The sequence below is a fragment of the Leptosomus discolor genome, chromosome 15 (assembly GCF_034619465.1).
Source record: "Leptosomus discolor isolate bLepDis1 chromosome 15, bLepDis1.hap2, whole genome shotgun sequence".
NCBI lineage: Eukaryota > Metazoa > Chordata > Aves > Leptosomiformes > Leptosomidae > Leptosomus > Leptosomus discolor.
Genome location: NC_141405.1, coordinates 10083912 through 10154297, shown reverse-complemented (window position 1 = coordinate 10154297; position 70386 = coordinate 10083912). Strand labels below are relative to the sequence as shown.

The 70386-nt window shown below is 48.4% G+C and overlaps 3 protein-coding genes across 3 annotated transcripts in view; all 3 read right to left on the bottom strand.

Moving 5' to 3' along the window:
* The window catches only part of LOC147414389 (tektin-3-like), a 7032-nt gene extending 4602 nt beyond the window's left edge, over positions 1 to 2430 (bottom strand). The window contains exons 1-2 of the mRNA XM_086473511.1: positions 1852 to 2430; positions 1221 to 1304 (exon numbers count right to left, since the gene is read on the bottom strand). Coding sequence (XP_086329637.1) covers positions 1221 to 1304; positions 1852 to 2430 — 663 coding nt within the window. The remainder of the gene's footprint in view (positions 1 to 1220; positions 1305 to 1851) is intronic.
* A 13374-nt stretch (positions 2431 to 15804) lies between these two features.
* LOC147414388 (tektin-3-like) lies at positions 15805 to 22841 on the bottom strand. The gene is made up of 7 exons (XM_086473510.1): positions 22263 to 22841; positions 21632 to 21715; positions 20008 to 20078; positions 19651 to 19794; positions 18184 to 18406; positions 17116 to 17270; positions 15805 to 16021 (listed from the first exon to the last, which is right to left on the bottom strand). The coding sequence occupies exons 1-7, from the start codon at positions 22839 to 22841 to the stop codon at positions 15805 to 15807; spliced, it is 1473 nt and encodes a 490-aa protein (XP_086329636.1).
* A 10256-nt stretch (positions 22842 to 33097) lies between these two features.
* Positions 33098 to 40045, bottom strand: LOC147414387 (tektin-3-like). The gene is made up of 7 exons (XM_086473509.1): positions 39551 to 40045; positions 38920 to 39003; positions 37296 to 37366; positions 36939 to 37082; positions 35472 to 35694; positions 34404 to 34558; positions 33098 to 33314 (listed from the first exon to the last, which is right to left on the bottom strand). The coding sequence occupies exons 1-7, from the start codon at positions 40043 to 40045 to the stop codon at positions 33098 to 33100; spliced, it is 1389 nt and encodes a 462-aa protein (XP_086329635.1).
* Positions 40046 to 70386: the final 30341 nt, after the last annotated feature.

Genomic DNA, 70386 nt, shown 5'->3' with positions numbered 1-70386 from the left:
AGGCATAGAGGTTCTCTGGACCAGCAGCGCTACACATCCCCATCCCCAATCAGCATCTGCCCTTTTTGCTCCCCAAATGTTTTCTTCCCCAGGAGAAATCCCATCCATCTGGGACAAGAGGAGACGGACTTGAGTTTGGTGTAACTTTCTAAGCCATTTCTAAGAAACATCCAGCTCCACCGGAGGAAGGCATGTGCTGCTCTCAGCTCACTTGACTTCAGCACAAATCTATCGCGTTTGTGAAGCCCCAGCTACTGGAGGCAGGTGATTAGTGCTCCAAAACCATAATTTTTAAGCCCTCCTGTCTGCAGGAGCCAGCTGAAAAGCATGGCCTAAATATGTCCGAAACACTTAAAATCCAAAATGCCATTATGGAGATAACCAGCTCCAATTATTTTCTTAAAATCTCATGACCCTTAAACTAATCTTTTAATTTTTTTAGGGCCTGACTCATAAGAAAAAATCTTCTAACAGAGCAGTGGCTTCACAGTCCCAGGGGCTGCAGTTTCCTTCCCAGTTTCGCGATGCCTTTGCAGTGATTGTATTTTGTTGTACCCTGCGATAGGATCCCATCTTCTGTGCCAGCTCTCATCGTGTTTGCTTTTTATTCATAATTTAAAGCAGCCTATATAAAGGCAGGCAGGAGTGCGCGGTTTTAGGACTGCTATAAAATGCATTGCCTAAGCACACACAGTCTTACTGCGGCCACGCTGCTCTGAGCAAAGCAAAGCTGGGGGTAGATGTAATATCTTTTATTAGACCAAGTAACATAGTTGGGAAAACCAGACAAGCTGTCGGGCAGACACTGCCTTCTCCATATCTGTGTGTGTGCATGTGTGCGTAATATATATGTATGTGACACAGATATATAGAGATATATCACATGTATGTGACAGATACTTATAGATCCTGTGCCGGCAGGGCTCTGAAAGGCAGGAGAGTCCCACAAGCTCCTTGAAGAGGGACAGAGGACCCTGATAGGCTACACAAACACACAGCTGGTTTTCAGCTATTCCTGCCTCTGGCAGGGCAAGTCTTACCCACACCGTGTGGGCACGCTGCTGCGTGGGGGAACGTCGTCCCCTGGCCCTGCAGGTTTTGGGGGTTTGAAGAGTTTAGCACCTCACAGGCACTAAGGAGCCAGAGAGGGAACAGGGCTGCAAAACCTGTTCAGAGTAGTTTAGGTAAAAATAACACATGATCTGTGTTGACAAACTTACCACAAAGAGCTGTTTCTCCACATCATCATGGACCAGGTCAATGCCCATCCTCTTCTCCCGGTGAAGCAAGCACTCCTGAGTGACCTGTTGGGGACATGCCATCACTGCTGGTTGCAAATCCCTACAGGGATGGTCCCCATGTCAAGTAATGTAAGAAATGAAATTGTAGGTGGGCACAGAGACGACAGCACGGGAAAAAAAGTGCCCAGGGCAGCTGGTTTAGCTGACAACGAGCAGCCGAGCTGCAACATCAGCATTAAATCAACGTGGGGGAGCACACGTGTCCCTGGCGCAGCCACAGCTGAAGGCAGGGACCTGTGTCAGGCTTGAGGCTGACCTCGCCAGAGCCTCGTAGGAGGACATGGGCTTTTGTCTCCCAAACCAGGATTTTGGATGTACCACTTATAAAAATATTTGGTTAAGCAAATACTGTTCTGATGGGCTCAGTACGTACTGATAGGGGAGGCAGCAGATGGCAAGGCATTTGTTTATTACTAACTTAACTAATGGTCTCTTAATAAAAACTTTCTAGACGTTACGGAGCTGCAATGAAACTTAATTGGGCGTCTGAATGGCTGCAGATGTTTCAGCAGTAGGCTACAGCTTGCAGCCCACCGGACAGGGTGCTTACCTGGCGAGGGGCCTCTGTCTCAGCCAAGGCTCTCTCCAGTCTTTTCTTCAAGTCTGTGAGTGCGTTCGTTTCCCCGATCATCTCATCCAGCTCATGGCAGAGCTCTGACTTCCAAAATTCTATCTCTTGGACACGATCTCCCAGGTTTTTGGTGCTTTCTACTTGGGTCTTCTTTGTCTGCTGATATTTATCGTGAATCAGACGGGAGGTATCGACTCTCAGACACTCGGCATTGCGCCGGGTAGTCTCCGACTCTTTGTAGTTGGTCAGATTGGACATGTACCAGTCGTCAGAGGTGTACCGGCTGAAGAGGGTTGTTCTGTTGGAAACAAAAGGAAGCATCTTGCTTGGGGGTAACCCCTGGGAGCTTTTGGAAAAGGGAGCCAAAGTTGGGTTGATGGCAGCTGCTTTGTAGTAGGCTCTGGGCATCCGGGGGAGGCTGAAGCTCTGAGGCAAGGGGTAGTAAGGAAAACGGTTCTTATAGCTTGAAGCCATGGTGCTGATGGCAGGCAGAAACTTGGTAGGTGTTGATCTTGGATGGGCATATGTTGCAGTTAAGGGAGATCCAACCAGCTCCATTCTTGAACGCCGCTATTCAGGTATGTGTCCTGCACAAAGGAGACAGAAGAAGACAACCTCACTCAGTAAGCTCCTGCACTTGCGCTACTTCTTACAGCGACACACGCAACTTAAAATACGAAGAGCGATGCACACAGCACCCACACATCGCCTGGACAGGCCTAAAACTCTTGAAAGCAAATCCCTTCTGACAGCATCCCAAGCATTTTTATATATAAGGATTTTACTTTGTTGTCAGTATCTCTCATCAGGTCTTGGAATGTAGAGAGAAACAAATCATGGCTACTAAGGAGAATGACAGATACTGTGCCTTCATTTTGTCTGTCCGTCCAATGAAACTGTAGTTGCTGATTCTCTGATGTTCATTTGTTTCTTTTGGCCAGCGTTTTTGCTGATCTTATAGTATTCCTGCTGTAATTTCCTCTTTAAAAGTTCCATTACCAGCCGTGATAGCTTTGGATGCACAGCTGCTACCAACCCAGCGCGGTTTGTGGGTGAGGGAATCCATCCTCATCATCTCTATTTTCACTTGCAGTAAAAGCTTGAGTGAGGTGTCCGCAGGTGAGCTGAGCTTTGCTTAAATTTGGACTATATCCAAATTTCACCCCACCCCTGCACCCACCCCCCCCCACCCCCCCCATTTCAACCTAAAAAGAACAGCCATCTCTGGACTTGCAAAGGAAGAAAAACATCTCTGGCTCACCTGCTGTAAAACAAATGCACTTGGAAAGGAGATATCCCACAAAGTCTTTTCAGAGCAGCTCGTAAACACCAGCCTTGCAGTAACCCTAAGGGGAAGAGTCACACAGGAAGATTTTGCTACCAATAACTGTGTAAGGCGTGTGGGTGCCATTGCTCTTTTCAGATTAAGGTTATCAGTCAATTTTATCAGAAATATAATGCAGAGGGGCCACCGAATGTACCTGACACACCTCATCTAAGGACAAACACTCAGGAGGGTATGCTGTGCTCGGTGTGAAGTTTCTGTATGGTTACAGGTGTCACCCACGGGCAGAATAAGTCCCTATAGCTGTTGTAGCCAGGTGCTGTGTTGCAGGGATGTGTCCTTCCCCTAACACCATCCCATCCCCACTGCTCCCAGCCTGGCTCGGAGCCGCAGTGAAAGATTGGGACGCTGGTGTGCTACAACAAGATCCCTGGGTGGGAGGGGAGTTTGACCTGAAGCATGTGCTAAATCCTATTTGTCACAGCATGAAATCAACTTTATTCCTTTAAAAATGGGATGTTTGCATGAAATAAACTCACTTTTATTCTAGAACAAAGCATTGACAGAAGCGATCACGTGGCTAGAGGTTTAATTGCTCCTCCTGGGCTACCCTAATCACTTTGCATGTGTAGGCGAGCTGAGAGAGACTGCCTTATTTTTAAAATCATTAAACCCTTGGGAAAGAGAGTTTCTTTCATTTTAGTCACCTCTGCAACAAAGAATGCCTCTCTCTACACAAGGGCAGGACGAAGGAGTCACAGTTTCCTACGGGAAGGCTTAAAAGGCGATGGATGGGAGGCACACGGAGACAGGCAGGCTCTGCCTGGGAGCTGCTGTTGCTGTACACCGAGGGTAACCCTCCTTCATGCCGGACGCTCGCAGCCCATTGACTCATTAAACTGCACGTTTTCCAACATCTAGCTATGGGGACAGGTGACCTAAGAGACTTCTTGCGTCACCTGTGCCTGTAGCAGTTTGGTGCATTCAGATGAACAATGTCTCAGAATGCAGCTATTAAATTAGAGAACGGCGAATACCGGAGAATAACAGGACCTTCAGTTCGGGCAAATCGGAGAAAAATAGGGATGAGTCAGAGGGCAAAAGTGTACAGCCCGCAGCTGGGAAATCACTGAACTTTGAGGACAGTATTTGCAAGCCTTGAGCAATTTTGGCCATGCTGGCATGGGCTGCCCCAGTACCTGACTTGAGAGCAGCATAGCTGTGGGCACCGAGTCTCGCCCCAGGATCCAGCCTGGCTGAAGAGGCTGTGGGATAGGCAGCGGGAAACTCACATCCTCAAATTTAGCAGAAAAACTTTCACAAACACAACCCTCCGAGCCAGTTTGGCAGAGCTGAGGATGAAACGTCTGTGCTCAGGTCCAACAAAAACCACTGTGTGTGTCGGTTCCCACAAACCAGTCACTTCAGCCCTTTTGTCCCTGCTAGGGACAGGCGACTGCACTTTCCTTAACTCCGTGCCACTTATTTATACGTGAGAAACAGCATTCCGAGAGTGGGAGACTGCTTCCCTGGCTCCTACCCCTGCAAATAAATTATTCCCTTTCAGCCACTGACAGACACATATTTAAGAACTTGGGAATGGACCAGGGTTACTTTTCCCTGCATTTCCAGCTGAAATAAATGTCCCTGCACCCTCTTGGGATAAGTCATCCCAGGGTGCTACTTTCTGCCACCCCTGAACACAGACACACCACGGGAGCCCCCAACCACCTAGCTGGGGTACACTTAGGCGACATAAGAGATAATGCAGAAGATCAGGAGAAATATCTCTGCTTTTTTAGTCCTCCCCTTGCTCACCCTTAGCTGCTTGGATGCGGGGTGCACTGCGGAGGCTTGAGGGTGCCCCGGGGGCTGCTGCTCACTGCTGTGCTGCCAGGCTCGGTGGCAGCTCTGCCAGGCACTGCAGCGTCCCCGGTGCCGTCAGTGACATAAGAAGCGGGTGACCGGGTGTTGCCCGGGCCGACTCCCTGCAGCTGCCATGGCAACCTGATGCAGCCCTCGGGCAACACAGCGCTCTCGATGGGCAACCCAGGGCCAGCCCTGGGCAAGAAAATACCCTCGTATGGCACCCTAGTTCCTGCCCTGGGCAACCTACCGCTCTCGCTGGGCAGCTTTGTGCAGCCCCTGGGCAAGCAGGTGCAGCTGTTGGGCAAGTGTTGAGCAGCTGGACAATGCTCTCAGTCATGGGGTTTAGTTTTAGGTAGTCCTGCAAGGAGCAGGGAGTTGGACTCGCTGATCCTTATGGGTCCCTTCTAACTTGAGATATTCTATGATCCTCCATCCCTGGCAGTGCTCAAGGCCAGGCTGGATGGAGCCTTGAGCAACCTGGTCTGGTGGGAGGTGTCCCTGCCCATGGCAGGGGGGTTGGAACAAGATGATCTTTGAGGTCCCTTCCAACCCAAACCATTCTGTGATTCTATGATCCTATGAACTCACTGCCCTCAGTGGGCAACCCAGTGCCACTCCTGGGCAACTTAGTGCAGACTCTGTGCAACCTACTGCCTTTGCTGGACAACCTGATCCTGTCCCTGGACAACCCCCGGTGCCATCAACGGGCAACCCAGTACAGCCGTTGGGCATCCTAGTGCCACCCATGGGCAACCGTGTGCCACCCAGTGCTCCTGATGGGCAAAGTAGTGCCCTCATGGGCAACCCAGTGCCTGCACTGGTGTTCCTGGGCCAGCCCGTGGCCCAGCAGAGGCTCCACTGGGGCGGGTGGGTGCACCAGGCGCTGGCACCCCAGGTGAGAAGATGCACAGTGTCCCCAGGAGCTCCACCATGACACAGCCTCATGCAGCATCAGGGCATCACACACCAGTCACGCAGCGACATCAGGGATGTTTCCTGGAGAGGGTCCTTCCCCAGTTATTTCAGGCTTTAGCCTGAGAACAGGCACTGAAACGGGAGGACCCTGGTAGTGCTGATGGCGTCACGCTCTGGGCTGTGCAAACACAGAGCGAGAAGGGTCTTGTCCCCAAGGGCTGCGATCTAGCCTGCCGTTAGAGGCGATCTTCTGATTCGGGTTTGTAGGTCTGTGATCTGGGCTGCTGTGTCTCTGGACAAATTACCTGACCCGTTCCCCAAAAGCAGAGCGGGGAGATGCACAGTGGTGAAAGGCAGGCGGGAGGCGTGGGGGTCACATAACTGCACCCGAGCTCCTCCGTGAAGGTGGGAGAGCAAAACCACCTCGGCTCCAGTTCTGAAAAGGGTGCCAAAAGCAGCTTTTTAAGCACCAGAGAAATATCTGAAACTCAAATCAGGGAAAAGAGTAGCCTGCGGGTAACAAAGCCTATTTTGGCTGAGAGTTGTGGATTAGAAACTGTGGAGGAAACCCAGGGAGAAGAGCACATCACTCCCGTGCTCCTCAGACACTTCTTTTCTTGGAAAGGTGCATCAACTTAACAGAGCAGGGCCTTGGAAAAACATCTGCTGAGCACGTGCTCTCATGGCAGCTCTCGGGACAGGGGGCCGTGCTGCTCCAGGGAGCTCACGTGAGAGCACTGCAGGGAAAGCAGGAGGTGCCGGATGGCGACTGTCCGGGCCAGGAGTGGAGAAAGTGAGGATGGCCACAGCAGAGCCCTTGGGGTTTTGCTGGAGAGACGTCACTGCCGCCCGACCCGGCACAGGCCAGGGAATTGCACAGTGCTCCCCATCAAGGGGCTCGAAAGCTGCCCAGCTGCCCCAGCTCAGCCTCCATACGAGTGTGGCTGGCAGTGGTCATCACCGCCTAAATAAAAGCAGGCGCCACGATAAATTTGAAAAATGTTTTGTGTACAAACAAGATTTGCCACAGGCTGTGCTGAGAATACTGTAAGATTGACAGGTTGTGTAAACACTGGGTAAAAAAATGTGGATTTCTCACTTTGAATCTATTCCGTGGGATAACTTAAAACTCTTACAATGCTTCAGCTTGAATTTCTAGAATAAAATAATGATAATTCAGGAGGGAAAGTGGGGTTTATATCGCTTTAGCTCAGATGCTAGTCTGACAAGGCAGTGGTGGACTTTGATGACTTTGCTGAGAAGGGTCTAAGCCTCATTTACCTGTGTCTGCGGCATCACCTGAACCAGCCCATCACGGGCTCTGCCACCATCGGTCCAGCATACACTACACCATCCCCTTCCCCGGGCCGGGTGAATGAAACCACTCTTCAAAAAAGCATTTTCAAACTACACAAAAAGACAAGATTTTCTTGGGGATGAACTTGTTTAACCCCAAGACTTTGCTCTGTCATCACAATTTTAGGGATTTCCGTCCTCTTCCCTACCCTGTTGATTCAGACCACTAGCAACGGAGGATTTGAAATGCAAAGGGGAAGGGGCAGAAACCTGCATTGCCATCAGCGAGCCCGCAGCTCACGTGGGGCTGGGGACAGAACAACGGGGAAAAAAATCCTCGTTTCAGACAACTGTGCGACTAGGGAAGTAAGGAGAGCAATATATGGTTTGACTCACATTTTATGGAGAACCTATAATGCTCCTCCAAACAAACAAACAAACAAATAAAAATATATAAAAATACACACACCCAGAGAGAAAATAACTACTAAATAAGTATTTCCAGCTGAAGGGCTGGGGGAATGCTCTCCACTTTGAGAGCTGGCCCCCAGCTGGCAGCGAGAGCAGGGCTCAGAGGGCTGCCAGGCTCTTGCCCTTTCCCCAGCACACGGAGGGATGTGCACCGAGCGCGGCTGGGTCTCAACCAGGCGGCCGGGGAGGAGGCAGACGCATGCCCCAGGAAGGGGTGCCGCTGCGGGTTACTGAGCCTCACGGCTACCACGCAGCAGGGCTGTGAGAGGAATGGGCCTTTTCTCCAGCGTAAAACGCCGTTTGGATCAAAATGCACTGAAAGAGTGGTCTTGGACCTTTTCTGATAAAACTGGTGGAATGGCTATCTGAAAAGCCATTTCAAGCAGAAGAAAAACAGAAGGGGAGACATTTAACTTCAGCAAACTTCTAAAACAAGAGGTCTAATACATCTTGGAGACATTGACTTACTTTTCCTGCCATTTCTTTTCCACCAAACCAAGAAAAATTTCTAAAATATTTTAGTCCTGTCTGCGTTCATGCCCAAAACCCGACTTCATCCAACTTTTTACTTTCGACTCTAAGCCAGTTGTCGTCACTGATAGAGTCAGACTGAAAGCACTGGAGAAAAGCCCACTGGCTTCAACGAAACCAACATTCACCCACTGACTCCAAAACCAAAAAAATCCCAACCAAGCTTCCTGGCGGGGACATGACTGTGTCAGAACATATTCAGATACTTTCAGAAATTGTGATTCGCGCTCATCTCCTGCATGCTGACAGCATATAAGAGGAGCCAACCCGCTGTGATCTCCTGTGTTGAACCTACAGAGGACACAGATCTAAAACAGCTTTGAGCCACATTTTTGTCCGAGCTATTGAGTTTTACACTTTTGGCTTCAGCGGTCCAAGGCCTGAGCCCTTTTTTAATCTCCTCCAGGGTGCCAAAAGCGGCTGCCGATGCCCCGAGGGTGATGATACTCCATCCCCTGCAGCTCCCCACTGAGGGACACAGTGGATGCTGCAAGTCTGCACGGGCTCGAAGAACAACTGGAACAAGACCCTGTGAAACAAATCCATCGGGGGATATTAAATTCAAAGACAGCCCTGTCAGCTCAGGAAGTCCTTGAGATACTAATTGCTGGAAGCTGGGAAAGTAGACTGGGAAAGTATCACAGGGTGCTTGCCTTGCTCTGGTGCTTTTATCTAAGCGTCTCCTGTTGGCTCTGTCAGAGGCTGAATCTGGAGCTTTCTGGACTTTGATCTGAGCCAGCACAGCCATTTCTATGGTCCTATACTGCCAAAATTTTCCTCAGAATTTTGCCAGTTTTCTCTCTCTCCTTTTTTTTTTTTTTTTTTTTTTAATAATCGCAATGAGTTTGTTTTGGTTTTTTTTCTGACTGCTGATGCCGTTTTGGGAAGTCTGTTTCCCTCGAGCATAATAATCTGCATTAGTTATGCAATACACTGTTAACATGGTTTTTGGCAAGCATTCATTTCACCCAAATTCCTATCAGAATTCTGCAGGACATTCAATGATTTTTCCCTTCTTGGACAACAGAGCACCCAAGCCTCTTTTCTAAATAGCCTCTTGATGGACTGGCCTCAACTGTTCAACTGGGTCCTGGACCAACATGAAGCTTCCCTTGCATGAAGCAACGCTGTCCTGATTTTATTAATTTATTTTCTTTCCTCCAGTCAGTAAACAATTAGTTTACAAGCCCAGCTTTGCAGGGTCTGTTGGAATGATGCAGGAGGGTGGGAATATAGCTGTGGGAGGCAAAGGAATTTCCACAAACTAACTTTCCTAGCAACTTGGCTGATAAAGCCAGCAATAAAGCAGCAATAAAGAGCGATAAAAGCGGGCACGTCGTTCTTCGGACTGAAGGCATTTAAAGAAAGGAAACATCACATCAGTGCAGAAAGGCAGCTGAGGCAGCCGGGGATGCTATATAGAAGTGATCTATGAAAGCAAATCATTTAATGATACGAAAGCAAAAGCATCTCATGCATCAGAAGCAGGAAGGCAGGACAGAGGTTTAATGCACCTGGTGTACGTCAAAGATAAAGGCTGACCACGCAGACACCTGCTGAGGAGCTCCTGAAGGAAGGGGAGGGTTTTCTCTCTCAGTTACTGGCTTCTCCATGTCACCCAACGCAGGAGGACAACTGTCTAATTTGACTTTGTCCAAGAAAGTCTCAGGGGATTTTTTCTGAAACGTAAAATCCACCACCTGAAACAGCTTTTCAGTCTGCCCTGACAATCTGCTTATTTCTGTCATCACGAGACAAGAACGATGCAGACACAGAATCGGCAAGAGGGCCTTGTTCTAAACTCAGCCCACAGATACACTGGCAAAGCTGTGCCTCTGCCGATTCAAAAGCCACCTTTACCCACATGCAGCACAACAGAGGAACCTCTCCAGCTCTGTCACAGCTTTTGTAGACTTTGTGCCTGACCAGTTAGCTTCTCTCTGTTCGGTTCTGGTCGGGTTTGTGTTGGCAGCAACAAAACCGCCCCAGGAGAATTTGAATTTACAAATACCGGCCATGCCTTCTGTGCATAAGATTGTGTGTGTTATTAGTGTCTCACCTCTGCAGAACTAACAAACAGCTCTGTAGCTCCTCTTTCTGCTGGTGGCAATGTCTCTTTTTGGTCCTGCGGAGGAACGGACCCTGCTTCTTCATTGTCGCTCCCATTCTCCGCCTCTACTGCCTAGCACGCACACAGGCAAAAAGCAGAATAGCAGCGTTACAGCAGGTTGTGCATTTTATTTAATGCTCATGCTACGGTGCTGTAACAACTGCTTTTTGTCATGGGAGTTTAATTCTGAAATTTAATCTCGTTCACAAAAAAAGTCACCCAGGCAGCATGAAGACGGTAAAGATCCTGACAAAAATTCTACACACCACTTTTAATTTCAGATGTGTTTCTGGCTCACATCTATTTTTTAAAAAAATGCCCTTAGGGATTGTAGTCCTCCAGCTGGTGCTACAGGTAGCCAAACTATTATCTTCTTTTTAAAGAGACACTGTTTTATCCCGTGCCATCATTTGCCAAATTCAAATATCGTGCAGTACGAACAGACAGAAAAAACTTATCACCACCAACCTCGAACACAGCCCCCGTACGTGTGTCTGTGAGATGGGGGCAAGCTCCCGTTTAACATGCCTACAGCCATCTGGGAGCTGAGTGAGAAGCACATGCTTCAGGACGCTGCTGACACACAGAACTACAACGACATTTAACTTTGTTTTTTTAATAGGCAGGGCAAGACTTCAACAACCGCTCCCTTGTTTTACTTCTCCCTATTGAAACTGCTTTCACGAAGCCATCACTCTGCAAGGAGAGCGTAGGAACACCATGCTGCCCCGCGAACGTTCTGAAGGAAATCACCTCCATAGCAAGATACGACGGAACTCGGCCGATATCCTGCGTAGCGGAGCCGGATTCCACCCCAGAGCCCTCTGCTGCGGCACCGGCGGCCTCCTCCATATTGCTGGGCTGGGGATGGCCTGTGCCTGCAACCAGAGCGGAGGGAAGAGTGAGAACCAGCCCAGCTCCCTGGGGCCCGCCAGCTGCAGACCGCCGCAGGGCTGGGCACGGGCACCCGCGGGGCCGGGGAGGCCGGGCGGCCGAGGGCCGGGCGGTTCAAGGCCCGGCCGCGGCCCAGCCCCACAGTCACCCGCTGCTGTCTGCGCCATGTTCCCGTTGCCAGGCGACACATCAACACCCGGTCACGTGAGCGCTCCGGGCCGCAACACCTCAGCCCGTGGGGAGGCGGTGGGGGGGGGGAACGCGGGCCACACCACCTCAGCTCGTGGAGATGGGGAGGACTGTGGGGGGGGCGCTCGGCCCACACTACCTCAGCCCGCCGGGCCCGGGGGAGGCCCACGGTGTCCCGGCCGCCCTGGCTGCGCCAGCCCTGGTGCAGGGCAGCGGGTATCGGCGCCGAGGGCTGGAGTCCGGGCGGGGGGAGCTGCGGGGACGAGGCCCCCAGGATGCTGCCCAGCACCCCGGGGATGCATCCATTTTCTTTTATCCCGCTCTTTGTCTTCCCTTCCCACCGGAGCCCCGAGGCGGTTGGTGTGCTGCCGGCTGGGGGCTGGCGGAATGCAAGATAGTTCATTTTAACTTTATTTCCTGCTGTTCTGGGCTGGCTCCCTAAAGCTTGGGGTCTATTTAGGATTGCCTTACTTTTGGGGAGGGGGTCCTCTCTCAAATTGCCCCAGTATCTACCTCTTCCTTTGCTGTTATCAGCAGAGACCTGAAGGTGGATGGTCGGGACCCCCAGCAATTGCTTATGTATGGCCTTCAGGTGCTCCAGGGCAGGGATTACATGGGATATTTTGCTCGCTGTGTTGCTGACGCTCTGTAAAATAACTCTGCTTCTTCCTCTCTGAGGTCTGCCCCGCTTTTCAGTTCTCAGGCTGGGAGCTTGTCGTGCAAAGGTATTATGTTCTTAATTGCCACTCTGCATAGGAAGTAATAAAAATGAAAGATCTTTCATGAGAAAAGAGTAGAAATGTTGAGACCAGGACAGCTCAGGGCTTGCTGCTTCTTCTGTAGAAGCCTCCTTTAAGTTTGTAGGCTTAGAGGAGCTCAGTCTCATTCTGATGATAACTTGGCTGAAAGCAGCAAAGTCTCTGAAAGCTGCTTCTCTGACCCTGCGTTGGATTTGTTGAATATCTGGGTTTATTCTGTACGTCTCGCAGTGTGGTTGGCGTAGAACTGGAGAGCTGGAATGGGGCAGAGCATTGCTTTCTCTGTCCAGCAGGCAAGAAAAGGGCGGGCGGGGGGGGCAGAGTCCTGCCTGTGGCAGGGTGAAAAGCAGACTAATTCAGTGTCAGAGTGGCTGAGGTGTGTGCTCTGGTGTCTGTCCTGTTAAGAAAAGACTTTGCAATTCAGCTGTGAAAGCAGGTTCCTGGGATTTTTTGGCTGCTGCTATTTAGGGATCTGGTACCGTGAGCGCTATCGGACCACAGCTGCAGGATGTTGGAAATAAAAAGCCATAAAAGTGTTACCTACTGCACGAGCACTGCAATTAACTGATGTGAAAGGTTGTTCACGTCATCCTTGGGACGGAGGGACATATGGCACAAAGAATTTCTAAAGCAGGTGTTGTGGTTGGACTCTTGGTGCTGGAGGCGTGGTAAGCTTTTTGTTTACTTTTTTATGCCTCAGCAGGTGTGGCTGGGAGCAGCAGGCAGGCTCCGACGGTAGCATTTCGTTTCCCTTTTTATCTCTGAGTCACAAACTTGCAGTATTGAGTCTGCTGTCCCTTTTTTACCTTCTCAGCTGAGATGCATGTGAGTGAAATCTGTTCCACTGAAGTGCCTGGAATTGGAGTTGTGCGAGTGCTGGGATTTCAGCCTTCACTGGTGACTGCTGTTACTTTTCCTTTACTCTGTACTCGCTGTGCCACTGCTGCACCAGCAGGTCAGGAATGAAAGGCTTTTTGGTGACCTACATAATTCTCCCCATGAAGTGGGATGACTTCAGAATGGCTCCCTATGGTAAACCTTTTTTCCTTGATTTGGCTGGGTCATCTTAAATAGCTCCAGTTAATAGCTAGTAGTTTGGAAAGCTTCCCCCCCCCCCCCCCCCCCCCCTAATGTAGAGATATGGCGATACAAAGGGAAGGTCGTTACAAGGGCTGTCATGTACACATAGAGGAGTATAGATCAAGTGTGCGACTGGCTGAGAGTTGCGGAGACGGGAGTTGGAGAATCCACAAAAGACTCAATACGAGTTATATCAGGAAACTCCTTTTATTGTGCAGATGCACTTTCTTATATAGCATAATTTTCCAAAGTCATCATGACTTGCAGTTTTTCATAAACTCCAATTGTGCTATACATACATCAGTCATCTGCTTCTACCTATCACTTTACTATTAATACTAATGCGTTCCGCCTCATATGGATGTTAGCTTCTAATTCTTCTATTCTGACCCTCAAGGTCGAAGCGTCCTTGAGGCCTACTATGTTAGCTTAGACAAACTGTTCAACAGAGTTTTCCTTGTGCAGGCCCTCTAGCATTCCATGCCTGTTTTCAGCGAGCTACGCTCCCACAGCCTATCTTGTGTAAAGAAGCATCAAGAGGGTAGGACGGGAAGATAAAATTTAGAGCTGGATAATTGCAACACCACATAAACACTGTCAATTAGGAGAAAGCCTTAAAGGAGTTGGGCTAGGGGGAAAGATGGGGGACTCTGAAAGCAAAATTGGAGAAAATAGGAGAGTTTGGGTGCTGATATTGGTGTGCCCTCATAGTACAACAGAGCTCAGGTATCTTTTTATGTGACTCAAAAATGAAGGTGGAAATGAAATGAATGTGAAGCTGTCGCTGATGCCAGGATTTCGCTCAAGTCACTTAAAAGCATGAGTCTTTCAGAAAGGGACTGGGGTGCCTCCGTTTCCCAGCGCTCAGCTCGAGACAATTCACGGGACCCAATTCTCAAAACAGAAAACAGGCAGCTCTGCCTGAAAACCAGCCATCTGGAGCGGGGCTTCAAAACAGCCGAGCAGCCAAAATCACCAGGGTTTATGAAAGCTTTCAGTAAAGGAACACAGGGAGAGTAACAGCTCAAAGCAGCACAAAGGCTAGCGAGGGTGCCAACAAAAACTGGAAGTCCCTATGAGTTCAGCATGCCATCGGCTTATTTTGGGGAGGGAGATAAGTGCAGAAAGGGAAGGTGCGATGAGCTGGACAGTTTTTCTTGCTTGCAGTTATATCGTCTCTTTAGAAAGGGTGGCTGCTGTCTCCGACAGGCTCTGGCTCCAAGATACACACTAAGTAGAGGAAACCTATTTTTAGTCTCCGTGAGACAAAAGTGCTAGTAAAAAAGAAAGAAAAAAAAAAATAGACAATTGCTTCCTGTTCAGGGCTGCAGCTCTGAAGAGAGATCCTGCCAAGATGCTGGGGCCAGGGCAGGACCTTGGCACAGGTTACAGCTCTCGGGGGCTGCCCCTGGGAGAGCAGGGAGGGCAGGCAGGTCTGTCTGGACCTGTGCTGTGAGCTGGAGTCATCTGGGGGTACGAGACGAGAGAAGATGCTCTCAGCTCCTGAGCGTCCCCACGCTGGGCCAGGAGGTCCATGCCCTGGATTCCCGAGTGAAGAGAAGGGACTTGAACTTCTGCTCCTTTAGGATTCTTGGTGCCTACAGGCTTTAGGCTGAGCTCAGCTCTGCTTAGGTTAAAAGAGTCGAGAGTGTCTGACACGTGAGTTTGACGGGACAATTTGCAAAGTGACTTTCACACTGAACTTCAGATTGATTAAAGACTTATCCTCTGAAAATTCAAACACTTGGTAAAATTTACAGCCAGAGAGCAGGTACTATGGCAGTCGAGGTGGCTGACTTAAGGACTGATTTGTTCCTTTATCTTCAAAGTGCTTTGGTGCTTCCACCAACAAACTACTTGCAAGAGGTTAAATTAGGAACCAATCCATACGCACCAAGATTAAAACCGCAGCATTTTCTTCAATTAGCTAGCCAAAAGCACTTCTTTGTTTTAAGACCCCAGCACTGACATTTTAGATGACATTTAAAATTTTTCAAAAGCAAGAAAATGATCACTAGACATCAGCTTAAAATGCAAGTTTTTCTGTTTAGGAACAGAACATACTGTAATGCTTTACTAGATAGTTTGTGTTTCTTCTCCTGAACCATTAAAAATACATTAAAGATGTCAACAGCTAATTACTCTGACAACTAGCTTTACTTCCCCTTGTGCTTTTTCCGCATCAGACAGGCTCAAAGCGAGGAGGACATGAGAGTTTTTCTCCTAAAATCACAGACTGAAAGGGTAGGAATGAATCGCTGTGGGTGGATTTACTCTCAGTCACATACAGGATATTTTCAGCTACTTTCTGGCACACTGTGGAAAAGCAACGGAAAGTGAAAAACCAAAGGAATAAAAAATCCTGGTAGACCATGTAACACACAAAGTGATCGTTTAATTTCTACTCAGGGCTTTCATGAGGAAGTGAAAGTCTAATCATGTATTTTCAAAGCATCTTAGCAAAACTGGGAATGCGTCCTAGCAAAACTGGGAATACTCCTGCAACAGATAGCGTGGGTTCAGCTGAGCCCAGCCTAAAAGTAACCCAGCAGCCGTGCAGTGTTGGGAAAGGTCTTGCGCATCCCCATGCACTTCTCCTGGTCAATGAACAGCGAGTTGGCTTTGGTGGCCAGGTCATGCTCCAAGATCGACTTGGCATGCACCAGCATTTGCAGTATGCTCTCGGCGTCTCTCAGCCGCTGCTGAAGGCTCTGGATCGTCTCATTGATTTCATGGACCTCATTGACGAGGCTGGAAAACAGCAAGAAATGCCCATTAACAGTCCCGTCACGGGGGTGGTTTCTAGCACGGCGTTGGTGATGGGCCCCTTGGGGACAGGATTTCCCCCTTCAGTGTGCTCGGAGTAACTCAACCCCTCATTTCTGGCAGATGCACGGGAAAGGCGAGGGCAGAGCTCCTCCAGACCTCCGTGGGCAGGCATGGTTAAGTTTGCTCTAAGGCTTCGGCGATGTGCAGCCTCATCTCCTGGAGCAGCTTGTGCCACCGAGAAGAGGGATGAGCAGCTGTGGTTTCCTGTTCCTGTTTGGTTTTGCGGGTTTGTTGGTTCACCCACCCGGATCTCCCTGTGCAGCGTTCCTCCCCACACCCACGGATGCACACACAGCAAAATGGGGGAGCTGGGAGAGGCTAAAAGTGAATGTGAAACAAGTGGAGGATGGAAAAACCCAATGGCATGCAAGGGCTGGGTTTATATGGCTTCTAAAAAGCTTCACGTGGAGTCATTCCCAGAGGGCTCCTAGGAGGAGGGGTGAGGTTTGGGGTGCCTCACCCCTCACATGGGGTGCTGTTGGGCACTCAGGGCAGCCTGCTCCTCCACGGCCCCTTGGGGTGCAGTCCCAAAGGGCTCACTATGTCCTTGAAAGGATTTCCAGTGTCCTCAGGGGAGGTGAGGACAGCCCTTACTGCTTCTCCACATGGTGCATCCTTTCCTGCAGTGACCCAAAAGGAAGCAGCTAAGTGCTCTCAACACAAGCCTGTCAGAGATTAAAGGGCTTATACTGCAAAACTAAGCCATCCAACAGCTGGGAAGCAGGCAGGAGAGTAGGTGAGGTTTACCCAAGTGGGAAAAATCCATCCCTTCACGGGGTGGTATCAGGCTGTACCCGGCCATGGCGTACAGCCTCCTTCGTGGGTGCAGAGCTCTTCTACCACCCCGAGGCCGGGATACCTAATCATTGCTCTTGATTAAACCAGTGCACTTATGGAATGACTCTTTGGGGAAAAAAAAAAAAAAAAAAAAGATTAATTTTGTCATCCAGTGATGCTCCTGAGCGCTACGACCAGTCACTCCTCAAGGACCCTCCCAGCCCTGGGTCCTGCCTTACCGGAGCTGGGCAGTGTCCCGGCACAGCTCCACATTGGGTCTCCGCGTGCGCTCATCCAGCCGGGTCTGAGCCACTTTTAACACTAGCCCATTGTCCCTAATGGCTTTTCGGATGGCTTCTATGTTCATCTCGATCTGGAAGATTTCCTGCAGTGTCTGGCATGAAAAAAACGCATTCATAAATTAAATGATATATTCTCAAGTGACCACATCATTTCCCTTTTCTCCTGTCCATCTGCAGAAAAAACCAAGTTGAATAAGCAGACCCTGGGCTCAGACCCCTGTCGCTCTGACACATGCCAAGGCACAGATCCAGCAGATTTCTTTTCAAGGAAAAGCCTCTCTTTGCTGTTGCTGTCACATCGGAGGAGATTTTGGAGCAGTGATGGATCTATTGAATTACCAGCTACCCAAAATTACTGCTTGCAGGAATTGATCATCCATCAATAGCAACTCATAGAGGGAAAGTTTTTAATGGATCCTCAATTAAAGACGTGACATCAGCCTGCAGAGCTGCAAGCCCAGTCTCTGCTCAGTTAATCGATACCGTGTCAAGCTCTTTTCAGGAAGCTTTCCATGAGACCCAGCAGTCCGAGCCAGGTGCCCATCACTGATCTCCACTTCCCCTGCTTGGCAGAGCCATGCGGGAAACACACGGCTGACCATGCAGCAAACCTGGAGCACTGAGCCTGAAAGCATGTCCTTGGAGGAGAAGGGAGCCTGCAAACCCCCCGGCAGGCACCCCAGTAGAGGCCCAGCAAAGACTTTCTGCAGGGCAGCCAGCACTTCTGAAGTAACTACCAGGAGATGCAAACAGCATTTCCACCTTCTGCTTGAAATCCCTTTGCTGCTGGGCACTAGGGAAATAAAGGATCCCTTGAGAGGAAGTTACAGTGCCAACTTGTCCTGCTCCAAGGAGAATGTCCCCAGTACTTGGAATTTCAAACAGATAATGATACTATAACCAGCTCCTTGTAGCAACCGTTCCTCTTCTTGGGCCAGGTCTGTGTGGAGAGTGGTGTCACTGGGAAGTGACGGTGTCACACCGAAAGGGAGGGGTTCAGGCTACCTTGGCCAGGTGGGTCTGAATCTTGCTCTTGGCGTCAGCTGTCTCAGCGATGCGGTTGGCAAAGGCGACGTTCACCCTGTTGAACTGGCGCCACATCTCGTTGGCCGTCACCACCAGCAGGTTCTCGAGGTTGTCCCGCAGCTTGGCGGAGGCCGCCCGTTCGCTCTGGGAGAGGAGAATGTTGTCGTCCGAGAACTTGGCCCACGACTCTGGCACCGAGATCCTGGGGAGGAGGAAGGAGAGGCCTCCAGTAAGCCCATGCTGCTGAAGCTGGCCATGGCCAGGCATGCCATGGGAGCAGTGTGGATTAAATGCAGATTAAAGCTGCGCTGTTAATTTGACCACATGAAGGTAAAACACCTGGACACCATTTGTTCGATATGCTTATGAAATGATGACATGTTCATGAAGACAACTGTGGTACTTATGAAAGCCCAGACAAAGCAAAGATTCCCCTAGAAAAATGAAGATTTTAGTCAGACCTCATATTTACACGTTCGAGCCATCTAAGTGCCAAGTGATTCCCAGCTTCACGTCGACGCGCAGATTGCAGTCAATTAATTTTGCTCATAACTTATCTCAGTTTCATACTAAACTGAACAAGCATTAGATAATATTCATTTCCCTGTCTGTGCATTCACGATGAAGTTCACGCCTGTGCAGTAGGCCAGAACAAGGTCAACAAAAGACTTAAATACCACATAAGCCCCATTTAAAACATGCTGGTTCTCGGCACATTTTGCCCCCCTCTGAATTTTAGCATCAATCCTTTGCAATTCATTTGCAATATGTCTGAGCTGTGAATAATTATTCAAATATTAGAAAGATTGAATCAATCTATGCCCCTCCATAAACTGCACGCGTCCTTGTGAGCAGCAGATATATTCCCTCAGCCCTTTGCCACTTAGCGCATATCTCTGCGAGTGCTGGTTTAGGTCACCATTCATCTACTGCAGAGCCGAAGCTGAATTCCTGGCACCCAAAAGCAGCTGAACCGTATCCCAGGACCATGCTCTCTATTTCTTTATCTTCTGTGTCATTTCGGCTCCCTGCCAGGCCCTCTCCATGCAGGGGTGAACCCCCCAGACGTCACGTCAACCAAGAGCGCTCATGCAAGCACTGACACATCTTTGAAAATACGCATAAACTTAATGAGCTGTGCAGAGGTGTTGGGCTGAGTTCATTTTCAGGCTGATCTCTGAACCCTGATATAATGTGTAATTAGGTGGGACTCGCTTTCACCCACTGCGTGTTCAGCATCCAGCTGAAAGCAGAGGGTTGTTCTCCCTTTATGGTGAGCAGGGAGAAACGGCCCCTCCAAGATGGGTGTTTCCAGGCAGGATGGATGTGCCATGCAGAGACACATGCCTTTACAGTGGGCTGGGGACAACCCGTTCCCTGCCAGGGCGAGGCACCGCGCATCCCAGGGACAGCTCGGTGCTCTCGTGCTGCCCAGCGTGCACTCACGTGGCGTCAACCCGCTCCACCCCTCGGAAGTAGCTGATGCCATCGGAGGTGTTCCTCAGGTGGTGGCACTTGTCGTCGATGCGGTAGGCTGTCTGCTTGTTGGCCAGGTCCCTCTCCAGCTCATGCTGGGCTGCCCTGTTGGACCTTCAACACACAAACAAGAGCCATGGGTGGGGATGTATGGGTGGAATGGTTTCCTCCCACCTGGGCAGCTACGTGCTCCTGTGGGCGCCACTGCCCGCTTCCCATGGAGCCTGCCCAGGTTTTACGGCTGTAGGGTGTGGGCAGAGGTGGGGCTCTGCCGGGGTTTCACATCGCAGCTGCAAATGCAGCATGAGAGAAGGAGCTCCTCCTTACGCGAGCTGGGCTTTCGCCTTATCCAGGTACTGCTGCATCCTCTCCTGGCAGGATCTGATGACGTCGGCTTCCTGGGCAAAGGCAAAACATGACCCCATCAGTATCCATGCTCAGTTGTCCTGGTCACACTCATCCCCTCAGGCCTCTCCAACCGTGCACACAGCAAGGACAAAGCAAACTGGCAGGGAGTGGAGAAAGTGCCCCCCAACCCCAGAGCGCTCACTTGTGCAGCTGAGCCTGGGCGCAGCGACCAGGAGGGGATGGGAGGGTGCTGTGGCCACAGCCATGGCCTCCCACTTCACTTTCAGGGTGGGTTGCCAAGTGTTTTCTCATCTTGACATCAATGTCAAGTGATGATTAGTTCCACTATAGGAGACAGGGACAGATCCTGACCTGATATGAACAGGCATAGAGGTTCTCTGGACCAGCAGCGCTACACATCCCCATCCCCAATCAGCATCTGCCCTTTTTGCTCCCCAAATGTTTTCTTCCCCAGGAGAAATCCCATCCATCTGGGACAAGAGGAGACGGACTTGAGTTTGGTGTAACTTTCTAAGCCATTTCTAAGAAACATCCAGCTCCACCGGAGGAAGGCATGTGCTGCTCTCAGCTCACTTGACTTCAGCACAAATCTATCGCGTTTGTGAAGCCCCAGCTACTGGAGGCAGGTGATTAGTGCTCCAAAACCATAATTTTTAAGCCCTCCTGTCTGCAGGAGCCAGCTGAAAAGCATGGCCTAAATATGTCCGAAACACTTAAAATCCAAAATGCCATTATGGAGATAACCAGCTCCAATTATTTTCTTAAAATCTCATGACCCTTAAACTAATCTTTTAATTTTTTTAGGGCCTGACTCATAAGAAAAAATCTTCTAACAGAGCAGTGGCTTCACAGTCCCAGGGGCTGCAGTTTCCTTCCCAGTTTCGCGATGCCTTTGCAGTGATTGTATTTTGTTGTACCCTGCGATAGGATCCCATCTTCTGTGCCAGCTCTCATCGTGTTTGCTTTTTATTCATAATTTAAAGCAGCCTATATAAAGGCAGGCAGGAGTGCGCGGTTTTAGGACTGCTATAAAATGCATTGCCTAAGCACACACAGTCTTACTGCGGCCACGCTGCTCTGAGCAAAGCAAAGCTGGGGGTAGATGTAATATCTTTTATTAGACCAAGTAACATAGTTGGGAAAACCAGACAAGCTGTCGGGCAGACACTGCCTTCTCCATATCTGTGTGTGTGCATGTGTGCGTAATATATATGTATGTGACACAGATATATAGAGATATATCACATGTATGTGACAGATACTTATAGATCCTGTGCCGGCAGGGCTCTGAAAGGCAGGAGAGTCCCACAAGCTCCTTGAAGAGGGACAGAGGACCCTGATAGGCTACACAAACACACAGCTGGTTTTCAGCTATTCCTGCCTCTGGCAGGGCAAGTCTTACCCACACCGTGTGGGCACGCTGCTGCGTGGGGGAACGTCGTCCCCTGGCCCTGCAGGTTTTGGGGGTTTGAAGAGTTTAGCACCTCACAGGCACTAAGGAGCCAGAGAGGGAACAGGGCTGCAAAACCTGTTCAGAGTAGTTTAGGTAAAAATAACACATGATCTGTGTTGACAAACTTACCACAAAGAGCTGTTTCTCCACATCATCATGGACCAGGTCAATGCCCATCCTCTTCTCCCGGTGAAGCAAGCACTCCTGAGTGACCTGTTGGGGACATGCCATCACTGCTGGTTGCAAATCCCTACAGGGATGGTCCCCATGTCAAGTAATGTAAGAAATGAAATTGTAGGTGGGCACAGAGACGACAGCACGGGAAAAAAAGTGCCCAGGGCAGCTGGTTTAGCTGACAACGAGCAGCCGAGCTGCAACATCAGCATTAAATCAACGTGGGGGAGCACACGTGTCCCTGGCGCAGCCACAGCTGAAGGCAGGGACCTGTGTCAGGCTTGAGGCTGACCTCGCCAGAGCCTCGTAGGAGGGCATGGGCTTTTGTCTCCCAAACCAGGATTTTGGATGTACCACTTATAAAAATATTTGGTTAAGCAAATACTGTTCTGGTGTGCTCAGTACGTACTGATAGGGGAGGCAGCAGATGGCAAGGCATTTGTTTATTACTAACTTAACTAATGGTCTCTTAATAAAAACTTTCTAGACGTTACGGAGCTGCAATGAAACTTAATTGGGCGTCTGAATGGCTGCAGATGTTTCAGCAGTAGGCTACAGCTTGCAGCCCACCGGACAGGGTGCTTACCTGGAGAGGGGCCTCTGTCTCAGCCAAGGCTCTCTCCAGTCTTTTCTTCAAGTCTGTGAGTGCGTTCGTTTCCCCGATCATCTCATCCAGCTCATGGCAGAGCTCTGACTTCCAAAATTCTATCTCTTGGACACGATCTCCCAGGTTTTTGGTGCTTTCTACTTGGGTCTTCTTTGTCTGCTGATATTTATCGTGAATCAGACGGGAGGTATCGACTCTCAGACACTCGGCATTGCGCCGGGTAGTCTCCGACTCTTTGTAGTTGGTCAGATTGGACATGTACCAGTCGTCAGAGGTGTACCGGCTGAAGAGGGTTGTTCTGTTGGAAACCAAAGGAAGCATCTTGCTTGGGGGTAACCCCTGGGAGCTTTTGGAAAAGGGAGCCAAAGTTGGGTTGATGGCAGCTGCTTTGTAGTAGGCTCTGGGCATCCGGGGGAGGCTGAAGCTCTGAGGCAAGGGGTAGTAAGGAAAACGGTTCTTATAGCTTGAAGCCATGGTGCTGATGGCAGGCAGAAACTTGGTAGGTGTTGATCTTGGATGGGCATATGTTGCAGTTAAGGGAGATCCAACCAGCTCCATTCTTGAACGCCGCTATTCAGGTATGTGTCCTGCACAAAGGAGACAGAAGAAGACAACCTCACTCAGTAAGCTCCTGCACTTGCGCTACTTCTTACAGCGACACACGCAACTTAAAATACGAAGAGCGATGCACACAGCACCCACACATCGCCTGGACAGGCCTAAAACTCTTGAAAGCAAATCCCTTCTGACAGCATCCCAAGCATTTTTATATATAAGGATTTTACTTTGTTGTCAGTATCTCTCATCAGGTCTTGGAATGTAGAGAGAAACAAATCATGGCTACTAAGGAGAATGACAGATACTGTGCCTTCATTTTGTCTGTCCGTCCAATGAAACTGTAGTTGCTGATTCTCTGATGTTCATTTGTTTCTTTTGGCCAGCGTTTTTGCTGATCTTATAGTATTCCTGCTGTAATTTCCTCTTTAAAAGTTCCATTACCAGCCGTGATAGCTTTGGATGCACAGCTGCTACCAACCCAGCGCGGTTTGTGGGTGAGGGAATCCAACCTCATCATCTCTATTTTCACTTGCAGTAAAAGCTTGAGTGAGGTGTCCGCAGGTGAGCTGAGCTTTGCTTAAATTTGGACTATATCCAAATTTCACCCCACCCCTGCACCCACCCCCCCCCACCCCCCCCCATTTCAACCTAAAAAGAACAGCCATCTCTGGACTTGCAAAGGAAGAAAAACATCTCTGGCTCACCTGCTGTAAAACAAATGCACTTGGAAAGGAGATATCCCACAAAGTCTTTTCAGAGCAGCTCGTAAACACCAGCCTTGCAGTAACCCTAAGGGGAAGAGTCACACAGGAAGATTTTGCTACCAATAACTGTGTAAGGCATGTGGGTGCCATTGCTCTTTTCAGATTAAGGTTATCAGTCAATTTTATCAGAAATATAATGCAGAGGGGCCACCGAATGTACCTGACACACCTCATCTAAGGACAAACACTCAGGAGGGTATGCTGTGCTCGGTGTGAAGTTTCTATATGGTTACAGGTGTCACCCACGGGCAGAATAAGTCCCTATAGCTGTTGTAGCCAGGTGCTGTGTTGCAGGGATGTGTCCTTCCCCTAACACCATCCCATCCCCACTGCTCCCAGCCTGGCTCGGAGCCGCAGTGAAAGATTGGGACGCTGGTGTGCTACAACAAGATCCCTGGGTGGGAGGGGAGTTTGACCTGAAGCATGTGCTAAATCCTATTTGTCACAGCATGAAATCAACTTTATTCCTTTAAAAACGGGATGTTTGCATGAAATAAACTCACTTTTATTCTAGAACAAAGCATCGACAGAAGCGATCACGTGGCTAGAGGTTTAATTGCTCCTCCTGGGCTACCCTAATCACTTTGCATGTGTAGGCGAGCTGAGAGAGACTGCCTTATTTTTAAAATCATTAAACCCTTGGGAAAGAGAGTTTCTTTCATTTTAGTCACCTCTGCAACAAAGAATGCCTCTCTCTACACAAGGGCAGGACGAAGGAGTCACAGTTTCCTACTTTCCTTCCTAAAGGCTTAAAAGGCGATGGATGGGAGGCACACGGAGACAGGCAGGCTCTGCCTGGGAGCTGCTGTTGCTGTACACCGAGGGTAACCCTCCTTCATGCCGGACGCTCGCAGCCCATTGACCCATTGACTCATTAAACTGCACGTTTTCCAACATCTAGCTATGGGGACAGGTGACCTAAGAGACTTCTTGCGTCACCTGTGCCTGTAGCAGTTTGGTGCATTCAGATGAACAATGTCTCAGAATGCAGCTATTAAATTAGAGAACGGCGAATACAGGAGAATAACAGGACCTTCAGTTCGGGCAAATCGGAGAAAAATAGGGATGAGTCAGAGGGCAAAAGTGTACAGCCCGCAGCTGGGAAATCACTGAACTTTGAGGACAGTATTTGCAAGCCTTGAGCAATTTTGGCCATGCTGGCATGGGCTGCCCCAGTACCTGACTTGAGAGCAGCATAGCTGTGGGCACCGAGTCTCGCCCCAGGATCCAGCCTGGCTGAAGAGGCTGTGGGATAGGCAGCGGGAAACTCACACCCTCAAATTTAGCAGAAAAACTTTCACAAACACAACCCTCCGAGCCAGTTTGGCAGAGCTGAGGATGAAACGTCTGTGCTCAGGTCCAACAAAAACCACTGTGTGTGTCGGTTCCCACAAACCAGTCACTTCAGCCCTTTTGTCCCTGCTAGGGACAGGCGACTGCACTTTCCTTAACTCCGTGCCACTTATTTATACGTGAGAAACAGCATTCCGAGAGTGGGAGACTGCTTCCCTGGCTCCTACCCCTGCAAATAAATTATTCCCTTTCAGCCACTGACAGACACATATTTAAGAACTTGGGAATGGACCAGGGTTACTTTTCCCTGCATTTCCAGCTGAAATAAATGTCCCTGCACCCTCTTGGGATAAGTCATCCCAGGGTGCTACTTTCTGCCACCCCTGAACACAGACACACCACGGGAGCCCCCAACCACCTAGCTGGGGTACACTTAGGCGACATAAGAGATAATGCAGAAGATCAGGAGAAATATCTCTGCTTTTTTAGTCCTCCCCTTGCTCACCCTTAGCTGCTTGGATGCGGGGTGCACTGCGGAGGCTTGAGGGTGCCCCGGGGGCTGCTGCTCACTGCTGTGCTGCCAGGCTCGGTGGCAGCTCTGCCAGGCACTGCAGCGTCCCCGGTGCCGTCAGTGACATAAGAAGCGGGTGACCGGGTGTTGCCCGGGCCGACTCCCTGCAGCTGCCATGGCAACCTGATGCAGCCCTCGGGCAACACAGCGCTCTCGATGGGCAACCCAGGGCCAGCCCTGGGCAAGAAAATACCCTCGTATGGCACCCTAGTTCCTGCCCTGGGCAACCTACCGCTCTCGCTGGGCAGCTTTGTGCAGCCCCTGGGCAAGCAGGTGCAGCTGTTGGGCAAGTGTTGAGCAGCTGGACAATGCTCTCAGTCATGGGGTTTAGTTTTAGGTAGTCCTGCAAGGAGCAGGGAGTTGGACTCGCTGATCCTTATGGGTCCCTTCTAACTTGAGATATTCTATGATCCTCCATCCCTGGCAGTGCTCAAGGCCAGGCTGGATGGAGCCTTGAGCAACCTGGTCTGGTGGGAGGTGTCCCTGCCCATGGCAGGGGGGTTGGAACAAGATGATCTTTGAGGTCCCTTCCAACCCAAACCATTCTGTGATTCTATGATCCTATGAACTCACTGCCCTCAGTGGGCAACCCAGTGCCACTCCTGGGCAACTTAGTGCAGACTCTGTGCAACCTACTGCCTTTGCTGGACAACCTGATCCTGTCCCTGGACAACCCCCGGTGCCATCAACGGGCAACCCAGTACAGCCGTTGGGCATCCTAGTGCCACCCATGGGCAACCGTGTGCCACCCAGTGCTCCTGATGGGCAAAGTAGTGCCCTCATGGGCAACCCAGTGCCTGCACTGGTGTTCCTGGGCCAGCCCGTGGCCCAGCAGAGGCTCCACTGGGGCGGGTGGGTGCACCAGGCGCTGGCACCCCAGGTGAGAAGATGCACAGTGTCCCCAGGAGCTCCACCATGACACAGCCTCATGCAGCATCAGGGCATCACACACCAGTCACGCAGTGACATCAGGGATGTTTCCTGGAGAGGGTCCTTCCCCAGTTATTTCAGGCTTTAGCCTGAGAACAGGCACTGAAACGGGAGGACCCTGGTAGTGCTGATGGCACCACGCTCTGGGCTGTGCAAACACAGAGCGAGAAGGGTCTTGTCCCCAAGGGCTGCGATCTAGCCTGCCGTTAGAGGCGATCTTCTGATTCGGGTTTGTAGGTCTGTGATCTGGGCTGCTGTGTCTCTGGACAAATTATCTGACCCGTTCCCCAAAAGCAGAGCGGGGAGATGCACAGTGGTGAAAGGCAGGCGGGAGGCGTGGGGGTCACATAACTGCACCCGAGCTCCTCCGTGAAGGTGGGAGAGCAAAACCACCTCGGCTCCAGTTCTGAAAAGGGTGCCAAAAGCAGCTTTTTAAGCACCAGAGAAATATCTGAAACTCAAATCAGGGAAAAGAGTAGCCTGCGGGTAACAAAGCCTATTTTGGCTGAGAGTTGTGGATTAGAAACTGTGGAGGAAACCCAGGGAGAAGAGCACATCACTCCCGTGCTCCTCAGACACTTCTTTTCTTGGAAAGGTGCATCAACTTAACAGAGCAGGGCCTTGGAAAAACATCTGCTGAGCACGTGCTCTCATGGCAGCTCTCGGGACAGGGGGCCGTGCTGCTCCAGGGAGCTCACGTGAGAGCACTGCAGGGAAAGCAGGAGGTGCCGGATGGCGACTGTCTGGGCCAGGAGAGGAGAAAGTGAGGATGGCCACAGCAGAGCCCTTGGGGTTTTGCTGGAGAGACGTCACTGCCGCCCGATCCGGCACAGGCCAGGGAATTGCACAGTGCTCCCCATCAAGGGGCTCGAAAGCTGCCCAGCTGCCCCAGCTCAGCCTCCATACGAGTGTGGCTGGCAGTGGTCATCACCGCCTAAATAAAAGCAGGCGCCACGATAAATTTGAAAAATGTTTTGTGTACAAGCAAGATTTGCCACAGGCTGTGCTGAGAATACTGTAAGATTGACAGGTTGTGTAAACACTGGGTAAAAAAATGTGGATTTCTCACTTTGAATCTATTCCGTGGGATAACTTAAAACTCTTACAATGCTTCAGCTTGAATTTCTAGAATAAAATAATGATAATTCAGGAGGGAAAGTGGGGTTTATATCACTTTAGCTCAGATGCTAGTCTGACAAGGCAGTGGTGGACTTTGATGACTTTGCTGAGAAGGGTCTAAGCCTCATTTACCTGTGTCTGCGGCATCACCTGAACCAGCCCATCACGGGCTCTGCCACCATCGGTCCAGCATACACTACACCATCCCCTTCCCCGGGCCGGGTGAATGAAACCACTCTTCAAAAAAGCATTTTCAAACTACACAAAAAGACAAGATTTTCTTGGGGATGAACTTGTTTAACCCCAAGACTTTGCTCTGTCATCACAATTTTAGGGATTTCCGTCCTCTTCCCTACCCTGTTGATTCAGACCACTAGCAACGGAGGATTTGAAATGCAAAGGGGAAGGGGCAGAAACCTGCATTGCCATCAGCGAGCCCGCAGCTCACGTGGGGCTGGGGACAGAACAACGGGGAAAAAAATCCTCGTTTCAGACAACTGTGCGACTAGGGAAGTAAGGAGAGCAATATATGGTTTGACTCACATTTTATGGAGAACCTATAATGCTCCTCCAAACAAACAAACAAACAAATAAAAATATATAAAAATACACACACCCAGAGAGAAAATAACTACTAAATAAGTATTTCCAGCTGAAGGGCTGGGGGAATGCTCTCCACTTTGAGAGCTGGCCCCCAGCTGGCAGCGAGAGCAGGGCTCAGAGGGCTGCCAGGCTCTTGCCCTTTCCCCAGCACACGGAGGGATGTGCACCGAGCGCGGCTGGGTCTCAGCCAGGCGGCCGGGGAGGAGGCAGACGCATGCCCCAGGAAGGGGTGCCGCTGCGGGTTACTGAGCCTCACGGCTACCACGCAGCAGGGCTGTGAGAGGAATGGGCCTTTTCTCCAGCGTAAAACGCCGTTTGGATCAAAATGCACTGAAAGAGTGGTCTCGGACCTTTTCTGATAAAACTGGTGGAATGGCTATCTGAAAAGCCATTTCAAGCAGAAGAAAAACAGAAGGGGAGACATTTAACTTCAGCAAACTTCTAAAACAAGAGGTCTAATACATCTTGGAGACATTGACTTACTTTTCCTGCCATTTCTTTTCCACCAAACCAAGAAAAATTTCTAAAATATTTTAGTCCTGTCTGCGTTCATGCCCAAAACCCGACTTCATCCAACTTTTTACTTTCGACTCTAAGCCAGTTGTCGTCACTGATAGAGTCAGACTGAAAGCACTGGAGAAAAGCCCACTGGCTTCAACGAAACCAACATTCACCCACTGACTCCAAAACCAAAAAAATCCCAACCAAGCTTCCTGGCGGGGACATGACTGTGTCAGAACATATTCAGATACTTTCAGAAATTGTGATTCGCGCTCATCTCCTGCATGCTGACAGCATATAAGAGGAGCCAACCCGCTGTGATCTCCTGTGTTGAACCTACAGAGGACACAGATCTAAAACAGCTTTGAGCCACATTTTTGTCCGAGCTATTGAGTTTTACACTTTTGGCTTCAGCGGTCCAAGGCCTGAGCCCTTTTTTAATCTCCTCCAGGGTGCCAAAAGCGGCTGCCGATGCCCCGAGGGTGATGATACTCCATCCCCTGCAGCTCCCCACTGAGGGACACAGTGGATGCTGCAAGTCTGCACGGGCTCGAAGAACAGCTGGAACAAGACTCTGTGAAGCAAATCCATCGGGGGATATTAAATTCAAAGACAGCCCTGTCAGCTCAGGAAGTCCTTGAGATACTAATTGCTGGAAGCTGGGAAAGTAGACTGGGAAAGTATCACAGGGTGCTTGCCTTGCTCTGGTGCTTTTATCTAAGCGTCTCCTGTTGGCTCTGTCAGAGGCTGAATCTGGAGCTTTCTGGACTTTGATCTGAGCCAGCACAGCCATTTCTATGGTCCTATACTGCCAAAATTTTCCTCAGAATTTTGCCAGTTTTCTCTCTCTCCTTTTTTTTTTTTTTTTTTTTTTAATAATCGCAATGAGTTTTTTTTTTCTGACTGCTGATGCCGTTTTGGGAAGTCTGTTTCCCTCGAGCATAATAATCTGCATTAGTTATGCAATACACTGTTAACATGGTTTTTGGCAAGCATTCATTTCACCCAAATTCCTATCAGAATTCTGCAGGACATTCAATGATTTTTCCCTTCTTGGACAACAGAGCACCCAAGCCTCTTTTCTAAATAGCCTCTTGATGGACTGGCCTCAACTGTTCAACTGGGTCCTGCACCAACATGAAGCTTCCCTTGCATGAAACAACGCTGTCCTGATTTTATTAATTTATTTTCTTTCCTCCAGTCAGTAAACAATTAGTTTACAAGCCCAGCTTTGCAGGGTCTGTTGGAATGATGCAGGAGGGTGGGAATATAGCTGTGGGAGGCAAAGGAATTTCCACAAACTAACTTTCCTAGCAACTTGGCTGATAAAGCCAGCAATAAAGCAGCAATAAAGAGCGATAAAAGCGGGCACGTCGTTCTTCGAACTGAAGGCATTTAAAGAAAGGAAACATCACATCAGTGCAGAAAGGCAGCTGAGGCAGCCGGGGATGCTATATAGAAGTGATCTATGAAAGCAAATCATTTAATGATACGAAAGCAAAAGCATCTCATGCATCAGAAGCAGGAAGGCAGGACAGTGGTTTAATGCACCTGGTGTACGTCAAAGATAAAGGCTGCTTGGCTACAACCCCAAAACCAACCCTGCAGTGATTGAACCGAGCAGCTTTACTCACCAGCAGCTCAGTCATGGGAGGAAAATCCATCCCTGTGCAGGAGACCCTGCCACAAGCCATGTGTCTGTTAGAATTTCACCCCAAACCCTCTCCCTAGAGACCCATTTTACAGGAGTTTTGTGGCAGGGCTGGCTCCTGCCATGGGATGGGCATAGGACACACTGTGAGAGGGGGAAAAAACAGACTCAAACTGAAGCACACATAGGGTTAGATGACTAAATTGCTTGAGGGAGATTTTAGAGTGTCAGCTACCAGAAGTAACATCAATATTGTCAACTTACGGAAAACTGGCATGGAGAGAATCAAAGCCCAAAGGGACCTGGGAATTCTCTAATGTCTGGGAAATCTGCTGCAGGAAAGGGGAAAGTATTTGTGAAAGAAATTAGAGAAGCTGCAACTGAAATTCCTCTGGTCATGGCTCAAATGGAGGAAAGAAATGCGTTGCCAATTGCGGAGACGGGAGTTGGAGAATCCACAAAAGACTCAATATGAGTTATATCAGAAAACTCCTTTTATTGTGCAGATGCACTTTCTTAAATAGGATAATTTTCCAAAGTCATCATGACTTGCAGTTTTTCATAAACTCCAATTGTGCTATACATACATCAGTCATCTGCTTCTACCTATCACTTTACTATTAATACTAATGCGTTCCGCCTCATATGGATGTTAGCTTCTAATTCTTCTATTCTGACCCTCAAGGTCGAAGCGTCCTTGAGGCCTACTATGTTAGCTTAGACAAACTGTTCAACAGAGTTTTCCTTGTGCAGGCCCTCTAGCATTCCATGCCTGTTTTCAGCGAGCTACGCTCCCACAGCCTATCTTGTGTAAAGAAGCATCAAGAGGGTAGGACGGGAAGATAAAATTTAGAGCTGGATAATTGCAACACCACATAAACACTGTCAATTAGGAGAAAGCCTTAAAGGAGTTGGGCTAGGGGGAAAGATGGGGGACTCTGAAAGCAAAATTGGAGAAAATAGGAGAGTTTGGGTGCTGATATTGGTGTGCCCTCATAGTACAACAGAGCTCAGGTATCTTTTTATGTGACTCAAAAATGAAGGTGGAAATGAAATGAATGTGAAGCTGTCGCTGATGCCAGGATTTCGCTCAAGTCACTTAAAAGCATGAGTCTTTCAGAAAGGGACTGGGGTGCCTCCGTTTCCCAGCGCTCAGCTCGAGACAATTCACGGGACCCAATTCTCAAAACAGAAAACAGGCAGCTCTGCCTGAAAACCAGCCATCTGGAGCGGGGCTTCAAAACAGCCGAGCAGCCAAAATCACCAGGGTTTATGAAAGCTTTCAGTAAAGGAACACAGGGAGAGTAACAGCTCAAAGCAGCACAAAGGCTAGCGAGGGTGCCAACAAAAACTGGAAGTCCCTATGAGTTCAGCATGCCATCGGCTTATTTTGGGGAGGGAGATAAGTGCAGAAAGGGAAGGTGCGATGAGCTGGACAGTTTTTCTTGCTTGCGGTTATATCGTCTCTTTAGAAAGGGTGGCTGCTGTCTCCGACAGACTCTGGCTCCAAGATACACACAAAGTAGAGGAAACCTATCTTTAGTCTCCGTGAGACAAAAGTGCTAGTAAAAAAGAAAGAAAAAAAAAAAAATAGACAATTGCTTCCTGTTTAGGGCTGCAGCTCTGAAGAGAGATCCTGCCAAGATGCTGGGGCCAGGGCAGGACCTTGGCACAGGTTACAGCTCTCGGGGGCTGCCCCTGGGAGAGCAGGGAGGGCAGGCAGGTCTGTCTGGACCTGTGCTGTGAGCTGGAGTCATCTGCGGGTACGAGATGAGAGAAGATGCTCTCAGCTCCTGAGAGTCCCCACGCTGGGCCAGGAGGTCCATGCCCTGGATTCCCGAGGGAAGAGAAGGGACTTGAACTTCTGCTCCTTTAGGATTCTTGGTGCCTACAGGCTTTAGGCTGAGCTCAGCTCTGCTTAGGTTAAAAGAGTCGAGAGTGTCTGACACGTGAGTCTGACGGGACAATTTGCAAAGTGACTTTCACACTGAACTTCAGATTGATTAAAGACTTATCCTCTGAAAATTCAAACACTTGGTAAAATTTACAGCCAGAGAGCAGGTACTATGGCAGTCGAGGTGGCTGACTTAAGGACTGATTTGTTCCTTTATCTTCAAAGTGCTTTGGTGCTTCCACCAACAAACTACTTGCAAGAGGTTAAATTAGGAACCAATCCATACTCACCAAGATTAAAACCGCAGCATTTTCTTCAATTAGCTAGCCAAAAGCACTTCTTTGTTTTAAGACCCCAGCACTGACATTTTAGATGACATTTAAAATTTTTCAAAAGCAAGAAAATGATCACTAGACATCAGCTTAAAATGCAAGTTTTTCTGTTTAGGAACAGAACATACTGTAATGCTTTACTAGATAGTTTGTGTTTCTTCTCCTGAACCATTAAAAATACATTAAAGATGTCAACAGCTAATTACTCTGACAACTAGCTTTACTTCCCCTTGTGCTTTTTCCGCATCAGACAGGCTCAAAGCGAGGAGGACATGAGAGTTTTTCTCCTAAAATCACAGACTGAAAGGGTAGGAATGTATCGCTGTGGGTGGATTTACTCTTAGTCACACACAGGATATTTTCAGCTACTTTCTGGCACACCGTGGAAAAGCAACGGAAAGTGAAAAACCAAAGGAATAAAAAATCCTGGTAGACCATGTAACACACAAAGTGATCGTTTAATTTCTACTCAGGGCTTTCATGAGGAAGTGAAAGTCTAATCATGTATTTTCAAAGCGTCTTAGCAAAACTGGGAATGCGTCCTAGCAAAACTGGGAATACTCCTGCAACAGATAGCGTGGGTTCAGCTGAGCCCAGCCTAAAAGCAACCCAGCAGCCGTGCAGTGTTGGGAAAGGTCTTGCGCATCCCCATGCACTTCTCCTGGTCAATGAACAGCGAGTTGGCTTTGGTGGCCAGGTCATGCTCCAAGATCGACTTGGCATGCACCAGCATTTGCAGTATGTTCTCGGCGTCTCTCAGCCGCTGCTGAAGGCTCTGGATCGTCTCATTGATTTCATGGACCTCATTGACGAGGCTGGAAAACAGCAAGAAATGCCCATTAACAGTCCCGTCACGGGGGTGGTTTCTAGCACGGCGTTGGTGATGGGCCCCTTGGGGACAGGATTTCCCCCTTCAGTGTGCTCGGAGTAACTCAACCCCTCATTTCTGGCAGATGCACGGGAAAGGCGAGGGCAGAGCTCCTCCAGACCTCCGTGGGCAGGCATGGTTAAGTTTGCTCTAAGGCTTCGGCGATGTGCAGCCTCATCTCCTGGAGCAGCTTGTGCCACCGAGAAGAGGGATGAGCAGCTGTGGTTTCCTGTTCCTGTTTGGTTTTGCGGGTTTGTTGGTTCACCCACCCGGATCTCCCTGTGCAGCGTTCCTCCCCACACCCACGGATGCACACACAGCAAAATGGGGGAGCTGGGAGAGGCTAAAAGTGAATGTGAAACAAGTGGAGGATGGAAAAACCCAATGGCATGCAAGGGCTGGGTTTATATGGCTTCTAAAAAGCTTCACGTGGAGTCATTCCCAGAGGGCTCCTAGGAGGAGGGGTGAGGTTTGGGGTGCCTCACCCCTCACATGGGGTGCTGTTGGGCACTCAGGGCAGCCTGCTCCTCCACGGCCCCTTGGGGTGCAGTCCCAAAGGGCTCACTATGTCCTTGAAAGGATTTCCAGTGTCCTCAGGGGAGGTGAGGACAGCCCTTACTGCTTCTCCACATGGTGCATCCTTTCTTGCAGTGACCCAAAAGGAAGCAGCTAAGTGCTCTCAACACAAGCCTGTCAGAGATTAAAGGGCTTATACTGCAAAACTAAGCCATCCAACAGCTGGGAAGCAGGCAGGAGAGTAGGTGAGGTCTACCCAAGTGGGAAAAATCCATCCCTTCACGGGGTGGTATCAGGCTGTACCCGGCCATGGCGTACAGCCTCCTTCGTGGGTGCAGAGCTCTTCTACCACCCCGAGGCCAGGATACCTAATCATTGCTCCTGATTATACCAGTGCACTTATGGAATGACTCTTTGGGGAAAAAAAAAACAAAAGATTAATTTTGTCATCCAGTGATGCTCCTGAGCGCTACGACCAGTCACTCCTCAAGGACCCTCCCAGCCCTGGGTCCTGCCTTACCGGAGCTGGGCAGTGTCCCGGCACAGCTCCACATTGGGTCTCCGCGTGCGCTCATCCAGCCGGGTCTGAGCCACTTTTAACACTAGCCCATTGTCCCTAATGGCTTTTCGGATGGCTTCTATGTTCATCTCGATCTGGAAGATTTCCTGCAGTGTCTGGCATGAAAAAAACGCATTCATAAATTAAATGATATATTCTCAAGTGACCACATCATTTCCCTTTTCTCCTGTCCATCTGCAGAAAAAACCAAGTTGAATAAGCAGACCCTGGGCTCAGACCCCTGTCGCTCTGACACATGCCAAGGCACAGATCCAGCAGATTTCTTTTCAAGGAAAAGCCTCTCTTTGCTGTTGCTGTCACATCAGAGGAGATTTTGGAGCAGTGATGGATCTATTGAATTACCAGCTACCCAAAATTACTGCTTGCAGGAATTGATCATCCATCAATAGCAACTCATAGAGGGAAAGTTTTTAATGGATCCTCATTTAAAGACGTGACATCAGCCTGCAGAGCTGCAAGCCCAGTCTCTGCTCAGTTAATCGATACCGTGTCAAGCTCTTTTCAGGAAGCTTTCCATGAGACCCAGCAGTCCGAGCCAGGTGCCCATCACTGATCTCCACTTCCCCTGCTTGGCAGAGCCATGCGGGAAACACACAGCTGACCATGCAGCAAACCTGGAGCACTGAGCCTGAAAGCATGTCCTTGGAGGAGAAGGGAGCCTGCAAACCCCCCGGCAGGCACCCCAGTAGAGGCCCAGCAAAGACTTTCTGCAGGGCAGCCAGCACTTCTGAAGTAACTACCAGGAGATGCAAACAGCATTTCCACCTTCTGCTTGAAATCCCTTTGCTGCTGGGCACTAGGGAAATAAAGGATCCCTTGAGAGGAAGTTACAGTGCCAACTTGTCCTGCTCCAAGGAGAATGTCCCCAGTACTTGGAATTTCAAACAGATAATGATACTATAACCAGCTCCTTGTAGCAACCGTTCCTCTTCTTGGGCCAGGTCTGTGTGGAGAGTGGTGTCACTGGGAAGTGACGGTGTCACACCGAAAGGGAGGGGTTCAGGCTACCTTGGCCAGGTGGGTCTGAATCTTGCTCTTGGCGTCAGCTGTCTCAGCGATGCGGTTGGCAAAGGCGACGTTCACCCTGTTGAACTGGCGCCACATCTCGTTGGCCGTCACCACCAGCAGGTTCTCGAGGTTGTCCCGCAGCTTGGCGGAGGCCGCCCGTTCGCTCTGGGAGAGGAGAATGTTGTCGTCCGAGAACTTGGCCCACGACTCTGGCACCGAGATCCTGGGGAGGAGGAAGGAGAGGCCTCCAGTAAGCCCATGCTGCTGAAGCTGGCCATGGCCAGGCATGCCATGGGAGCAGTGTGGATTAAATGCAGGTTAAAGCTACGCTCTTAATTTGACCACATGAAGGTAAAACACCTGGACACCATTTGTTCGATATGCTTATGAAATGATGACATGTTCATGAAGACAACTGTGGTACTTATGAAAGCCCAGACAAAGCAAAGATTCCCCCAGAAAAATGAAGATTTTAGTCAGACCTCATATTTACACGTTCGAGCCATCTAAGTGCCAAGTGATTCCCAGCTTCACGTCGACGCGCAGATTGCAGTCAATTAATTTTGCTCATAACTTATCTCAGTTTCATACTAAACTGAACAAGCATTAGATAATATTCATTTCCCTGTCTGTGCATTCATGATGAAGTTCACGCCTGTGCAGTAGGCCAGAACAAGGTCAACAAAAGACTTAAATACCACATAAGCCCCATTTAAAACATGCTGGTTCTCGGCACATTTTGCCCCCCTCTGAATTTTAGCATCAATCCTTTGCAATTCATTTGCAATATGTCTGAGCTGTGAATAATTATTCAAATATTAGAAAGATTGAATCAATCTATGCCCCTCCATAAACTGCACGTGTCCTTGTGAGCAGCAGATATATTCCCTCAGCCCTTTGCCACTTAGCGCATATCTCTGCGAGTGCTGGTTTAGGTCACCATTCATCTACTGCAGAGCCGAAGCTGAATTCCTGGCACCCAAAAGCAGCTGAACCGTATCCCAGGACCATGCTCTCTATTTCTTTATCTTCTGTGTCATTTCGGCTCCCTGCCAGGCCCTCTCCATGCAGGGGTGAACCCCCCAGACGTCACGTCAACCAAGAGCGCTCATGCAAGCACTGACACATCTTTGAAAATACGCATAAACTTAATGAGCTGTGCAGAGGTGTTGGGCTGAGTTCATTTTCAGGCTGATCTCTGAACCCTGATATAATGTGTAATTAGGTGGGACTCGCTTTCACCCACTGCGTGTTCAGCATCCAGCTGAAAGCAGAGGGTTGTTCTCCCTTTATGGTGAGCAGGGAGAAACGGCCCCTCCAAGATGGGTGTTTCCAGGCAGGATGGATGTGCCATGCAGAGACACATGCCTTTACAGTGGGCTGGGGACAACCCGTTCCCTGCCAGGGCGAGGCACCGTGCATCCCAGGGACAGCTCGGTGCTCTCGTGCTGCCCAGCGTGCACTCACGTGGCGTCAACCCGCTCCACCCCTCGGAAGTAGCTGATGCCATCGGAGGTGTTCCTCAGGTGGTGGCACTTGTTGTCGATGCGGTAGGCTGTCTGCTTGTTGGCCAGGTCCCTCTCCAGCTCATGCTGGGCTGCCCTGTTGGACCTTCAACACACAAACAAGAGCCATGGGTGGGGATGTATGGGTGGAATGGTTTCCTCCCACCTGGGCAGCTACGTGCTCCTGTGGGCGCCACTGCCCGCTTCCCATGGAGCCTGCCCAGGTTTTACGGCTGTAGGGTGTGGGCAGAGGTGGGGGTCTGCCGGGGTTTCACATCGCAGCTGCAAATGCAGCATGAGAGAAGGAGCTCCTCCTTACGCGAGCTGGGCTTTCGCCTTATCCAGGTACTGCTGCATCCTCTCCTGGCAGGATCTGATGACGTCGGCTTCCTGGGCAAAGGCAAAACATGACCCCATCAGTATCCATGCTCAGTTGTCCTGGTCACACTCATCCCCTCAGGCCTCTCCAACCGTGCACACAGCAAGGACAAAGCAAACTGGCAGGGAGTGGAGAAAGTGCCCCCCAACCCCAGAGCGCTCACTTGTGCAGCTGAGCCTGGGCGCAGCGACCAGGAGGGGATGGGAGGGTGCTGTGGCTACAGCCATGGCCTCCCACTTCACTTTCAGGGTGGGTTGCCAAGTGTTTTCTCATCTTGACATCAATGTCAAGTGATGATTAGTTCCACTATAGGAGACAGGGACAGATCCTGACCTGATATGAACAGGCATAGAGGTTCTCTGGACCAGCAGCGCTACACATCCCCATCCCCAATCAGCATCTGCCCTTTTTGCTCCCCAAATGTTTTCTTCCCCAGGAGAAATCCCATCCATCTGGGACAAGAGGAGACGGACTTGAGTTTGGTGTAACTTTCTAAGCCATTTCTAAGAAACATCCAGCTCCACCGGAGGAAGGCATGTGCTGCTCTCAGCTCACTTGACTTCAGCACAAATCTATCGCGTTTGTGAAGCCCCAGCTACTGGAGGCAGGTGATTAGTGCTCCAAAACCATAATTTTTAAGCCCTCCTGTCTGCAGGAGCCAGCTGAAAAGCATGGCCTAAATATGTCCGAAACACTTAAAATCCAAAATGCCATTATGGAGATAACCAGCTCCAATTATTTTCTTAAAATCTCATGACCCTTAAACTAATCTTTCAATTTTTTTAGGGCCTGACTCATAAGAAAAAATCTTCTAACAGAGCAGTGGCTTCACAGTCCCAGGGGCTGCAGTTTCCTTCCCAGTTTCGCGATGCCTTTGCAGTGATTGTATTTTGTTGTACCCTGCGATAGGATCCCATCTTCTGTGCCAGCTCTCATCGTGTTTGCTTTTTATTCATAATTTAAAGCAGCCTATATAAAGGCAGGCAGGAGTGCGCGGTTTTAGGACTGCTATAAAATGCATTGCCTAAGCACACACAGTCTTACTGCGGCCACGCTGCTCTGAGCAAAGCAAAGCTGGGGGTAGATGTAATATCTTTTATTAGACCAAGTAACATAGTTGGGAAAACCAGACAAGCTGTCGGGCAGACACTGCCTTCTCCATATCTGTGTGTGTGCATGTGTGCGTAATATATATGTATGTGACACAGATATATAGAGATATATCACATGTATGTGACAGATACTTATAGATCCTGTGCCGGCAGGGCTCTGAAAGGCAGGAGAGTCCCACAAGCTCCTTGAAGAGGGACAGAGGACCCTGATAGGCTACACAAACACACAGCTGGTTTTCAGCTATTCCTGCCTCTGGCAGGGCAAGTCTTACCCACACCGTGTGGGCACGCTGCTGCGTGGGGGAACGTCGTCCCCTGGCCCTGCAGGTTTTGGGGGTTTGAAGAGTTTAGCACCTCACAGGCACTAAGGAGCCAGAGAGGGAACAGGGCTGCAAAACCTGTTCAGAGTAGTTTAGGTAAAAATAACACATGATCTGTGTTGACAAACTTACCACAAAGAGCTGTTTCTCCACATCATCATGGACCAGGTCAATGCCCATCCTCTTCTCCCGGTGAAGCAAGCACTCCTGAGTGACCTGTTGGGGACATGCCATCACTGCTGGTTGCAAATCCCTACAGGGATGGTCCCCATGTCAAGTAATGTAAGAAATGAAATTGTAGGTGGGCACAGAGACGACAGCACGGGAAAAAAAGTGCCCAGGGCAGCTGGTTTAGCTGACAACGAGCAGCCGAGCTGCAACATCAGCATTAAATCAACGTGGGGGAGCACACGTGTCCCTGGCGCAGCCACAGCTGAAGGCAGGGACCTGTGTCAGGCTTGAGGCTGACCTCGCCAGAGCCTCGTAGGAGGGCATGGGCTTTTGTCTCCCAAACCAGGATTTTGGATGTACCACTTATAAAAATATTTGGTTAAGCAAATACTGTTCTGGTGTGCTCAGTACGTACTGATAGGGGAGGCAGCAGATGGCAAGGCATTTGTTTATTACTAACTTAACTAATGGTCTCTTAATAAAAACTTTCTAGACGTTACGGAGCTGCAATGAAACTTAATTGGGCGTCTGAATGGCTGCAGATGTTTCAGCAGTAGGCTACAGCTTGCAGCCCACCGGACAGGGTGCTTACCTGGAGAGGGGCCTCTGTCTCAGCCAAGGCTCTCTCCAGTCTTTTCTTCAAGTCTGTGAGTGCGTTCGTTTCCCCGATCATCTCATCCAGCTCATGGCAGAGCTCTGACTTCCAAAATTCTATCTCTTGGACACGATCTCCCAGGTTTTTGGTGCTTTCTACTTGGGTCTTCTTTGTCTGCTGATATTTATCGTGAATCAGACGGGAGGTATCGACTCTCAGACACTCGGCATTGCGCCGGGTAGTCTCCGACTCTTTGTAGTTGGTCAGATTGGACATGTACCAGTCGTCAGAGGTGTACCGGCTGAAGAGGGTTGTTCTGTTGGAAACAAAAGGAAGCATCTTGCTTGGGGGTAACCCCTGGGAGCTTTTGGAAAAGGGAGCCAAAGTTGGGTTGATGGCAGCTGCTTTGTAGTAGGCTCTGGGCATCCGGGGGAGGCTGAAGCTCTGAGGCAAGGGGTAGTAAGGAAAACAGTTCTTATAGCTTGAAGCCATGGTGCTGATGGCAGGCAGAAACTTGGTAGGTGTTGATCTTGGATGGGCATATGTTGCAGTTAAGGGAGATCCAACCAGCTCCATTCTTGAACGCCGCTATTCAGGTATGTGTCCTGCACAAAGGAGACAGAAGAAGACAACCTCACTCAGTAAGCTCCTGCACTTGCGCTACTTCTTACAGCGACACACGCAACTTAAAATACGAAGAGCGATGCACACAGCACCCACACATCGCCTGGACAGGCCTAAAACTCTTGAAAGCAAATCCCTTCTGACAGCATCCCAAGCATTTTTATATATAAGGATTTTACTTTGTTGTCAGTATCTCTCATCAGGTCTTGGAATGTAGAGAGAAACAAATCATGGCTACTAAGGAGAATGACAGATACTGTGCCTTCTTTTTGTCTGTCCGTCCAATGAAACTGTAGTTGCTGATTCTCTGATGTTCATTTGTTTCTTTTGGCCAGCGTTTTTGCTGATCTTATAGTATTCCTGCTGTAATTTCCTCTTTAAAAGTTCCATTACCAGCCGTGATAGCTTTGGATGCACAGCTGCTACCAACCCAGCGCGGTTTGTGGGTGAGGGAATCCATCCTCATCATCTCTATTTTCACTTGCAGTAAAAGCTTGAGTGAGGTGTCCGCAGGTGAGCTGAGCTTTGCTTAAATTTGGACTATATCCAAATTTCACCCCCCACCTGCACCCACCCCACCCCACCCCCCCCATTTCAACCTAAAAAGAACAGCCATCTCTGGACTTGCAAAGGAAGAAAAACATCTCTGGCTCACCTGCTGTAAAACAAATGCACTTGGAAAGGAGATATCCCACAAAGTCTTTTCAGAGCAGCTCGTAAACACCAGCCTTGCAGTAACCCTAAGGGGAAGAGTCACACAGGAAGATTTTGCTACCAATAACTGTGTAAGGCGTGTGGGTGCCATTGCTCTTTTCAGATTAAGGTTATCAGTCAATTTTATCAGAAATATAATGCAGAGGGGCCACCGAATGTACCTGACACACCTCATCTAAGGACAAACACTCAGGAGGGTATGCTGTGCTCGGTGTGAAGTTTCTGTATGGTTACAGGTGTCACCCACGGGCAGAATAAGTCCCTATAGCTGTTGTAGCCAGGTGCTGTGTTGCAGGGATGTGTCCTTCCCCTAACACCATCCCATCCCCACTGCTCCCAGCCTGGCTCGGAGCCGCAGTGAAAGATTGGGACGCTGGTGTGCTACAACAAGATCCCTGGGTGGGAGGGGAGTTTGACCTGAAGCATGTGCTGAATCCTATTTGTCACAGCATGAAATCAACTTTATTCCTTTAAAAATGGGATGTTTGCATGAAATAAACTCACTTTTATTCTAGAACAAAGCATCGACAGAAGCGATCACGTGGCTAGAGGTTTAATTGCTCCTCCTGGGCTACCCTAATCACTTTGCATGTGTAGGCGAGCTGAGAGAGACTGCCTTATTTTTAAAATCATTAAACCCTTGGGAAAGAGAGTTTCTTTCATTTTAGTCACCTCTGCAACAAAGAATGCCTCTCTCTACACAAGGGCAGGACGAAGGAGTCACAGTTTCCTACGGGAAGGCTTAAAAGGCGATGGATGGGAGGCACACGGAGACAGGCAGGCTCTGCCTGGGAGCTGCTGTTGCTGTACACCGAGGGTAACCCTCCTTCATGCCGGACGCTCGCAGCCCATTGACTCATTAAACTGCACGTTTTCCAACATCTAGCTATGGGGACAGGTGACCTAAGAGACTTCTTGCGTCACCTGTGCCTGTAGCAGTTTGGTGCATTCAGATGAACAATGTCTCAGAATGCAGCTATTAAATTAGAGAACGGCGAATACAGGAGAATAACAGGACCTTCAGTTCGGGCAAATCGGAGAAAAATAGGGATGAGTCAGAGGGCAAAAGTGTACAGCCCGCAGCTGGGAAATCACTGAACTTTGAGGACAGTATTTGCAAGCCTTGAGCAATTTTGGCCATGCTGGCATGGGCTGCCCCAGTACCTGACTTGAGAGCAGCATAGCTGTGGGCACCGAGTCTCGCCCCAGGATCCAGCCTGGCTGAAGAGGCTGTGGGATAGGCAGCGGGAAACTCACACCCTCAAATTTAGCAGAAAAACTTTCACAAACACAACCCTCCGAGCCAGTTTGGCAGAGCTGAGGATGAAACGTCTGTGCTCAGGTCCAACAAAAACCACTGTGTGTGTCGGTTCCCACAAACCAGTCACTTCAGCCCTTTTGTCCCTGCTAGGGACAGGCGACTGCACTTTCCTTAACTCCGTGCCACTTATTTATACGTGAGAAACAGCATTCCGAGAGTGGGAGACTGCTTCCCTGGCTCCTACCCCTGCAAATAAATTATTCCCTTTCAGCCACTGACAGACACATATTTAAGAACTTGGGAATGGACCAGGGTTACTTTTCCCTGCATTTCCAGCTGAAATAAATGTCCCTGCACCCTCTTGGGATAAGTCATCCCAGGGTGCTACTTTCTGCCACCCCTGAACACAGACACACCACGGGAGCCCCCAACCACCTAGCTGGGGTACACTTAGGCGACATAAGAGATAATGCAGAAGATCAGGAGAAATATCTCTGCTTTTTTAGTCCTCCCCTTGCTCACCCTTAGCTGCTTGGATGCGGGGTGCACTGCGGAGGCTTGAGGGTGCCCCGGGGGCTGCTGCTCACTGCTGTGCTGCCAGGCTCGGTGGCAGCTCTGCCAGGCACTGCAGCGTCCCCGGTGCCGTCAGTGACATAAGAAGCGGGTGACCGGGTGTTGCCCGGGCCGACTCCCTGCAGCTGCCATGGCAACCTGATGCAGCCCTCGGGCAACACAGCGCTCTCGATGGGCAACCCAGGGCCAGCCCTGGGCAAGAAAATACCCTCGTATGGCACCCTAGTTCCTGCCCTGGGCAACCTACCGCTCTCGCTGGGCAGCTTTGTGCAGCCCCTGGGCAAGCAGGTGCAGCTGTTGGGCAAGTGTTGAGCAGCTGGACAATGCTCTCAGTCATGGGGTTTAGTTTTAGGTAGTCCTGCAAGGAGCAGGGAGTTGGACTCGCTGATCCTTATGGGTCCCTTCTAACTTGAGATATTCTATGATCCTCCATCCCTGGCAGTGCTCAAGGCCAGGCTGGATGGAGCCTTGAGCAACCTGGTCTGGTGGGAGGTGTCCCTGCCCATGGCAGGGGGGTTGGAACAAGATGATCTTTGAGGTCCCTTCCAACCCAAACCATTCTGTGATTCTATGATCCTATGAACTCACTGCCCTCAGTGGGCAACCCAGTGCCACTCCTGGGCAACTTAGTGCAGACTCTGTGCAACCTACTGCCTTTGCTGGACAACCTGATCCTGTCCCTGGACAACCCCCGGTGCCATCAACGGGCAACCCAGTACAGCCGTTGGGCATCCTAGTGCCACCCATGGGCAACCGTGTGCCACCCAGTGCTCCTGATGGGCAAAGTAGTGCCCTCATGGGCAACCCAGTGCCTGCACTGGTGTTCCTGGGCCAGCCCGTGGCCCAGCAGAGGCTCCACTGGGGCGGGTGGGTGCACCAGGCGCTGGCACCCCAGGTGAGAAGATGCACAGTGTCCCCAGGAGCTCCACCATGACACAGCCTCATGCAGCATCAGGGCATCACACACCAGTCACGCAGCGACATCAGGGATGTTTCCTGGAGAGGGTCCTTCCCCAGTTATTTCAGGCTTTAGCCTGAGAACAGGCACTGAAACGGGAGGACCCTGGTAGTGCTGATGGCGTCACGCTCTGGGCTGTGCAAACACAGAGCGAGAAGGGTCTTGTCCCCAAGGGCTGCGATCTAGCCTGCCGTTAGAGGCGATCTTCTGATTCGGGTTTGTAGGTCTGTGATCTGGGCTGCTGTGTCTCTGGACAAATTACCTGACCCGTTCCCCAAAAGCAGAGCGGGGAGATGCACAGTGGTGAAAGGCAGGCGGGAGGCGTGGGGGTCACATAACTGCACCCGAGCTCCTCCGTGAAGGTGGGAGAGCAAAACCACCTCGGCTCCAGTTCTGAAAAGGGTGCCAAAAGCAGCTTTTTAAGCACCAGAGAAATATCTGAAACTCAAATCAGGGAAAAGAGTAGCCTGCGGGTAACAAAGCCTATTTTGGCTGAGAGTTGTGGATTAGAAACTGTGGAGGAAATCCAGGGAGAAGAGCACATCACTCCCGTGCTCCTCAGACACTTCTTTTCTTGGAAAGGTGCATCAACTTAACAGAGCAGGGCCTTGGAAAAACATCTGCTGAGCACGTGGTCTCATGGCAGCTCTCGGGACAGGGGGCCGTGCTGCTCCAGGGAGCTCACGTGAGAGCACTGCAGGGAAAGCAGGAGGTGCCGGATGGCGACTGTCCGGGCCAGGAGAGGAGAAAGTGAGGATGGCCACAGCAGAGCCCTTGGGGTTTTGCTGGAGAGACGTCACTGCCGCCCGACCCGGCACAGGCCAGGGAATTGCACAGTGCTCCCCATCAAGGGGCTCGAAAGCTGCCCAGCTGCCCCAGCTCAGCCTCCATACGAGTGTGGCTGGCAGTGGTCATCACCGCCTAAATAAAAGCAGGCGCCACGATAAATTTGAAAAATGTTTTGTGTACAAACAAGATTTGCCACAGGCTGTGCTGAGAATACTGTAAGATTGACAGGTTGTGTAAACACTGGGTAAAAAAATGTGGATTTCTCACTTTGAATCTATTCCGTGGGATAACTTAAAACTCTTACAATGCTTCAGCTTGAATTTCTAGAATAAAATAATGATAATTCAGGAGGGAAAGTGGGGTTTATATCACTTTAGCTCAGATGCTAGTCTGACAAGGCAGTGGTGGACTTTGATGACTTTGCTGAGAAGGGTCTAAGCCTCATTTACCTGTGTCTGCGGCATCACCTGAACCAGCCCATCACGGGCTCTGCCACCATCGGTCCAGCATACACTACACCATCCCCTTCCCCGGGCCGGGTGAATGAAACCACTCTTCAAAAAAGCATTTTCAAACTACACAAAAAGACAAGATTTTCTTGGGGATGAACTTGTTTAACCCCAAGACTTTGCTCTGTCATCACAATTTTAGGGATTTCCGTCCTCTTCCCTACCCTGTTGATTCAGACCACTAGCAACGGAGGATTTGAAATGCAAAGGGGAAGGGGCAGAAACCTGCATTGCCATCAGCGAGCCCGCAGCTCACGTGGGGCTGGGGACAGAACAACGGGGAAAAAAATCCTCGTTTCAGACAACTGTGCGACTAGGGAAGTAAGGAGAGCAATATATGGTTTGACTCACATTTTATGGAGAACCTATAATGCTCCTCCAAACAAACAAACAAACAAATAAAAATATATAAAAATACACACACCCAGAGAGAAAATAACTACTAAATAAGTATTTCCAGCTGAAGGGCTGGGGGAATGCTCTCCACTTTGAGAGCTGGCCCCCAGCTGGCAGCGAGAGCAGGGCTCAGAGGGCTGCCAGGCTCTTGCCCTTTCCCCAGCACACGGAGGGATGTGCACCGAGCGCGGCTGGGTCTCAGCCAGGCGGCCGGGGAGGAGGCAGACGCATGCCCCAGGAAGGGGTGCCGCTGCGGGTTACTGAGCCTCACGGCTACCACGCAGCAGGGCTGTGAGAGGAATGGGCCTTTTCTCCAGCGTAAAACGCCGTTTGGATCAAAATGCACTGAAAGAGTGGTCTTGGACCTTTTCTGATAAAACTGGTGGAATGGCTATCTGAAAAGCCATTTCAAGCAGAAGAAAAACAGAAGGGGAGACATTTAACTTCAGCAAACTTCTAAAACAAGAGGTCTAATACATCTTGGAGACATTGACTTACTTTTCCTGCCATTTCTTTTCCACCAAACCAAGAAAAATTTCTAAAATATTTTAGTCCTGTCTGCGTTCATGCCCAAAACCCGACTTCATCCAACTTTTTACTTTCGACTCTAAGCCAGTTGTCGTCACTGATAGAGTCAGACTGAAAGCACTGGAGAAAAGCCCACTGGCTTCAACGAAACCAACATTCACCCACTGACTCCAAAACCAAAAAAATCCCAACCAAGCTTCCTGGCGGGGACATGACTGTGTCAGAACATATTCAGATACTTTCAGAAATTGTGATTCGCGCTCATCTCCTGCATGCTGACAGCATATAAGAGGAGCCAACCCGCTGTGATCTCCTGTGTTGAACCTACAGAGGACACAGATCTAAAACAGCTTTGAGCCACATTTTTGTCCGAGCTATTGAGTTTTACACTTTTGGCTTCAGCGGTCCAAGGCCTGAGCCCTTTTTTAATCTCCTCCAGGGTGCCAAAAGCGGCTGCCGATGCCCCAAGGGTGATGATACTCCATCCCCTGCAGCTCCCCACTGAGGGACACAGTGGATGCTGCAAGTCTGCACGGGCTCGAAGAACAACTGGAACAAGACCCTGTGAAACAAATCCATCGGGGGATATTAAATTCAAAGACAGCCCTGTCAGCTCAGGAAGTCCTTGAGATACTAATTGCTGGAAGCTGGGAAAGTAGACTGGGAAAGTATCACAGGGTGCTTGCCTTGCTCTGGTGCTTTTATCTAAGCGTCTCCTGTTGGCTCTGTCAGAGGCTGAATCTGGAGCTTTCTGGACTTTGATCTGAGCCAGCACAGCCATTTCTATGGTCCTATACTGCCGAAATTTTCCTCAGAATTTTGCCAGTTTTCTCTCTCTCCTTTTTTTTTTTTTTTTTTTTTAATAATCGCAATGAGTTTGTTTTGGTTTTTTTTCTGACTGCTGATGCCATTTTGGGAAGTCTCTTTCCCTCGAGCATAATAATCTGCATTAGTTATGCAATACACTGTTAACATGGTTTTTGGCAAGCATTCATTTCACCCAAATTCCTATCAGAATTCTGCAGGACATTCAATGATTTTTCCCTTCTTGGACAACAGAGCACCCAAGCCTCTTTTCTAAATAGCCTCTTGATGGACTGGCCTCAACTGTTCAACTGGGTCCTGCACCAACATGAAGCTTCCCTTGCATGAAGCAACGCTGTCCTGATTTTATTAATTTATTTTCTTTCCTCCAGTCAGTAAACAATTAGTTTACAAGCCCAGCTTTGCAGGGTCTGTTGGAATGATGCAGGAGGGTGGGAATATAGCTGTGGGAGGCAAAGGAATTTCCACAAACTAACTTTCCTAGCAACTTGGCTGATAAAGCCAGCAATAAAGCAGCAATAAAGAGCGATAAAAGCGGGCACGTCGTTCTTCGGACTGAAGGCATTTAAAGAAAGGAAACATCACATCAGTGCAGAAAGGCAGCTGAGGCAGCCGGGGATGCTATATAGAAGTGATCTATGAAAGCAAATCATTTAATGATACGAAAGCAAAAGCATCTCATGCATCAGAAGCAGGAAGGCAGGACAGTGGTTTAATGCACCTGGTGTACGTCAAAGATAAAGGCTGACCACGCAGACACCTGCTGAGGAGCTCCTGAAGGAAGGGGAGGGTTTTCTCTCTCAGTTACTGGCTTCTCCATGTCACCCAACGCAGGAGGACAACTGTCTAATTTGACTTTGTCCAAGAAAGTCTCAGGGGATTTTTTCTGAAATGTAAAATCCACCACCTGAAACAGCTTTTCAGTCTGCCCTGACAATCTGCTTATTTCTGTCATCACGAGACAAGAACGATGAGGACACAGAATTGGCAAGAGGGCCTTGTTCTAAACTCAGCCCACAGATACACTGGCAAAGCTGTGCCTCTGCCGATTCAAAAGCCACCTTTACCCACATGCAGCACAACAGAGGAACCTCTCCAGCTCTGTCACAGCTTTTGTAGACTTTGTGCCTGACGAGTTAGCTTCTCTCTGTTCAGTTCTGGTCGGGTTTGTGTTGGCAGCAACAAAACCGCCCCAGGAGAATTTGAATTTACAAATACCGGCCATGCCTTCTGTGCATAAGATTGTGTGTGTTATTAGTGTCTCACCTCTGCAGAACTAACAAACAGCTCTGTAGCTCCTCTTTCTGCTGGTGGCAATGTCTCTTTTTGGTCCTGCGGAGGAACGGACCCTGCTTCTTCATTGTCGCTCCCATTCTCCGCCTCTACTGCCTAGCACACACACAGGCAAAAAGCAGAATAGCAGCGTTACAGCAGGTTGTGCATTTTATTTAATGCTCATGCTACGGTGCTGTAACAACTGCTTTTTGTCATGGGAGTTTAATTCTGAAATTTAATCTCGTTCACAAAAAAAGTCACCCAGGCAGCATGAAGACGGTAAAGATCCTGACAAAAATTCTACACACCACTTTTAATTTCAGATGTGTTTCTGGCTCACGTCTATTTTTTAAAAAAATGCCCTTAGGGATTGTAGTCCTCCAGCTGGTGCTACAGGTAGCCAAACTATTATCTTCTTTTTAAAGAGACACTGTTTTATCCCGTGCCATCATTTGCCAAATTCAAATATCGTGAGTACGAACAGACAGAAAAAACTTATCACCACCAACCTCGAACACAGCCCCCGTACGTGTGTCTGTGAGATGGGGGCAAGCTCCCGTTTAACATGCCTACAGCCATCTGGGAGCTGAGTGAGAAGCACATGCTTCAGGACGCTGCTGACACACAGAACTACAACGACATTTAACTTTGTTTTTTTAATAGGCAGGGCAAGACTTCAACAACCGCTCCCTTGTTTTACTTCTCGCTATTGAAACTGCTTTCACGAAGCCATCACTCTGCAAGGAGAGCGTAGGAACACCATGCTGCCCCGCGAACGTTCTGAAGGAAATCACCTCCATAGCAAGATACGACGGAACTCGGCCGATATCCCGCGTAGCGGAGCCGGATTCCACCCCAGAGCCCTCTGCTGCGGCACCGGCGGCCTCCTCCATATTGCTGGGCTGGGGATGGCCTGTGCCTGCAACCAGAGCGGAGGGAAGAGTAAGAACCAGCCCAGCTCCCCGGGGCCCGCCCGCTGCAGGCCGCCGCAGGGCTGGGCACGGGCACCCGCGGGGCCGGGGAGGCCGGGCGGCCGAGGGCCGGGCGGTTCAAGGCCCGGCCGCGGCCCAGCCCCACAGTCACCCGCTGCTGTCTGCGCCATGTTCCCGTTGCCAGGCAACACATCAACACCCGGTCACGTGAGCGCTCCGGGCCGCAACACCTCAGCCCGTGGGGAGGCGGTGGGGGGGGGGAACGCGGGCCACACCACCTCAGCTCGTGGAGATGGGGAGGACTGTGGGGGGGGCGCTCGGCCCACACTACCTCAGCCCGCCGGGCCCGGGGGAGGCCCACGGTGTCCCGGCCGCCCTGGCTGCGCCAGCCCCAGTGCGGGGCAGCAGGTAACGGTGCCGAGGGCTGGAGTCCGGGCGGGGGGAGCTGCGGGGACGAGGCCCCCGGGATGCTGCCCAGCACCCCGGGGATGCATCCATTTTCTTTTATCCCGCTCTTTGTCTTCCCTTCCCACCGGAGCCCCGAGGCGGTTGGTGTGCTGCCAGCTGGGGGCTGGCGGAATGCAAGATAGTTCATTTTAACTTTATTTCCTGCTGTTCTGGGCTGGCTCCCTAAAGCTTGGGGTCTATTTAGGATTGCCTTACTTTTGGGGAGGGGGTCCTCTCTCAAATTGCCCCAGTATCTACCTCTTCCTTTGCTGTTATCAGCAGAGACCTGAAGGTGGATGGTCGGGACCCCCAGCAATTGCTTATGTATGGCCTTCAGGTGCTCCAGGGCAGGGATTACATGGGATATTTTGCTCGCTGTGTTGCTGACGCTCTGTAAAATAACTCTGCTTCTTCCTCTCTGAGGTCTGCCCCGCTTTTCAGTTCTCAGGCTGGGAGCTTGTCGTGCAAAGGTATTATGTTCTCAATTGCCACTCTGCATAGGAAGTAATAAAAATGAAAGATCTTTCATGAGAAAAGAGTAGAAATGTTGAGACCAGGACAGCTCAGGGCTTGCTGCTTCTTCTGTAGAAGCCTCCTTTAAGTTTGTAGGCTTAGAGGAGCTCAGTCTCATTCTGATGATAACTTGGCTGAAAGCAGCGAAGTCTCTGAAAGCTGCTTCTCTGACCCTGCGTTGAATTTGTTGAATATCTGGGTTTATTCTGTACGTCTCGCAGTGTGGTTGGCGTAGAACTGGAGAGCTGGAATGGGGCAGAGCATTGCTTTCTCTGTCCAGCAGGCAAGAAAAGGGCGGGCGGGGGGGGCAGAGTCCTGCCTGTGGCAGGGTGAAAAGCAGACTAATTCAGTGTCAGAGTGGCTGAGGTGTGTGCTCTGGTGTCTGTCCTGTTAAGAAAAGACTTTGCAATTCAGCTGTGAAAGCAGGTTCCTGGGATTTTTTGGCTGCTGCTATTTAGGGATCTGGTACCGTGAGCGCTATCGGACCACAGCTGCAGGATGTTGGAAATAAAAAGCCATAAAAGTGTTACCTACTGCACGAGCACTGCAATTAACTGATGTGAAAGGTTGTTCACGTCATCCTTGGGACGGAGGGACATATGGCACAAAGAATTTCTAAAGCAGGTGTTGTGGTTGGACTCTTGGTGCTGGAGGCGTGGTAAGCTTTTTGTTTACTTTTTTATGCCTCAGCAGGTGCGGCTGGGAGCAGCAGGCAGGCTCTGACGGTAGCATTTCGTTTCCCTTTTTATCTCTGAGTCACAAACTTGCAGTATTGAGTCTGCTGTCCCTTTTTTACCTTCTCAGCTGAGATGCATGTGAGTGAAATCTGTTCCACTGAAGTGCCTGGAATTGGAGTTGTGCGAGTGCCGGGATTTCAGCCTTCACTGGTGACTGCTTTTACTTTGCCTTTACTCTGTACTCGCTGTGCCACTGCTGCACCAGCAGGTCAGGAATGAAAGGCTTTTTGGTGACCTACATAATTCTCCCCATGAAGTGGGATGACTTCAGAATGGCTCCCTACGGTAAACTTTTTTCCTTGATTTGGCTGGGTCATCTTAAATAGCTCCAGCTAATAGCTAGTAGTTTGGAAAGCTTTTTTTTTTTTTTTTTTTTCCCTACCTAATGTAGAGGTATTGCGATACAAAGGGAAGGTCGTTACAAGGGCTGTCATGTACACATAGAGGAGTATAGATCAAGTGAGCGACTAGCTGAGAGTTGCACAGAAAATCCAGTCAGGGGACTGGAAAGAAGCTGCGAGCCCTGACTCCCAGGCTCCTGTGCTCGTCTCCTACTGCTCTGCCTCCCAGCACGCTCTAGCCTGTGCGTGAGCTACCAGAAGGGCAAACCTGGCGTTTGCCCTTCCCAAGGGGAGGAGGAGACAGGGACTTCTCTGGTGTCCGAGTGACTCTGTACTCCTTAAATACGTAAAATCAAATTTAAGTTATGAAGAGCAAAAGAAAGAAGAAAAAGCCTGTTGAGTTTCTCTTACTTAAGGCATTTGATGCTTAAATTTGGTGCCGAGGTTTGACAGCTCGTGTTTCTCCTCTGCCCAGACATGCTGTAGGTCTCATGTTTCACTTCGAGAGCCCTGTAGCTTGGCTTATTTTGCTTGTAAAGCTGTTAAGCTCTTGCACAGCAGATCTGCCCGTGGAGCCGCAAGACCCGCTGCCAGGCACAAAGTACTCGGCGGTGTGACTCGTCGGCTGCTACCGACCCCAGAGCACCTGCAGGCTGATCTGTGAGAGCAGCCTTGTTGCCCTGCGTGCTCCCGAACCGCCCCGGTGCCAGCATGTGCTGCACGCAGCCGGAGGAACAGGCTGGAGCCCGTGTCAGCCCCTGCAGGAGCCCTGCGGTGCCCTCCTGCGCTGGGATACGGGAATCTTGTGCCACCGGAGGCAGCAGCATTTGGTCCAGCAGTGGCTGCCGCGGTGAGGGAGCGATCTGCCAAGCCAAAACGGATTTCGTGGTCGGTCGGTTTGCGCGAAGGGGAAGGGCATTTCTGAGGGAGGCGACCAGCCGGGGTTGTCGGAGATGCTGCTGGCTGGAACTGGTCAGGCCCTTGGGAAGAGGCTCCTGGGTTGATCCCAGGAGTTGGCTCACCAGCGTGTTTCTGAGCTCTCGTGTAGCTGAGAAGCGCTGGCATTGCCTGGGAGAGCAGCCAGGGGCTGTGCGAACAGACTTGGTAGCTGTAGCAAAGATTTTTAGTGGCAACAGTTGATGTGTGGCAATGTAAACCCAACATCTAGAGGTAAATCCGAAGCTATTTAAAGCCCAATATCTAGAGATAAAGCCCAACGTATAGAGGTAAACCAAACATCTAGATGTAAAGCCCAACATCTGGAAGTAAAGCTCAACATCTAGAGGTAAAGCCCAACATCTAGATTTAAAGCCAAACATCTAGAGCTAAAGGCAAATATCTAGATGTAAAGCCCAACATCTAGAGTTAACGCCCAAAATCTAGAGGTAGAGTCAAAAATCTATATGTAAAACCGAACACCGAGGGTTAAAGACCAACATCTAGATGTAAAGCCCAAGCGATGTAAAGCCCAACATCTAGAGGTAAAGTCGAACATCTACACTTAAAGCTGTAGCGATGTGAAGCCAAACATCTAGAGGTAAAGCCCAAACGATGTAAAACCCAACATCTAGAGGTAAAGCCCAACATCCGGAGGTAAATACGAATATCTAGAGGTAAATCCCAACATTTAGTGGTAAAGCCCAAAATCTAGTGGTAAAGCTGAAGCAATGTAAAGCCCAAAATCTAAAAGTAAAGCAAAAGCAATGTAAAGCCCAACATCTAGAGGTAAAGCCCAACATCTAGAAGTAAAGCCCAATATCCAGAAGTAAAGCAAAAAATCTAGACGTAAACCTCAACATCTAGAGGTAAAGCTCATCATCTAGATGTAAAGCCAAACATCTAGATTTAAAACACAAAAACTAGTGGTAAAGCCCAACATCTAGAAGTAAAGGCCAACATTTAGAGGTAAAGCCCAACATTTAGAGGTAAAGCCCAAAATCGAGAGGTAAAGCCCAACCTCTAGAGGCAAAGCCAAATATCTAGATGTAAAACCCAACATCTAGAGGTAAAGCCCAACATCTAGATGTAAAATTCAACACCTATAGGTAAAACCCAACATCTAGAGATAAATCCCAAGCAATGTAAAGCCCAACATCTAGAGTTAAAACGCAATGTCTAGAGATAAAGCCAAACATCTAGACGTAAATACCAACACCCCGAGGCAAAGCCAAACATCTATATGTAAAACTCAACATTTAGAGGTAAAGCCTAACATCTCCAGGTAAAGCCCAATTGATGCAGAGCCCAACATCTGGAGGTAAAAGCCAACATCAGGATGAAAAGCCGAATATCTGGAGTTAAAACCCAACATCGAGATGAAAAGCCCAAACTCTGGAGGAAAAACCCAATATCTAGAGGAAAATTCCGACACCTAGAGGTAAATCACAACATCTGTAGATAAAGCCCAACATCTAGAGGAAAAGCCCAGCATCTAGGGGTAAATCCGAAGCGATGTAAAGCCCAATATCTAGAGATAAAGCCGAACATCTAGAGGTAAAAACAAAGATCGAGATGAAAAACCCAACATCTAGAGGTAAAGCCCAGCATCTAGAGGCAAAGCCCAACATCTAGATGTAAAGCTCAACATCTAGAGGTAAACCCCAGCATCTAGAGATAAAATGAAACATCTAGAGGTAAAGCGAAACATCTAGATGTAAAGCCAAACATCTAGATGTAAAGCCCAACATCTGGAGGTAAAGCCCAACATCTAGAGGTAAAACCAAACATCGAGATGTAAAACCCAACATCTAGAGGTAAACTAAACATCTAGATGTAAAGCTTAACATCTGGAGGTAAAGCCCAACATCTAGAGGTAAAACCCAACATCAAGAGTTAAAGCCAAACATCTTGCTCTAAAACCCAACATCTAGAGTTTAAGTCCAACATGTAGAGGTAAAGCCCAATATCTGGAGGTAAACCCAAACATCTAGATGTAAAACCAACATCTAAAGGTAAAGCCCAAAATCTAGAGGTAAAGCTATAAATCTAGATGTAAAACCGAACACCACAGGTTAAAGACCAATATCTAAATGTAAAGCCCAAGCGATGTAAAGCCCAACATCTAGAGGTAAAGCCCAATATCTAGAGGTAAAACCCAACATCTAGAGGTAAACCCCAACATCTCGAGGTAAACCCCAACATCTCGAGGTAAAGCTCAACATATAAAGTTAAAGCCCAACATCTAGAGGCAAAGCCCTAGCGATGTAACGGTCAACATTTAGAGGTAAAGCCCAACATCTAGAGGTAAGGCACAACATCTAGAGTTAAACCCCAAGCGATGAAAAGCCAAAAATCTGGAGGTAAAGACAAACATACAGATGTAAAGCCTAAGCCATGTAAAGCCCAACATCAAGAGGTAAAGTGCAAAATCTAGAAATATAGCCCCCCATCTAGAGGTAAAGCCCAAGCAATGTATAAGCCCATCATCTAGAGCTAAAGCCTAACATCTAGAAGTAAAAAAAAAAAAAAAACCACACCTAGATGTAAAGAGCAACATCTAGAGGTAAAGCCGAAGCGATGTAAAGCCCAATATATACAGATAAAGACCAACATCTAGAGGTAAAAATGAAGCGATATAAAACCCAACATCTAGACGTAAATCCGAAAATCTAGAGGTAAAGCAAACATCTAGAGGTAAAGCCCAACATTTACACTTGAAGCCGAAGCAATGTAAAGCCCAACATCTAGAGGTAAAGCCCAAACCGATGTAAAACCCAACATGTAGAGTTAAAGCCCAACATCTAGAGGTAAAGCCAAACATCTAGATGTAAAACCCAAAATCTAGAGGTAAAGCCCAACATCTAGATGTAAACCTCAGCATCTAGAGGTAAAGCCCAACATCTAGAGATAAAGGCAAACATCTAGTTGTAAAGCTGAACATCTCGAGTTAAAGCCCAACTTCTAGAGGTAAAGCCCAACATCTAGATTTAAAGCCAAACATCTTGCTGTGAAACCAAACATCTAGAGGTGAAGTCCAAAATCTAGAGGTAAAGCCAAACATCTAGAGTTAAATCCAAACATCTAGATGTAAAACCCAACATCTAGATTTAAAACCCAATGTCTAGAGGTAAAGCCCATCATCTAGAAGTAAAGCCCAACATCTATAGGTAAAACCAAACATCTAGATGTAAAACTCAGCACCGAGGGTTAAAGCGCAACATCTAGAGTTAAAGCCCCAGTGATGTAACAGTCAACATCTAGATGTAAAGCCCAACATTAAGAGGTAAAGCCAAATATCTAGCTGTAAAACCCAAAATATAGAGGTAAAGTTAAACATGTAAAGGTAAAGCCCAACATCTGTACTTAAAGCCGAAGCGATGTAAAGCCCAACACCTAGAGGTAAAGCACAAGCGATGTATAACCCAACATCTAGAGGTAACGCCCAACATCTAGAAGTAAAGCCAAAAATCTAGAGGTAAAGCACAACATCTGTAGGTAAAGCCCAACATCTATAGGTAAACCCAAACATCTATATGTAAAACACAACAGCTAGCGTTAAATCCAAACATCTAGAGGTAAAGCCCAAGCTATGTAAAGCCCAACATCTGGAGATTAAGTTGAAAATCTATACTTAAAGCCAAAATCTATAGGTAAAGCCGAACATCTAGAGGTAAAGTACAAAATCTAGAGGTAAAGCCCAACATCTAGAGGTAAATTCCAACATCTAGAGGTAAACTCAAACATCTAGATGTAAAACCTAGGGTTAAAGTCCAACATCTAGAGGTAAAACCCAAGCGATGTAAAGCCCAACATCTGGTGGTAAAGCCAAATGTCTAGATGTAAACCCCAACATCTAGGGGAAAAGCCCAATATCTAGATTTATAGCACAACATCTAAAAATAAAGCCCAATATCTAGAGGTAAAGCCGAATACCTATAGGTAAAGCCCAACATGTAGAGATAGAGCCAAACATATAAAGGTAAAGCCCCAGCGAAGTAAAGTCCAGCACCTAGAGGTAAATCCCATCATCTACAGATAAAGTCTAAAATCTAGATTTAAAGCCCAAAATCTAGAGGTAAAGCCCAACATCTAGAGGTAAAGCAAAACATCTAGCTGTAAAACCCAACAACTAGAGGTTAAGTTCAACATGTAAATGTAAAACCCAAAATCTAGAGGTAAAGCCGAACATTTAAAGTTAAAGCCAAACATCTAGCTGTAAAAGCCAACATCTAGAGGTGAAGTCCAACATCTAGATGTAAAGCCCAACATATAAAGGTAAACCCAAAGATCTAGAGTTAAACCCAACATCTAGAGGTAAAGCCCGACATGTAGAGATAAGGACCAATATAAACAGGTAAAGCACAAGAGATGTAAAGCCCAACAACTAGATGTAAAACCCAACATCTAGAGGTAAAGCCCAATATCTAGATTTAGAGCCCAACATATAAAGGTAAAGCCCAACATCTAGAGGTAAAGCCCAACACACAGAGATAAAGCCCAACATAAAGAGGTAAAGTCCAAGAGATATAAAGCCCAACATCTAGAGGTAAAGCCAATATCTAGAGGTAAATCCCAACATCTAAAGGTAAAGCCCAACATCTAGATTTAAAGCCCAACATCTAGAGGTAAATCCCAACATCTAGAGTTAAAGCCCAACATCTATACTTAAAGCCGAAGCGATGTAAAGCCCAACATCTAGAGGTAAAGCCCAACATCTAGAGGTAAATGCCCAACATCTAGAGGTAAAGCCCAACGTCTACAGGTAAATCCCAACATCTAGAGGTAAATCCAAACATATAGATATAAACCCCAAAATCTAGAGGTAAAGCCCAACATCTAGAGGTAAAGCCCACAATTTAGAGGTAAAGATCAGTATCTAGACGTAAAGCCCAACATCTAGAGTTAAAGCCAAACTTCTAGATGTAAAACCCAAAATCTAGAGGTAAAGCCCAACATCTAGAGGCAAAGCCCAATATCTAGAGCTAAAGCCCAACATCTACAGATAAAGCGCAACATGTAGAAGCATAACCCAACATCTAGAGGTAAAGTCCAACATGTAGAGTTAAAGCCCAGCATCTAGACGTAAAGCCCAACATCTAGACATAAAGCCCAACATCTAGAGGTAAAGCCAAACATCTATATGTAAAACCCAAAATCTAGAGTTAAAGCCCAACATATAGAGGTAAAGCTCAAGATCTAGAGGTAAAGCCCAACATCTAGAGGTTAGGCCCAACAACTAGAGGTAAAACCAAACATCTGAATGTAAAACCCAACACTAAGAAGTAATGCCCGACATCTAGAGGTAAAGATCAATTGATGTAAAGCTCAACATCTGGAGGTAAAGACGAAAATCTAGAGGTAAATCCCAACAACTATAGGTAAAGCCCAGCATCTAGAGGTAAAGCCCAATATATAGAGGTAAAGCCCAAAATCGAGAGGTAAAGCCCAACATATAGAGGTAAACCCAAGCGATGTAAAGCCCAAAATCTAGAGGTAAAGCCCAACATCCAGAGGTAAAGCCCAACATCTAGAGGTAAATCCCGACATGTAGAGGCAAAGCCAAACCTCAAGATGTAAAACCCCATATCTAGAGGTAAAGCCCAACATCTAGAGTTAAAGCCAAACATCTAGATGTACAACCCAACATCTAGAGGTAAAATCCCAAAACTTAGAGGCAAAGCCCAACATTAGCAGGCAAAGCGCAACATCTAGAGGTAAAGCCCAAGTGATGTAAAGACCAACATCTAGAGGTAAAGCGCAGGCGATATCAATCCCAAAATCTAGAGGTAAATCCCAACATCTAGAGTTTAAGCCAAACATCTAGCAGTAAAATCCAACATCTAGAGTTAAAGTTCAACATGTAGAGGTAAAACCCAACATCTAGATGTAAAGCCAAACATGTAGATGTAAAACCTACCATCTAGAGGTAAAGCCCAACATCTAGAGGCAAAGCACAACGTCTAGAGGTAAAACCCAACATCTACATGTAAGGCCCAACATCTAGAGGTAAAGCCAAACATCTAGATGTAAAACCCAACACCTAGGGTTAAAGCCCAACATCTAGAGGTAAAGACCAAACGAAGTAAAGCCCAACATCTGGAGGTAAAGCCAAAAATCTAGAGGTAAAGCCCAACATCTACACTTAAAGCCGAAGCGATGTAAAGACCAACATCTAGAGATAAATCCCATGCCATGTTAATCCAGACATCCAGAGGTAAAGCCCAACATCTAGAGGTAAAGCCCGACATGTAGAGATAAATCCCAACATATAGAGGTAAAGCCAAACATCTAGATGTAAAACCCAAAATCTAGAGGTGAAGCCAAACATCTACAGGTAAAGCTCAACATCTAGAGATAAACCCCAACATCTAGAGGCAAAGCCAAATGTATAGAAGTAAAAGTCAACATCTAGAGGTAAATCTCAACATCTAGAGGTAAATCCCAAAATCTAGAGGGAAAGCCAAACATCTAGATGTAAAGCCAAATATCTAGATGTAAACCCCAACATCTAGAGGTTATAGCCCAACATCCAAAGGTAAAGCCCAACATCTAGAGGTAAAGCCCAACAAGTAGAGATAAAGATAAACATATAGAGGTAAAGCCCAAGCGATGTAAAGCCCAACATCAACAGGTAAAACAAATATCTAAATGTAAAGCCCAACATCTAGAGGTAAAGCCCAAGATCGAGAGGTAAAGCTCAACATATAAAGGTATAGCCCAACATTTATTGGTAAAGCCCTAGCGATGCAAACGTCAATATTTAGAGGTAAAGCCCAACATCTAGAGGTAAATATCAACATCTAGAAGTTAAGCCCAACATTTAGAGGTAAACCTCGACATCTATATGTAAAACCCAAGTGATGTAAAGCCCAACATCTGGAGGTAAAGTCAAAAATCTAGAGGTAAAGCCACCATCTAGAGGTAAAGCCCAACATCTACACTTAAAGCCGAAGCGATGTAAAGCCCAACATCTAGAGGTAAAGCTCAAGCGATGTAAAACCCAAAATCTAGTGGTAAAGCCCAACATCTAGAGGAAAAGCCAAACATCTAGATGTAAACCCCAACATCTAGAGGTAAAGCCGAACATTTACACTTAAAGCAGAAGCGATATAAAGCCCAACACATAGAGGTAAAGCCCAACCTCTAGATTTAAAGCCCAACAGCTAGAGGTAAAGCCAAACGTCTAGATGTAAAACCTAACATATAGAGGTAAAGCCCAACCTCTAGATTTAAAGCCAAACATCCAGATGTAAAACCCAACATCTAGAGGTAATTCCCAACGTCTAAAGGTAAAACCCAATATCTACAGGTAAAGCACAACATCTAGAGGTAAAACCCTAGCGATGTAAAGCCCAACATCTAGAGGGAAAGCCCAAAATCTAGAGGTAAAGACCAAGTGATCAAAGCCCAAAGTCTAGAGGGAAAGCCCAACATTTAGATTTAAAGCCTAGTATCTAGAAGTAAAGCCCAAAATCTAGAGATAAAGCCCAAGCGATAATAAGCCAAACATCGACAGGTAAAGCCCAACATCTAGAGGAAAAGCCCAAGTAATGTAAAGTCCAACATCGACAGGTAAAGCCCAAAAATCTAGAGGTATGTTTTCTCTTCTACATCAGGACGTCTCGCTTTCGGTTGCATTTGGCTCTATGTTTGAACGTCTGGCTTGAGCTCACTTTCGGCTCTACGTCGTGACATCTGTTGGGCTCTATGTCGGGACGTCTGGCTTTGAGCTCGCTTTCGGCTCTACATCGGGACGTCTGTTGGGCTCTATGTCTTGACTTAGATGATGGGCTTTACATTGCTTGGTCTTTACCTCTGGACTTTGGGCTTTAAATCGCTTGGGCTTTCCCTCTAGATTATGTGCTTTACTTCTAGGTGTTGGGCTTGACGTCGAGATGTTGGGTTTACATAGCTCGGGCTTTACGTCTAGATGTTGGACTTTACCTCTAGATTTTGGTCTTTACCTCTAGATGTTGGGCTTTACCGCTAGATGTTGGGCTTTGCATTGCTTGGTTTTACTTCTAGATGTTGGGCTTTATTGTGGGAGGACATTTATGAAATAAGGGACATGTGAACAATCCAGCCTTTCCAGAGAATCTGAGCTGGGACGTACCGGAACTGCTGAAAGCATAAACAACTTCCGGTGCAGGGAGCATGAACATATTACAGGTGCAGGAGAAGAGACAGCCGCCATTAATGACGCAGTTTTAATTTCGTGAAGAAGATGGGTGTGAACCTTTGTGAACATGACTTGAACATGACTCGTAAAGTGGCCAATCAGGTTGGACTATGGGCTGTTATTTGCCATGAAGCCAATCAGTATTTATTGGGTGTGGTCAAGGGTTATAAATTGCACTGGAAACACGGAAATAAAGGTTCACTTGTTAGATCACATTGATCCTGTCAGTGTCCTCATGCAGCTCCCGCAGGCTTTATCTCTAGATGTTGGGCTCTACATCGCTAGGGCTTTACCTTTAGATTTTTGGCTTTCCTTCTAGATTTTGGGCTTTACCTCTAGATGTTGCTCTCTACATCCCTTAGGTTTTCGCTCCAGGCATTGGGCTTTTTCTGTAGATGTTGAGCTTTACCTCTTGATGTTTTGCTTGACATCGCTGGGCTTTACCTTTAGATGTTGGGCTTTACCTGTCGATGTTTGGCTTATTATCGCTTGGGCTTTATCTCTAGATTTTGGGCTTTACTTCTAGATACTAGGCTTTAAATCTAAATGTTGGGCTTTCCCTCTAGACTTTGGGCTTTGATCACTTGGTCTTTACCTCTAGATTTTGGGCTTTCCCTCTAGATGTTGGGCTTTACATCGCTAGGGTTTTACCTCTAGATGTTGTGCTTTACCTGTAGATATTGGGTTTTACCTTTAGACGTTGGGAATTACCTCTAGATGTTGGGTTTTACATCTGGATGTTTGGCTTTAAATCTAGAGGTTGGGCTTTACCTCTATATGTTAGGTTTTACATCTAGACGTTTGGCTTTACCTCTAGCTGTTGGGCTTTAAATCTAGAGGTTGGGCTTTACCTCTATGTGTTGGGCTTTATATCGCTTCTGCTTTAAGTGTAAATGTTCGGCTTTACCTCTAGATGTTGGGGTTTACATCTAGATGTTTGGCTTTTCCTCTAGATGTTGGGCTTTACCACTAGATTTTGGGTTTTACATCGCTTGAGCTTTACCTCTAGATGTTGGGCTTTACATCGCTTCGGCTTTAAGTGTAGATGTTGGGCTTTACCTCTAGATGGTGGCTTTACCTCTAGATTTTTGACTTTACCTCCAGATGTTGGGCTTTACATCACTTGGGTTTTACATATAGATGTCGAGGTTTACCTCTAAATGTTGGGCTTAACTTCTAGATGTTGATATTTACCTCTAGATGTTGGGCTTTACCTCTAAATATTGACGTTTGCATCGCTAGGGCTTTACCAATAAATGTTGGGCTATACCTTTATATGTTGAGCTTTACCTCTCGATCTTGGGCTTTACCTCTAGATGTTGGGCTTTACATTTAGATATTTGTTTTACCTGTTGATGTTGGGCTTTACATCGCTTGGGCTTTACCTCTATATGTTTATCTTTATCTCTACTTGTTGGGCTTTACCTCTAGATGTTGGGCTTTACCTTTGGATGTTGGGCTATAACCTCTAGATGTTGGGGTTTACATCTAGATATTTGGCTTTACATCTAGATGTTTGGCTTTCCCTCTAGATTTTGGGATTTACCTCTAGATGTTGAGATTTACCTCTAGATGTTGACTTTTACTTCTATACATTTGGCTTTGCCTCTAGATGTTGGGGTTTATCTCTAGATGTTGAGCTTTACCTGTAGATGTTTGGCTTCACCTCTAGATTTTGGGTTTTACATCTAGATGTTTGGCTTTACCTCTATATGTTGGGATTTATCTCTACATGTCGGGCTTTACCTCTAGATGTTGGGCTTTACCTCTGGATGTCTGGATTAACATGGCATGGGATTTATCTCTAGATGTTGGTCTTTACATCGCTTCGGCTTTAAGTGTAGATGTTGGGCTTTACCTCTAGATTTTTGGCTTTACCTCCAGATGTTGGGCTTTACTTCGTTTGGTCTTTACCTCTAGATGTTGGGCTTTAACCCTAGGTGTTGGGTTTTACATCTAGATGTTTGGCTTTACCTCTAGATGTTGGGCCTTACATGTAGATGTTGGGTTTTACCTCTAGACGTTGTGCTTTGCCTCTAGATGTTGGGCTTTACCTCTAGATGGTAGGTTTTACATCTACATGTTTGGCTTTACATCTAGATGTTGGGTTTTACCTCTACATGTTGAACTTTAACTCTAGATGTTGGATTTTACTGCTAGATGTTTGGCTTAAACTCTAGATGTTGGGATTTACCTCTAGATTTTGGGATTGATATCGCCTGCGCTTTACCTCTAGATGTTGGTCTTTACATCACTTGGGCTTTACCTCTAGATGTTGCGCTTTGCCTGCTAATGTTGGGCTTTGCCTCTAAGTTTTGGGATTTTACCTCTAGATGTTGGGTTGTACATCTAGATGTTTGGCTTTAACTCTAGATGTTGGGCTTTACCTCTAGATATGGGGTTTTACATCTTGAGGTTTGGCTTTGCCTCTACATGTCGGGATTTACCTCTAGATGTTGGGCTTTACCTCTGGATGTTGGGCTTTACCTCTAGATTTTGGGCTTTACATCGCTTGGGTTTACCTCTATATGTTGGGCTTTACCTCTCGATTTTGGGCTTTACCTCTATATATTGGGCTTTACCTCTAGATGCTGGGCTTTACCTATAGTTGTTGGGATTTACCTCTAGATTTTCGTCTTTACCTCCAGATGTTGAGCTTTACATCAATTGATCTTTACCTCTAGATGTCGGGCATTACTTCTTAGTGTTGGGTTTTACATTCAGATGTTTGGTTTTACCTCTAGTTGTTGGGCCTAACCTCTAGATGTTGGGCTTTACCTCTAGATCTTGAGCTTTACCTCTATATGTTGGGCTTTAACTCTAGATTTTGGGTTTTACATATAGATGTTTGGCTTTACCTCTAGATGTTGGGCTTTATGTCTAGATGTTGGGCTTTACGTCTAGATGCTGGGCTTTAACTCTACATGTTGGACTTTACCTCTAGATGTTGGGTTATGCTTCTACATGTTGCGCTTTATCTGTAGATGTTGGGCTTTAGCTCTAGATATTGGGCTTTGCCTCTAGATGTTGGGCTTTACCTCTAGATTTTGGGTTTTACATCTAGAAGTTTGGCTTTAACTCTAGATGTTGGGCTTTACGTCTAGATACTGATCTTTACCTCTAAATTGTGGGCTTTACCTCTAGATGTTGGGCTTTACCTCTAGATTTTGGGGTTTATATCTATATGTTTGGATTTACCTCTAGATGTTGGGATTTACCTGTAGACGTTGGGCTTTACCTCTAGATGTTGGGCATTTACCTCTAGATGTTGGGCTTTACCTCTAGATGTTGGGCTTTACATCGCTTCGGCTTTAAGTATAGATGTTGGGCTTTAACTCTAGATGTTGGGATTTACCTCTAGATGTTGGGCTTTAAATCTAGATGTTGGGCTTTACCTTTAGATGTTGGGATTTACCTCTAGATATTGGCTTTACCTCTAGATGTTGGGCTTTATATCTCTTGGACTTTACCTCTTTATGTTGGGCTTTATCTCTGTGTGTTGGGCTTTACCTCTAGATGTTGGGCTTTACCTTTATATGTTGGGCTCTAAATCTAGATATTGGGCTTTACCTCTAGATGTTGGGTTTTACATCTAGTTGTTGGGCTTTACATCTCTTGTGCTTTACGTCGCTTGGGCTTTACGTCTTCATGGTGTGATTTACATCGCTTGGGCTTTACCTCTAGATGTTGGTCTTTGCCTCTAGATGTTGGGCTTTTCCTCTAGATGTTGGGCTTTAAGTCGAGATGTTGGGTTTACATCGCTCGGGGTTTACGTCTAGATGTTGGTCTTTCCCTCTAGATCTTGGGCTTTATCTCTAGTTGTTGGGCTTCACATCGCTTGGTCTTTACCTCTACATGTTGTGCTTTACATCACTTGGGCTTTACCTCTAAATGCTGGGCTTTACCGCTAGCTACCGGACTATACCTCTAGATGTTAGGCTTTACATCGCTTGGGCTTTACCTTTAGTTGTTGGGCATTACTTCGATTATAGAGCAACATCTAGAGGTAAAGCCCAACATCTAGAGGTACAGCTAAACATCTAGGGGAAAAGCCCAATTCCTAGAGGTAAAACCCAAGCGATGTAAAGACCAACATATAGAGGTAAAGCCCAAGCGATAATAAGCCCAGCATCCAGAGGTAAAGCCCAACATTTAGAGGTAAAGCCCAAGCGGTGAATAGCCCAACATCGAGAGGTAAAGCCCAACATCTAGAGAAAAAGCCCAACATCTAGAGGGAAAGGCGAAGCGATTTAAAGCTCAATATCTAGAGGTAAAGCCCAACATCTAGAGGTAAATCCCAATATCTAGAGGTAAAGCCAAACATCTAGAGGAAAAGCTGAAAATCTGGAGTAAAGCCCAAGCTATGTAAAGCCCAACATCTAGAGGTAAAGCCCAACATCCAGACGTAAATACCCAGCGAGGAAAAGCCCAAAACCTAGAGATAAAGCTGAACATTTAGAGGTAAATCCCAAAATCTAGAGGTAAAGCCCAAGTGATGTACAGCCCAACATCTAGAGGAAAAGCAAAATATGGAGACGTAAAGCCCAACATTTCGAGGTAAACCCCGACATCTAGCGGTAAAGCCCAAACGATGTAAAGCCCAACATCTAGATGTAAAGCCCAATATTCAGATGTAAATACCAAGCGAGGAAAAGCCCAAAACCTAGACCTAAAACTGAAAATGTAGAGGAAAATCCGTACATATAGAGGTAAAGCCCAAGTGACGTACAGCCCAACATCTAGAGGTAAAGCAAAACATCCAGAGGAAAAGCAAAATATGTAGACAGAAAACCCAATATCTAGAGTTAAAGCCCAAAATCTAGAGATAAAGCCCAAAATCTAGAGATAAAGCCCAAGCGATGTAAAGCCCTATAACTAGAGGTAAAGCCCAACATCTAGAGGTAAATCCCAACATTTAGAGGTAAAGGCCAAGTGACATAAACCCAACATCTAGAGCTAAAGCCCAAAATCTAGAGGAAAAGCCCACGCGTTGTAATGCGCAACATCTAGAGGTAAAGCGCAATATCTACAGGTAAATCCCAACAACTCAAGGAAACGCCCAACATCTAGACGTAAAGCCCAAGCAATAATAAGCCCAGCATCAATAGGTAAAGCCCAACATCTAGAGGAAAAGCCCAAAATGTACAGGTAAAGCCCAACATCTAGAGGTTATGCCCAAAAATCTAGAGGTATGTTTTCTCTTCTACATCAGGACGTCTCACTTTTGGTGGCATTTGGCTTTAAGTTTGAACGTCTGGCTTGATCTCTCTTTGGCCTCTACGTCGGGACGTCTATCTTGAGCTCGCTTTTACCTCTACTTCAAGACATTTATTGTAATCTACGTCGGGGCGTCTGACTTCAGCTCGCTTTCGGCTCTACATCGGGACATCTGGCTTGAGTTCGCTTTCGGCTCTACGTCGGGACGTCTGTTGGGCTTTACCTCAGGACATCTGTTGGGCTCTCCGTCGGAATGTCTGTTGGCCTCTGCGTCGGGATGTATGTTGGGCTCTACATCTGGATTTAGCTTGCTTTCAGCTCTACGTCGGAACGTCTGTTGGAATCTACGTTGGGATGAATTTTGGGCTCTACGTCGTGACGAGTGTTGGGCTCTACATCTGTAGTTAGCTAACTTTCTGCTCTACATAGGAACATCTGTTGGGCTCTACTTCAGGACGTTTGTTGGGCTCTACATCGGGATGTCTGGCTTGAGCTTGATTTTGGCTCTAAGTCGGTACGTTTGTTGGGCTTTATGATGGGACATCTGTTGGGCTCTACGTTGGGACATCTGTTGGGCTCTACGTCTGTAGTTAGTTAACTTTCAGCTCTACGTCAGAACATCTGTTGGGCTCTACGTCGGGACGTCTGGCTTGAGCTCGCTTTTGGCTCTACATCGAGACATCTGTTGGGCTCTCCATTGTGACGTCTTTTGGGATATGCGCGGGACGTCTGTATTCAGCTCGCTTTCGGCTCTACGTCGGGACATCTGTTGGGCTTTACCTTGGGAGATCTGTTGGGCTCTATGTCGGGACGTATGTTGGGCTTTATGTCGGGACATCTGTTGGGCTCTACGTTGGGACGTGTGTTGGGCTCTACGTCTGTAGTTCTCTCAATTTCACTCTACGTCAGAACGTCTGTTGGGCTCTACGTCGGGACGTCTGTTGGGTTCTACGTCGCAACGTCTGGCTTGAGCTCGCTTTCGGCTCGCCGTGGGGACATCTGTTAGGCTCTACGTCGAGATGTCTGGCTTGAACTCGCTTTTGGCTCTACGTCGGGACGTCTGTTCGGCTTTATATTGGGACGTCTGTTGGGCTCTATGTCGGGATGTGTGTTGGGCTCTACGTCTGTAGTTAGCTCACTTTCAGCGCTACGTCAGAACGTCTGTTGGGCTCTACGTCGGGACGTGTGTGTGGCTCTACATCGGGACATGTGTTGGGCTCTGCGTCGGAACGTCTGTTGGCTTTACGTCGGGTCATCTGTTGGGATCTATGTCAGGACGTGTGTTGGGCTCTACATCTGTAGTTAGCTAAATTTCAGCTCTACATCGGAACATCTCTTAGGCTCTACGTTGGGACGTCTGTTGGGCTCTACGTCGGGACGTCTGTTGGGATCTACGTCGGGATGTCTGGCTTGAGCTCGCTTTTGGCTCTACGTCGAGACGTCTGTTGGACTCTACGTCGGACTGTCTGTTGGGCTCTGCATTGGGATGCATGGTGGGATCTACATCTGGATTTAGCTTGCTTTCAGCTCTACGTCAGAACGTCTGTTGGACTCTACGTTGGGATGACTTTTGTGCTCTGCGTCGGGACATTAGGCTTGAGCTCACTTTCGGCTCTTCATCGAGACGTCTGTTGGGCTCTACGTCTTGACGTGTGTTGGGCTCTACATCTGTAGTTAGTTAACATTCAGCTCTACGTTGGAACGTCTGTTGGGCTCTACGTCGGAACATCTGTTGGTTTCTACGTCGGGACGTCTGGCTTGAGCTCGCTTTCGGCACTACATCGAGACGTCTGTTAGGCTTTACCTCGGGACATCTGTTGGGCTCTACGTCGGGACATGTGTTGGGCTCTACGTCGAAATGTTTCTTGGGCTCTACATCGGGATGTCTGCTGGGCTCTACATCTGGATTTAGATTACTTGCAGCTCTACTTCGGAACGTCTATTGGGCTCTATGTCGGGACGTGTGTTGGGCTCTACATGTGTTTTTAGCTCAATTTCTGCCCTACGTCAGGACTTCTGTTGGACTCTACGTCTGGACGTGTGTTGCGGTCTACGTCGGGACGTCTGTTGGGCTCCACGTCAGGATGTCTTTTGGGCTCTGCGTCGGGACGTCTGTTGGGCTTTAAGTTGGGATATCTGTTGGGCTCTACGTCGAGACACGTCGTGGGCTCTAAGTCTGGATGTATGTTTGGCTCTGCATCTGGATTTACCTTGCTTTCAGCTCTACGTCCGAATGTCTGTTGGGCTCTATGGCGGGATGTCTGTTGGGCTCTACGTCGGGACGTCTCACTTGAGCTCGCTCTTGGCTCTACTTCGGGACGTCTGTTGTGATTTACCTAGGGACATCTGTCGGGCTCTACGTCGGGACGTGTGTTGGGCTCTAATTTTGTTGTTAGCTCACTTTCATCTCTACATTGGAACGTCTGTTGGGCTATATGTTGGGACGTCTGTTGGGCTCTACGTCCGGACGTCTGTTGGGCTCTGCATTGGGAGGTCTGTTGGGCTTTAATTTTGTTCTTAGCTCACTTTCAGCTCTACATCGGAACATCTGTTGGGCTCTACGTTAGGATGTCTATTGGGCTCTAAGTGTGTTTTTAGCTCAATTTCTGCTCCACGTCAGAACGTCTGTTGGACTCTACGTCTAGACGCATGTTGCGGTCTACGTCGGGACGTCTGTTGGGCTCTAGGTCGGGATGTCTTTTGGGCTCTACGTCGGGATGTCTTTTGGGCTCTGCATCGGGACATCTGGCTTGAGCTCGCTTTCGGCTCTACGTCGGGACGTCTGTTGAGCTTTACGTCGAGACATGTCTTGGGCTCTACGTCGGGACGTCTATTGGACTCTAAGTCTGTTGTTAGCTCACTTTCAGCTCTACATCGGAACGTCTGTTGGGCTCTATGTCCAGACGTCTGTTGGGCTCTACGTCGGAACGTGTGTTCAGCTCTACGTCTGGACGCGTTTTGGGCTCTACGTCGGGATGACTGTTGGGCTCTACGTCGGGATGTCTGTTGGGCTCTACGATGGGAGGTCTGTTGGGCTTTACCTCGATATGTCTGTTGGGCTCTACATCTGATTTTAGCTTACTTTCAGCTCTACTTGGGAACGTCTGTTGGACTCTGCGTCGGGACGTCTCGCTTGAGCACGCTTTCGGCCCTACGTCGGGACATCTGTTAGGCTTTACGTCGGGACATCTTTTGGGCTCTACGTCGGGACGTCTCTTGGGCTCTAAGGCTGTTATTAGCTGACTTTCAGCTCTAAGTCTCAACGTCTGTTGGGCTCTATGTCAGGACATCTGTTGGGCTCTACGTCGGGACGTGTGTTGGGCTCTACGTCTGGACGTCTTTTGGGCTCTACGTCGGGACGTCTGTTGGGCTCTACGTCGGGATGTCTGTTGGGCTCTACATCAGAATTAACTTACTTTCAGCTCTGCGTCACAACGTCTGTTGGACTTTACGTTGGGACATCTTTTGGGATCTGCGTAGGGATGTCTGGCTTGAGCTCACTTTTGGCTCTACGTCGGGACCTCTGTTGGGCTTTACTTGGGACATCTGTTGGGCTCTACGTCGGGACGTCTGTTGGGCTCTACGTCGGAACGTCTGTTGGGCTCTACGTATGGATGTATGTTGTGCTCTACATCTGGATTTGGCTTGCTTTCAGCTCTACATCGGAACGTCTGCTGGGCTCTATGTCGGGACGTCTGTTGGGCTCTACGTCAGGACGTCTGTTGGGCTCTACGTCGGGACGTGTGTTGGGCTCTACGTGTGTTTTTAGCTCAATTTCTGCCCTACGTCAGAACTTCTGTTGGACTCTACGTCTGGACGTGTGTTGCGGTCTACGTAGGGACGTCTGTTGGGCTCTACGTCAGGATGTCTTTTGGGCTCTGCGTCGGGACGTCTGGCTTGAGCTCGTTTTCAGCTCTACGTCGAGACGTCTGTTGGGCTTTAAGTTGGGATATCTGTTGGGCTCTACGTCGAGACACGTCGTGGGCTCTAAGTCTGGATGTATGTTTGGCTGTGCATCTGGATTTACCTTGCTTTCAGCTCTACGTCTGAACGTCTGTTGGGCTCTATGTCGGGACGTCTGTTGGGCTCTACGTCGGGATGTGTGTTCAGCTCTACTTCTTAACGTGTGTTGGGCTCTATGTCGGGACATCTGTTGGGCTCTAGGTCGGGATGTCTGTTGGGCTCTATCTCTGTAGTTAGCTAACTTTCAGCTGTACGTTGGTATGTCTGTTGGACTCTACGTTGGGACGTCTTTTCGGATCTGCCTCGGGACGTCAGCCTTCAGCTCGCTTTCGGCTCTACGTCGGGACATCTGTTTGGCTTTACCTCGGATATCTGTTGGGATCTACGTAGGGACATCTGTTGGGATATACGTCGGGACATCTGTTGGGCTGTACTTCAGGACGTGTGTTGGGCTCTACCTCTGTAGTTAGCGAACTTTCACCTCCACGTCGGTACGTCTGTTGGGCTCTACATCGGTACGTCTGGCTTGAGCTCGCTTTCGGCTCTACGTCGGGATGTCTATTGGGCTCTAAGTCAGTTGTTAACTAAATTTCTGATCATTGTCGGAAAGTCTGTTGGACTCTACTTCAGGACGTGTGTTGCGCTCTACGTCGGGACGTCTGGCTTGAGCTCGCTTTCGGCTCTACGTCGGGACGTCTGTTGGGCTCTACGTCGGGAGGTGTGTTCGGCTCTACTTCTGAACGTGTGTGGGGCTCTACTTCTGAACGTGTGTTGGGCTCTACGTCGGGACATGTGTTGAGCTCTAGATCGGCATGTCTGTTGGGCTCTACATCAGGATTTAGCTTACTTTCAGATCTATGTCGGAACGTCTGTTGGGTTCCAAGTCGGGACGTCTGTTGGGCTCTACATTGGGACGTCTCTTGAGCCCTACGTCGGGATGTCTGGCTTGAGTTCGCTTTTGGCTCTACGACGGGACGTCTGTTGGGCTTTATGTCAGGACATCTGTTGATTTCTACGTCAGGACGTGTGTTGGGGTCTTCGTCTGTAGTTAGCTTCTTTAAGCTCTACATCGGAACATCTGTTGGGCTCTATGGCAGTAGTTAGCTAACTTTC

Excerpts from the sequence above, each read along its gene's own strand:
- LOC147414388 (XM_086473510.1), bottom strand. The coding sequence starts at position 22,841 with ATGGAGCTGGTTGGATCTCCCTTAACTGCAACATATGCCCATCCAAGA. Across the intron at positions 18,407-19,650 it reads GTGGAGCGGGTTGACGCCAC|GATCTCGGTGCCAGAGTCGT; the intron begins GTGAGTGCACGC and ends CCTCCTCCCCAG. Across the intron at positions 16,022-17,115 it reads CGGGACACTGCCCAGCTCCG|CCTCGTCAATGAGGTCCATG; the intron begins GTAAGGCAGGAC and ends GCTGTTTTCCAG.
- LOC147414387 (XM_086473509.1), bottom strand. The coding sequence starts at position 40,045 with ATGGCTTCAAGCTATAAGAACTGTTTTCCTTACTACCCCTTGCCTCAG. Across the intron at positions 37,367-38,919 it reads TGGAGAAACAGCTCTTTGTG|GAAGCCGACGTCATCAGATC; the intron begins GTAAGTTTGTCA and ends GCCTTTGCCCAG. Across the intron at positions 37,083-37,295 it reads AAGGCGAAAGCCCAGCTCGC|GTCCAACAGGGCAGCCCAGC; the intron begins GTAAGGAGGAGC and ends TGTGTGTTGAAG.